This window comes from Bombina bombina, chromosome 4 (assembly GCF_027579735.1).
Source record: "Bombina bombina isolate aBomBom1 chromosome 4, aBomBom1.pri, whole genome shotgun sequence".
Classification (NCBI taxonomy): domain Eukaryota; kingdom Metazoa; phylum Chordata; class Amphibia; order Anura; family Bombinatoridae; genus Bombina; species Bombina bombina.
The window spans coordinates 369233808-369305896 of NC_069502.1; the positions used below are offsets into that span (position 1 = coordinate 369233808).

The 72089-nt window shown below is 36.3% G+C and overlaps 1 protein-coding gene across 1 annotated transcript; it reads right to left on the reverse strand.

Moving 5' to 3' along the window:
* Positions 1-2596: 2596 nt before the first annotated feature.
* SLC2A2 (solute carrier family 2 member 2) lies at positions 2597-48530 on the reverse strand. The gene is made up of 11 exons (XM_053710134.1): positions 48399-48530; positions 47341-47436; positions 46246-46430; positions 38436-38560; positions 37864-37979; positions 33670-33832; positions 15357-15544; positions 14628-14732; positions 8532-8633; positions 7538-7741; positions 2597-5567 (listed from the first exon to the last, which is right to left on the reverse strand). The coding sequence occupies exons 1-11, from the start codon at positions 48411-48413 to the stop codon at positions 5367-5369; spliced, it is 1500 nt and encodes a 499-aa protein (XP_053566109.1). The 5' UTR covers positions 48414-48530; the 3' UTR covers positions 2597-5366.
* Positions 48531-72089: the final 23559 nt, after the last annotated feature.

Sequence of the window (72089 nt, forward strand, 5' to 3'; positions counted from 1 at the left end):
AACTTTTTAATACATAACATATAGTATCCTGTCCTTTTAAGGGTCAATACCCACATAGTAAAAACCTTAGGGCACCCAGAGGAGGACCAGGATTTGTTTGCAGAATGGTGATATAGGCGAGACTTTAAAGGGTACATGGTGGTTGGCTGAGCAATGTAGGTGCAAATGAGGTTGGGGTGTTCTGGGTGTTTGTGAACATTTATTGTGTCGTCTCTAATTGTGCAGGGTGCATTGCAGCAATATTTATTTTTAATTAAAACAGATTTCAGAGCATTTCACAGCCTGAGATCAGTGACTCAAAATAAACGTAAACCTTGTGTAAAACTGCGCAGTTTATATATCCCTATGCCAAACAGGATTTTTCTTCTGACTGAGCATTTAGTTTCTATGCAACTTTGAAATAGCCAAGTTTTCATGTTTTAAAGGGCTATACTAGTCTAAAAACGACATGCACTAATTTGTTTGATTCACGTGATCCTGCACTACTATGGGCTAGATTACAGGTGGTGCACTAAAGTTAGCACGGGTCGAAATAAGCAGTATTGTGAGCATATTACAAGTCAAAAGTAAACGGGAGTGCGGCAGCGCAAACAAAATTTGCGTTTTTCATGTTAGTGTGAGTGAAGACCTTGTGTAAAGTGTGACGGTTAAAAAAAAATGTGCACCAAACACAACATAAATGCATTAAAATAAAGTTTAACACTCATATATACACTTTCTGATAAAAAATTATTCATATAAATATTAACCCCTTGCACCAATCTAACTTATATATAAGTCATTGTACCGCATAATGTATATATATATATATATACACACACACATGTCGGACCTACAGGAAGCTCCAGCCGTCTCGGTTGTCATGTGACAACCGACACTTGCTCTTCCTGGGCTGCAGGCATCTGCCTTCATATGGTAAGAGAGTACAATAGGTCCTCTGTTACCATATGGATGCAGATTGCCTGATCGTTACAGACAGTGACACAGTCTGTAGCAATCTACTTTAGAGCTGGTGGGAGGTGAGGGAGGGAAGGAAGAAGCGTGGCGGGTTGATGGCACAGAGGGAGGGAGTGGGAGTGGCCCTATACTGTCTGCAGAAAAGATTTAGAAGGGAGAGGGAGGGAAGGGGCGCTACACTGTAAAAAATAAGTGTGGTGCGCAGTTACAGTTAGTGGCCTTCTAATTGCTAAAATCTAATTGCAAAGCCATGCATGTCTGCTATTTCTGAACAAAAGGAACCCCAGAGAACCTTTTACAGCCATTTGTCTTATGACTGCAGTAGTTGTGTGTAAATATTTTTTTTAATATGATTGTATTTGGCGGCAAAACAGTGACATGAATATACCAAAATGGGCCTAGATCAACACCTTGGCTTGTCTACGAATAAAAATATATATAGTTTTGGTAGGTAAATAAAAAAACAAGGCTCTATTGCTGTGGAGTGATAGCAAAACTGCTAAAACCTTCGATATTGTGGGCAGTTTTCTCTGAAATTCCCGATAGCAAAGGGGTTAATTGAAAAATGTTATAAGTGTTAAAAGGGATATGGTTTATGACTAGATATTTGATCGGAAAGCACTATAATGTGTGTGTGTGTGTGTATAGATAGATAGATAGATAGATAGATAGATAGATAGATAGATAGATATAAAATGTGTATATTTTATGTGTTTATGGAGCCCTTATAGTTAAATACCTCAATACTTGAAAAATAATTTTAATCAATTATAATAATTTATAATGTGTTTACTATGTATTTACTGTAAATATTTTACATTCTAATGTTCTTCGCTTCAAACAAAATGTTCTTAGTATTTTTAAATATCTATTTCTATATATCTACAAATATATAAATAAATAAATAAATAAATAAATATATATATATATATATATATATATATATATATATATATAAAATAGTCTTGAAAAATGTCTCAGGGTGAGACCAAAACGTCGACCTGACCATATACAGTAAAAATTATACGTGACTGATTTTTCACACAATGGATTCTTCTATATGATTTAGATGTAAGCACCCAGGCGAATAGGTGGAAATCAGGGAGTGCATGGAACATTCTATTTGAGTATATATTTTTATATAGATATATATTTTGCAATAAAATTATCATATATATATATATATATATATATATATATTCATATATATATATATATATTTTTGCAATAAAACTATCATATATACAGGTATATATATATACTATATATATATATATATATATATATATATATATATATATATACACACACACACACTAACATGCCCAAATTAGTGCGGTTAGTGCACGAGCCGGAAAATCTAATAGTGCACCACTTGTAATCTGGCCCTATGTGTTTAACCCCCCCCAAAGGGGTTAAACACAAGCTAGAAGTACCACTAGTCTTAAAATTACATGCTCTAATGAATTATAGCATGTCATTTGTAGACTTTTATAACCCTCTAAGTACTTGTAATTTTGAATTAAAAATTTAAAAGACGCATTCCAAATAACATACACTAAAATGGGGGTTATTATGTCCCTATAGTGCAATGCTTCCATTAAAATACCAGACAATAAGAATCAGCAACTAAAACACATTCAAGATTTTATTCATATTTTATTAAAAACGCTTTCACTATTTGCCTAAATATATTGCAGTTTGGTTGATTTAAAGGGACAGTGTACACCAATTTTCATTTAACTGCATGTAAAGAATAATATGCACAGATCTAACAATCCAGTATAAAACCTTTTAAAACTTACTTAGAAGCTCCATATTTAGCACTGTTGGGGAGGTTAGGCTGGGACACATACTGAAAGGGGTTGAGAGCAGACTCTCCCCCTCCCTGCATATGAAAAGACACATTATAGAAACATAAGCAATCTGAAGTCTGTAGACATCAGTATACATCTAAAACTTTGGGGCTTGGTTAGTAGTCTGAAAATCAGCACAATGTTATGTAAAAATAAGCAAAACTAAACATTTTTACAAAAGCACCCCCAGATAGGCTATATAAATGGGTCATCTACAAAATAAATGATTATGCAAAGAAAAATCTAGTGTACAATGTCCCTTTAATGAATACAGTTTTGTAACCCACGCTGCTCATTATCATTGCATTACATTCAAAGTTAGAGTATTTGACTGTAACATTTGTAAATAACAAATATATTTATATTTTTTTCAATATAAAACTGCAGATTACATACAAAAACAACAATACAGCTAAAGGGTAACAAAATACTTAGAATATATCCTGGACAAATGAATAAATCTACAATGTCTGCAATGTTTAAATATTGTTATTCTCTGCTTGTACAACAGTAAAAATATAAAATATTTTTAAATTCAGTATATTTAGTATAAAATAACAAAGCAAAATATATTTTCAACCTCTATTTTCTCTCGCTGGCATTTTCAATAAATCTGTATAAATTTATAGGATCTGAAGTTAAGAAACAAATGAAGATTATTTTTTTTTTATCTGAAACAGAGAGAGATTACTCCAGTCAAATAATAAATATTAGTAAATCCACAATTTAATACCCAATGTTTTTTTATGCATAGTAAACATTTGTTGCCATTTACTTACTTTAACTATGTGTTTAATGCCTTTGCTGGGCTTAAATATAAGTGTAAGCAAACAGTGCAATAAGAAAATGCCCCAATAAATTAGAGCCTTTTCTTTTTCTCCTTTTAACTTTGAAAAATGGGACTAGAGTGCATCCTACAGACTTCAGAACACTAACTCTTCAACATGATACACAGTGAATGCTTGTTTAATGCATAAACTCATTTTCCTAATTGGACAAACCAAAGGAGATAAGATATTCATACTCAAAAGGCTTTTCAAGGGGGTTGTCCCCGGACTGTTGAGGCAGATTTTCCCTCAAATTTCATTTTTAAATGTTTAAAAAAAATAATAATCTATTTAGATCTTTTACAATGCCATGCTTAATTGCTGATTTATACTATGCATAAATATTAAAATGACTTCAATGTCCCTTTAACTAAAATGAAGAAGTTAAAGGGTTTCTAAATAAATCTTCTGCATACAACTGACATTGCTGAATAATGATTTCAACTGCACTTAGCACTTGCACAGTCCATAGGGCTGTAAGTAGAGTTTATTTAATAGAAGACTTAGCTGTCCAGACTCAGGGACGCTGAGGAACTTTACAGCAGTTTTAAAGCATAAATTCAAAATAGATTTAAAAAAAAAATCTAATGCCCAAGAGAAAAAATAATCCTTTTATGGAAAAGCTGGTTGTCGAATGAGATGCCTCTGAGGGTCTTGTGCAAGCTCTGTTCCACCAGATGTCCATCATGGAGACAAATTAAAAAAATAAGGTTATAAAACAACTCCATCTGTGCCCTGAGTGTGCATGATAAAGCTTACAGGTTGCGTGTACACGCTCACAGCTGCATTGACTTGATAAGCTGCAACAGAAGCCTATCAAGGCTGATGAAGAGTATGATTTGTAAACTTACATGATTGCCTAACATGTAATCAACTTTTTACGCAGGTGGTTTGGCAGAAAATAAACAACTCTATACATTTAAAGCTGTTTATTTTCTAAATACCATGTCACTTTAATGATGACAGGATTTCTACAGTTAAATAAACCACAGTTGGTCCAGAGAATATATAAGGGATATTAAAAAAATATTAATAATAATAATAATAATAATAATAATAATACATTTGGGGTAAGACACTCATTGCATAACCTATGTTCTATAAGCGACTTTCAATGCATTCTTGTGAACAGCTTCCTTCATTTAGTAATCTCATACATTTGGCCATAGCATTTGAAATAGTATTTCTCAAACTTACTCAGTCAACAGCAAAATAAACATTCATTTTTTTTTGTAACACTATGATACACAATTTTGTTTCTACTGCTCATGTGCAATATATAGCAATAGATCTTATTGCAGCATCTTTTTTTCCACTAGTGGCAGAGGCCTGCTTGCTCTGGTATTGGCATGGTTAATGCCTAAGCACCTCCTTGTAAAACAATAGAAGCAAATGCAAGTCAACATGTAAAGGAAATGTTAGTTGTTCTGGTTACCATACCAAAGCAATGCAAAGAATCCTGTACTGACAGGATTCTCGCTGGACACATTTTTTTAACACTGTCAAAACAAAGTTCTACCTGAATGAATCATTTACCTGTATTTTACAACCATGAATTCACATAATCATAAATACACAAAGTCATCTGAAGTTTACCTTTATAAAAATAAGTATCTATAAAAAAAGGTTCATGTCTGTATTTACCCTGTTATTCATATAGGTTTGTGTGAAATGTAATGTAAGAGCTTGTATTTCTGTTACTCTTCCTGTAAAATGCTCTTGCAGTTTAAGATTCACTACTTGTTCCCAAATATTCCATTTCAGTAACTTTAAGTCCTTTACGAGGGGAATGTTTCTTTCTCCGGAACTCAGCAGAAATCTCCTCAAAAGACTTCCCTTTGGTCTCAGGGACTTTAAAGTACGTAAACATGAAGAAGCCAAAAAGCAAGATAGCAAAAATAATGAACACGTAGGGCCCACACAAATCCTGGAAATTGAAACAAAAAACAGCATTAGTAAAAATATTTTTTTTGGAAAGACTTCACTGAATGTCATTTGTTTAGTTTATTGAAAGAAAATGGCTTTGTGTTAACAAAGACACGTGCATGTTTCAAAATACATATTTCTTCCTTGTAGCTACAACACTCTGGCACTTCAAAGACACAGCACCGAGGACCACCTAAATTATTATTATTATTATAGGCATTTTCAAACAAATAAATACAACTATTACATGTAGACTATTGAAATGTGTTCTGCCATCATGGATATTGTTTGTCTATGTGTATGTTCTTCATGAGTAACCACCTTCTGATTATTATATAAAATGTTTCGTTATGTGTAATAAAACAACTTTTTAATATACTTTCACTATTTATTTTGGGTAAGTATAATTATCAGCTTTGTTTTACTTTCTGGTATGTTGCTTTGTGTAGTGTAAAAGCATAGTGATATGCGGTATATTGAAACCTCATACTCCTGGCGCGCTTAAACATTTAGGGCCAGATTACAAGTGTATCGCAAAATATAAGCGATATTTGCATTTCACTTTGTAATACCAGAGCACGCAAATGTGTGCTGGTATTACAAGTTATGTGCAATGCGAACGCGACCTCGTGTTCGCATTGCACGGAAGCTTAGTGCTCACGAGAGCGTTCTCATGCCGTCAGACATGGCATAAGAACCTAGAGCAGCAAAGGGCGTAAGTTGTGCAGTGATGGGCAGCAAATTTTAAATATATATTTATATGATTATATACATATATATTTATGTGTTTATATGTGTATATACACATACTAACACATAAATATATTGGTATAAGCATATACATATATTTATAGAGAACACACAGTTCCCATAGACCGCAATGTAAAGGCACTTTTTTAGTATTGTTTTTTTCTAAATCCCCACACCAGCTCACTTCAACCCCTGATAACTGATTTGTGCAGTTTTTATTTTTAAAAAAGCACTACACATTGTATTTTGAGGGCAATTGGGGAACATTTTAAAAATTAACCAGAGGTCTAACCTCTGAATTATTTTTTGAGCGCTAATTGCTACCACAAGCTTGCGGTAGCTATAACAAGCCACTTGTAATGGCTGGTTATTTAAAACGTGCCCGTAAACGGGTGAACTTGCCCATTTACGGGTGCACAATAAATTTGAACTCAACTTGTAATCTAGCCCTTAATCTTTTAAAAGGACTGAAAAAAATAAAGCCTTGAGATTTTAATATAAAAGGTTTAGTTATGTATAGTAAAACAACTTTTCAATTTACTTTCATTATTTATTTTGCCCAATTTTCATGTAATTTAGCTCAGATGATTGGGATTTTTCTGTGCATAAATGTTTTGTAGATGATCCCTTTATATAGCCCATCTGGGAGTGTTTTTGTAAAAGTGTATAGCTTTCATATGCAGGGAAGGGGGAGGGGGAAAGTGTCTGCTGTTCCTGTTTTCCCAGACCCTTTCACTGGGTGACCCAGCCTACCCTCATCAACAGTGCTAAACTGGGAGCTTCTAAATTTTTAAAAGGTTTTTTTACTTGATTTTTAGATCAGTTTCTGTGCATATTCTTTATAGTAGTGTCTATTACATGCAGTTGTCTGAAAAACGGTGTATACTGTCCCTTTAAGCCCAGAGTAGCTCCTTCAAATAAGTGTTTGGAGCTTTGTTATTGTAAACCAAATGTAGCAAAAAAACAAAAGATGCTCATTTGTTTAAAAAATGTTTAGACCTGGTTAGATGTTTATTATGTAACTAGACAAAATTATTTTGTTTACAATCCCTCTCAGCTTTTATACAATTGATATTTATTCTTTTCATGAATAAAGCTTGATATAAAAAAAAATAGTTACAATACGGTCAAGACTTGTTTATATGTACAGGCCAAGCTGACCGTGGTTACCAGGATACCAGAGAAACAGTATGGAATCAACTAAAACAGCATCATACTTACCGCTATATACTGAAAACACATCCCGATGATAAAGTTGCAGGTCCAGTTGCAGCACCCAGATACTGCCATAGCTGCCGGACGAGGGCCTTGACTAAACAGTTCAGCTACAATGAACCAAGGTATAGGTCCTGGACCAACTTCAAAGAAGACCACAAAGAGAAAGATGGCAACCATGCTCAGATAACTCATCCAACTATGGTGAGACTGGCAAGAAAAAACAAAAATAACATTACTGTGTCATGTGTATTCTGATTTTTCACACATTTTGGATATAGATTAAAATATAAATATTCTGTGAATAAATTAATATAAATGTGTCCCTGGCTGCTCCCACAAAGGATTTATTTATTTATCCCAAATTATATTTGGTATATAATGTAGGCCATGTACGTAAACCACTTTTTTATTGTCTACCATTAAAGGGACATTAAACACTAAATTCCTTTTTATAAATATAGAATTGAAGTTATTCCCTGCCTCCCTCTAACCATGGTGCTGTCATGTTGAAACTTGGCTTTCAATGCATTCCAGTGCTGACCACTTTGCACGTGTGCAGCAACTCTCCTTAAGATACCTGCAGTAAACCTAAGTTCCTGGCTGCATCCATATTTAAGGGGAGGTGCATGAAGTGTTTAGTATCCCTTTAAATATAACATGATTTCCTTTACTATTCTATTACATAAGAGATATACTTAGCAAGCGTATGACTCTTCAATTATAAAAGTGACAAAACTGAATAGCCACACTACTATACAAGTGTATTAGGTAAACTTCTATATAAAAGTGATCAGAATAACACAAAATACTCTACAACATTTTATTATTTTTGCAGGCAACACACTACCTCACGGATTAGTGACAAAATGGAACTTAAAAACAGACAGAGTGGATGACAAAACAAGCACTTTATTTCTGCTATAGAACAGGTTTTGTGTTTTGCAAAATGTTTGTCATTTAAAAGGTAAATCTCAGATTTTTTTTTTAAATTACTCACCAGCAAAGCCAGGGCAATTGTCATGACGATTGCACATATACACATGCCTCCCAAGCCAATCAGATACAGAGACCGTCTTCCAGCCTTTTCTACTAAGAATACCTGCAATAGACGATAAAAATCTCACTTCTTATTGTGGCAACATAAGTAAAATATGGGTCAAAAGCAACCAAATGATCCCGCAACGCCTATGCAATGTTTTGAAAGACTGTGTTACAAAATAATTCTCATACATTTTTAAGAATACAGCTTAAATGATATGCCATAACTGATTTTAGTAGTTACAAAGAACTAAAAAAACATACACAAAATAAAGCTTGCCATTGTTGTGATTTATTATTTCACATTTCCTTTGTATTATAAGAAAAGCACTAAGAGAAAGCATAGATAATGTATCAAGCTAAAACATCATGCTCAGTGGAGTAAACCTAAGAAATAGTGATTGCCGTGTTAAAATTGCACTTGGTAAAAGTTCATATCTGCTTTTTACGTTCTGTTGTTCATTTCCATTGCTTTTCTATTCAAACATTATCTAGATAATTGTGTAATCAATAACAGACTGTCGCTAGATGAAACTCAGTCCATTTTATACTTGTCAGCATTTGATCTCTGCTCAGCCTTGAAAGCTGGAATAAAATGCTTACAAGCACACGGTCTGCATTGCCAGATGGACAAACTGATGTCAGCAATGTACCTGTGACTGATAGCAGTGCTACAATCCGACTCTGGCATAGTCATATCTACGGATGTCATACTACCCACACATTCACTTATATGCAGCATTAGTCACTTGTGGTAACACTTTAAAATAAAGATGCTTATGTTGTCTAAATATTTCTCCTCTCACCCTGTTGATTGCATTCTCTCTCTCTATTTCACTGTCTATATACAGTATCTCTCATATATAATTTATTTTATGTTGCATATTTGCAGCTGTAACTTTGTCTTCATACAGCTTATATGATTAGTTTTCTTTACAGAACCACTTTGTTAAAGAGACAGTACACAAGTTAAGATTTTTTTATATGAAATATTTATTTATAATGAAACAACTTTGCAATTTATTTTCAATATTTATGTTGCCCTCTTTTTATGTAATTTAGCTCTACAAATAACATTCCCGGATCTGTTTTTAAAAAGGGGAGAGTTTACTATCACTTTGGTAATTTTTTATATGTTATTCTTTAGCAGCACAACAGAAATGTATTGTAATTGCAGAGTGTTTACTGCCTCTTTAAGTAGCAGGCACACAAGGTTACCAGCCAGTGAACTTGTCCATCTGCATTCAGGGCTATTGATGCGGCACAGTCACTTAAATTTATCTTTGCACTAGTATACTTGTGCAGCATCTCATCCTGCTCCCACCACCAGGACTTGTCATTCATCCCAGATTTAGGGCCTCATCCTTTAAGGTGGAGAATGGTTTAAGAAGCAGTAGTCATAAAACCCAACATTTTCCAATTTACTTTTACTAAATTTACTTCATTTTCTCAGTAGACGTAGGAGTGTGAACATGTCTGAAAATCTATATAGCAGAATTATTTTAAAATGTTGTGAAAACACAAAACTCTAATGCCATCATGCTTAAAACATTCTTGCAAAACTGCTGCCACCTACTCAAGCAAAGAATATAATGATAACAAAGTAAATTTGATAACAGAATTAAAATGGAAACTTTGTGTCCTGTATATGAATCATGAAAAAAAGGGTTTGTGTCCCTTTAAGGCTGCCACATTTTATAAATATCTCCAATTTTCAGTACAATTAGGTAAAATCATGTGCAAAATGAATAACCTAACAAAAAAGTCAGCTGCTATCTTTTGCACATTAATAAACAGAGAATTGAGTTTTCACTTAAAGGAACATTTTTGTCAGCTTTTTATATATGAATAGGGTACATGAGCCAAAATGGAATGTATTCCAAAATACACTTTTTAAAGCATTTAATCTGTTACTTTGTTAGTAAACTTTGCAAGGTTATGTAAATCTAAGCAGTGAAAGGTAGCTTCTTATGAAAACCTTATTGAGTATGTTTAATTTACCTTTCAGTTTAAAGGGACAGTCCAGTCCAAAAAAAACTTTCATGATTTAAATAGGGAATATAATTTTAAACAACTTTCCAATTTACTTTTATCACCAATTTTGCTTTGTTCTCATGGTATTCTTAGTTAAAAGCTAATTCTAGGAGGTTAATTTGCTAATTTCTTAGACCTTGAAGACTGCCTCTAATCTGAATGCATTTTCACCACTAGAGGGCATTCGTTCATGTGTTTTATCTAGATAACATTGAGCTCATGCACGTGAAGTTACCCTGGAGTAATCACTGATTAGCTAAAATGCAAGTCTGTCAAAAGGAGACAATGGTAGTCAGCGCACCCAGGTAGGTAAAGGAATACGAAGTAAATAGTATTTGATCCAACTCCTTTATTTGTGATAAATAACATTACAAGTGTATAGGCAGGCATCAAAAATAATACGGCTGGCAGCTCTGGTCAGGAAAAAACAACAATGGTCAGACGCGTTTCCTAGTGCATTGAGCACATTGTCAGCATTAGCTCCTCAGTGACCATAAAGTGCACCCATAATTCCTAGGTTTATATGCACAGGTAAACTCCTCCTGAATAATTGCTTGACCAATTATGTGTAAGCAACAATGCACATGTAGGAAAAATTGGGTGCACACTAGGGGAAAATGTGAAAAAGATATATATATAACACGCAAAAGAACTGAAATAAGGGGGCAGAGGTACATGGTAATCACAGAGATAAAAAGTGTATTTCTATAACAGTGTTGGTTATGCAAAACTCGGGAATGGGTAATAAAAGGATTATCTTTCTTTTTAAACAACAAAAATGCTTGTGTTGACTGTCCCTTTAAATGTCTCCTGCATTTATCTAAGACGGCAAGATATTTAAGTATGCAAACTGACTTTCAGTATATTGAATAAAGCCAAATGTGTAGAGATTAATTACATGAAATAGACAAAATAAATAATAAATGTGTGCATTTTTTTTTATTCTTAGTTAAATATTTATGGGAAATGTAAAGGGATATTAAACCCAAATATTTTCTTTCATGATTCAGAGCATGCGATTTTAAGTAACTTTCTAATTTACTCCTATAAAGTAGGAATGTAAGCTTAGAAGCCGGCCCATTTTTGGTTCAGCACCTGAGTAGAGCTTGCTGATTGGTGGCTACGTGTAGCCACCAATCAGCAAGCCTTACCCAGGGTGCTGAACCAAAAATGGGCTGAATCTTTAGCTTACATTCCTGCTTTTTCAAATAAAGATACAAAGAAAAATTGATAATAGGAGTAAATTAGAAAGATGCTTAAAATTGCATGCTCTGTCTGAATCATGAAAAAAATTGTGTTTAATATCCCTTTGAGTTTAATACCCTTTAAACAGACAATAGACAAAAATGTAATTGTCCAATAAATGTAGTATTATGCATAATAATAAACTTTATCATGTATACAATATAATGTATTTTGTCTGTATTTCCTGTTGTCTATGTCCCATTTTTGCCCACTGCCCCAAAATACAGTAGAATTGAATAACTGACAAATACACAATAAAACGGCAAAGCAATAGCACTTACTTTGAATTTGAAATGAGCAGTAGAATATTTTCTGGCAAATTTCAAAGCTAATCCAATTTCCCCTCCCCCTTGTATCATGTGACAGCCATCACCCAATGACAAAATGCATATACATATATACTGTGCACTTTTGCACATGCTCAGTAGGAGCTGGAGCCTCAGAAACTGTGCATATACAGGGAGTGCAGAATTATTAGGCAAATGAGTATTTTGACCACATCATCCTCTTTATGCATGTTGTCTTACTCCAAGCTGTATAGGCTCGAAAGCCTACTACCAATTAAGCATATTAGGTGATGTGCATCTCTGTAATGAGAAGGGGTGTGGTCTAATGACATCAACACCCTATATCAGGTGTGCATAATTATTAGGCAACTTCCTTTCCTTTGGCAAAATGGGTCAAAAGAAGGACTTGACAGGCTCAGAAAAGTCAAAAATAGTGAGATATCTTGCAGAGGGATGCAGCACTCTTAAAATTGCAAAGCTTCTTAAGCGTGATCATCGAACAATCAAGCGTTTCATTCAAAATAGTCAACAGGGTCGCAAGAAGCGTATGGAAAAACCAAGGCGCAAAATAACTGCCCATGAACTGAGAAAAGTCAAGCGTGCAGCTGCCAAGATGCCACTTGCCACCAGTTTGGCCATATTTCAGAGCTGCAACATCACTGGAGTGCCCAAAAGCACAAGGTGTGCAATACTCAGAGACATGGCCAAGGTAAGAAAGGCTGAAAGACGACCACCACTGAACAAGACACACAAGCTGAAACGTCAAGACTGGGCCAAGAAATATCTCAAGACTGATTTTTCTAAGGTTCTATATTGGTCACTGATTTGTTTTTGTTTTATTTTTGAATGTCAGAAATGTATATTTGTGAATGTTGAGATGTTATATTGGTTTCACTGGTAAAAAAAATAATTGAAATGGGTATATATTTGTTTTTTGTTAAGTTGCCTAATAATTATGCACAGTAATAGTCACCTGCACACACAGATATCCCCCTAAAATAGCTAAAACTAAAAACAAACTAAAAACTACTTCCAAAACTATTCAGCTTTGATATTAATGAGTTTTTTGGGTTCATTGAGAACATGGTTGTTGTTCAATAATAAAATTAATCCTCAAAAATACAACTTGCCTAATAATTCTGCACTCCCTGTAAAAAGAATGTGAAAGTTTGTGATTATATTGTAAAGCTGTTTTAAATTTCTTTATTTGAGTCATAAAACCTAAATTTTAAATTTAGTAGCCCTTTAAGATACCTGAGCAGGAGCCCATTTCTAGTTGGCCCTACTTGAACATAGCAGAGAAAAAATAAACATACCAAAGAGGTCTTTGACAACAACATTTGACTCAATTTTCCATTTTAGGTATGAATTTGTTTTAAATACTTTCAACTCTGGATTGTATACAGTCCCAAATGTTGGAATATTATTGAATGTTGGCATGATAATAAAATATAGAGTTTCTTTTTCAAAAAGCAAGTTAATCTGCTTAATTGATTTGTTTTTTTGTAATTCACGAAGGGCTCAACAAACCCAGGAGCCTGGGAGCCATTGGCTCCTAGAATTTTACCCCTGGCTCCTAACTTTTTAGGTTATTCTATATATATATATTTATATACAAATCGTACTGTCTGGCTCCTAAAAATATGTCTGGCTCCTAAATATTCTTACTGGCTCCTAAATGTTAAACAGATTTTGCACTGTTGTAAGGTATTCTATGTGAAAAACATCTATTAAATTCACATTCTTTACTAAAAAAACTTTTTAGCAATGTGCACAGCTAACTGAACTGAATGGAAATTTCAAGATGCAAAGATCAAACAGACTCCAATATTTCAGCAATCACCTGCTTCAGAGCTCCCAACCATTCTGTATTTTTATGCAAATTCCTAATATGGGCCCTCAAGGTCCCTCCCTAAGCATATATTTTCTTATGAAGTCCCAGTATCATAAAGTGTCTGGACCCACTTCTACCGACCTTGACTTCACCTGCAAGTGCCCCTTACTCAAAGACCCTGTCTTAAATTTGTACCAGAGTAGTTCCAAAAATGTTGGGAGGTATGTGACTTGAAATATAATATGGCACATAGTATTTTACCTGCACAGCTGGCAAATATTGGTATTATATAAATACCAACAATGTATTGGCTGGTTTGAGTTCCCCTACCCATTTGTGAGTGCCCAGACTTTGCATTAAATGGTCTTGCCCGTGGATTGGACAGCACATTACCCTAGTTACCGAGCTACACAGCTTGACCACACCTGCTTCTGTGCCACCCAGTCATGACCCTACACCAACCCCACTCTTCCCACTAGCTGCCCTGACCTATAGGAGAATCTATGGGAAACTCATATTTTATTTCTAAATAAAGAGCAACCCTAAATGAATTTGGCACATGTTTAGGAGAACCAACATGACAGTGTATACCTTGCAACTAACCTCCTAATGGATGTCCACCTGACATTGCCATACATGACATTTTTCCACTCACCGAAACAATAGTAAAGATTGTGTTCACAACACCAACTCCAATTGTTGCATAGACTGGTTGGCTGATTCCAGATTTTGAAAAAATACTTGTGGAGTAGTAAAATATCTGTAAAGAAATGATAAAGTAACTGTAAATACCAAAATATATATTTATACAAACTTAGCTTTAAAACAACATTTTAACATATAAGGTAAATACATAAAGGGACAGTCTACACCAAAATTGTTATTATTTAAAAATAACGCCTTTATTATTATTATTATTATTATTATTATTATCGGTTATTTGTAGAGCGCCAACAGATTCCGCAGCGCTAAAGGGATTATCTATTTTTTTAAACAATAAAACATTTGGAGTAGACTGTCCCTTTAAAGGGACATGAAAACACATTTTTTCTTTCATGATTCAGATAAAACAATTTATTTCTATCTAATTTGTTTAGTTCATTTTGTATCTTTTGTTGAAAAGTGTACCTAGGTAGACTCAGAAGCTGCTGATTGGAGGCTGCACATACTGTATATACCTCTTGTCATTGGTTTACAGCTAACTCCCAGTAGTGGCATTAATGCTCCTTCAACAAAGAATACCAAGAGAATGAAGCAAATTAGATAATAGAAGTAATCAATTTTCCCCTTTTTAATTTCAACAAAGGAGAAAATGCTATCCCTTTAAGTACCACCATGACTGTATTGCGCCCTAGAGACCAAACCTACGGTTTACTGCACTTACTCCATTGATTCCAGAAAATTGCTGGGAAATGTGAAGTACCAGAGAAACAAGTAGGGGCTGTCTGTAATTGGGTGATTTAAACAGTTGGATAATTGAAACTTTCTTCTCACTGGCAGCTTCTTCCTTCTCTTTCCTCATTTCTGCTATGTCCTTTGTTGGGTCATAATTCCCCCTAAGTCTTATCAAAACTGCAATAGAATTAAGGAGCAAAATGTTAAATTGGTAATACTAGAGCAAATGATAGGTCAATAATAAGAAGACAAGTTGTTTTAGGAAAAGTGTCTTTTTTTTTTACAAATTAATAAAATGAATTATTAATGCAAAGTTAAAGTAATTAGAATCCTTGTGTGTTTAATTTTACTTTTCAAATAGTAAAAGAAGAAAAAAAGGATGACAATGTAGAGATGGGGAAGAGATAACTGCTGGGGAAAAAAACAGGGTTGAAAAACAGAAACTAATGGTTGAAGCCTGGTAAATAATCTACAGCATGAGGTGTGATTCCAATGATCAGCTCATTATTTTCATTCTACACATTAAAGGGACATGAAACCCAAAAATGTATTTTCATGATTCAGATATAGTGTAACAAAACAAAAAAACATATTTCTATTTTACTTCTATTATCAAATTTACTTCAATCTCTTGGTGTCCTTTCTTGAACAGCAGTTAGAAAGGTAGGAAATGTGCATGTTACGTATCTACATATCTTTTCAACAAAGAATACCATGCATACGTTTTAGCACTCCCTAATAATCTAGTACAAACAGTGCTGTTTTTAGAAATCTGACAAAGAGCAGGTAAAAATTATATCTTTAAAATGAGCTGCTAAAAGAGACTTCACCTATTGGACAGATGATCTTAAGCTCTCCGCACTGTTTGTATTATCTAAGATGTCACTTCAGTACTGTTAAAGGGACATAAAACCCAATTTTTTTTCTTTCAGGATTGATAAAAAGCATGTAATTTTAAACAACTTTCTAATTTACTTCAATTATCTAATTTGCTTCATTCTCTTGATATCCTTTGCTGAAAAGCATATCTAGATAGACTAAGTAGCTGCTGATTGGTGTCTGTACATAGATGCTTCGTGTGATTGGCTCACCCATGTGCATTACTATTTCTTCAACAAAGGATATCTAAAGAATTAAGTAAATTAGATAATAGATAGTAAATTGGAATGTTGTTTAAAATTGTATTGTCTACCTGAATCATAAAAGAAAATTTTTGGGTTAAGTGTCCCTTTAAAGGATTCCAAAACTTTGAATTTTTAGTTGTTTAAATTTTATAAAAATCGTATCTATAAACCTTCATTAGCAAAACTTACCCACTTTGAACGGAAAACGAGCGTTAGAAGATGAATAAAATATTATATGACATTTATGAAAAAACGTCATCAAAGCCAAACCCCCGTTTATGGTGCCTTCAATGCAAAAACTATTAGCCAATCACAGCGTGATTTTGTGCATCTCATTATCGCTTGCATTTGTCACCCTGTGCATGCGCAATACTATACGGCCATTAGCGCATGCGCAGATTACCGCTTAGATGCCAGACTTACCCAAAACAAGTTATTGCCATTCAGTTGGTCTGCAGTGTAAATAGAACGTGACGTATGTAATGACGTTTCAATAAGATAGCGCATGCGCATTATGCACAAAGTTGGACATCTTGATAACTCAGGTTATCAGACACGATTCGTGAAATACAAATATGATTAGATCTGTGGGTTTGGAAATCAATAAAATTTCGGAGCAGCATAACAAGAGTACAGTAAAAATATGACACGCAAAGTTAATTACAAATATCGTTAAAATATAGGTATTGATAAGTTAAAGTTACATTTTTTTCATCGTTTAGTGTCCCTTTAAAGGGACAGTACACTGTAAAATTGTTTTTCCATAAATGTATTTTAAATGACTTGTTATACCAACTGCAGAGTATAAAATATTTGAGAAATTGCATTTTTGGGTTTATTTGTGTATCTGAAGTAGCTGGTTTTGTGCTTTGAAACCAAAGCCTATTACAATGGGTTGAGCTTCAGGTAATATCAGATCTCATTATGTTATCACTTTTATGTACACAGACTTGCTTCCTTATCTTATATTTGTCTAGAAAACCAAAGCTCAATACATAGAGAGAACAATGGAAAATGATCATTTTATTACTTAACTATCATGCCCCCCACTAAGGGTGTAATCTCTTCTGCTGGCTGTGTTTACTTAGGCTTGTCAATAGCGTATACGCCAGTATCAAAACTTTCAGTATAGGTTGGGAAACCACATGCTAAATCAGCTATTTCAAATGCTGAAATAGGAGTAAAGGAGCCACTTGCAACCAATTTAATACACTCTAGCAGGTAAAAAGGATCATTGGGAATAATTTAAAGGGGAGAAAGTTTTTGGGTGAACTGTCCCTTTAAGTCCCTCAATCAATTTCATAAAGGCAGGTTTTGGGTGATTCCTCTTTATGTTGGCAAGCTTTTGATCATGAGGCCCAATATATCAGCAAATTAGGGAATACAGTCTAATAATGAATAATGATTTAAAGCAGGGCTCTAAAAACCCAGAGAGCTAGGGAACTGTTGGTGCCTAAAATGTTACCCATGGCTCCTAACTTATGAAATTATTCTCTTTCTCTCTCTTTCTTTCTCTTTCTCTCTCTCTCTCTCTATGGGCGCGATCCGATATAGGTCGTAGTTTTCGGTGCAAGCGAGGGAACCCGCACCACCCATAATTTCACCTCGCAACTCGACCTAGCCAATATACTGCGCCGTCAGATGCTAAACTGGCGTAAGTAGGAAAAACCTGCGATCAACTAAAATGTGCGCAAATAGACATTTTAGTCATCGCAAGTACTTACGCCAGTATTTTGTTCACGTAAAGTCTCAATAAAGTGTAGTTTTATGCAAATGAGCCTACGAATCGTAAAAACAACGGCCAATTCCAAAAGATGCGACACGTAATTACGCCATTCAAAATTCATACATAAACCCATGCGCAGCGGCCATTTTCTTTAGTGTGTTTGGTTGGTTCTTGGAGCTACAGCACACTACAGTGAGTAGAGAGATTAGTGGTAAGAGTAGTGAGAGAGGAGCATTTCATTAAGTTAGTTAGGTCGGATTGTTGGATTGGTAAACCTGTACATTTACTTACACTTTTTTTACATATTGCACACATTTTGCATACACACATATACAAAATACACAACACTTTTTACACATTTTATTTATCTTTTACAGTGTGATAGGCTGAGTGTTTGGTTGTGATTGTGTGTGATTGAAGTTGGAGTGAGTGTGTGTAGTTTGAGGATGACAGGGAGAGCTAGGGCGGGGGGGAGGAGGAAAGGGGAGTTGCAGGGAGAGGATTATGGACAGGAGGAGCAGCAGGGTCCCCGTCAGGGAGTGAGTGGAGGGGGGAGAGTTAGAAGGGAGGATGGGAGTGGGGTTGCCCCAAGGTCAGGAAGAAGAGGGACAGAGGATGCACATGGGGATAGAAGGGGGGAGGAGGGAGAGGATAGAGAGGAACCCACATCAGGGACATCCCAGGGAGGGAGCCAGGCGGCCCAGGACGAGGAGCGCATGAGGTGCCCCAACTTCTCTTTTGCAGAAAACCTTGCGCTACTCCAGGCCGTCCTGGAGAATCACACCGCCCTCTTTGGCCAAGAGAAGGGCAAAGGAGTTGCCCGAAGGCAGAAAGATGCATGGCTGAGGGTCGAGGAGGCAGTCAATGGCGTGGCCCAGCAGAGGAGGAATGTGGATGGGCTCAAGAAAATGTGGAATGACTGCAAGAGGCGGGTCAAGGAGAAAATGGGCCAAGAAGCCATGCAGCAGAGGGGAACAGGCGATGGTCCTCACCAGGAGGCGGAATATAATGAGTGGCAGGAGCTCATTCGCAGGTCCCTGAGCGTCACAGCAGTCTGTGGACTTCCAGGGGCTCGTGACTCAGGGACTGCAACATCAGCACAGCATGCTGGTGAGTAACATCCCACACACCAGTATTATATGTATTTGAGATATAACATCCTTTAATGTCACACATGCATGTACACAATGAGGAGCATGGTATTTGGCCTACTAACAAAAACATCTACAATTAGATTTCACATTAAAGGGACATTAAACCAAAGCTTTTTATGTCATTATTCAGATAGAGAATACAGTTTTAAACAACATCCCAATTTACTTATATTATCTAATTTGCTTCATTATTTTGTTATTCTTTGTTTATTAAATATCAATGCACATGGGTGAGCCAATCACATGAGGCATTGATGTGCAGCCACCAATCAGCAGCTTCTGAGCCTATCTAGATATGCTTTTCAGCTAAGAATATCAAGAGAATGAAGCAAATTAGGTAATGGAAGTAAATTACAAAGTTGTTTAAAATTGCATGCTCTAGCTGAATCATGAAAGAATAAAAATGGGTTTAATGTCCATTTAATGCTACTTAACACATTGAAATTCATGATATGAGGTGGAATAGTGAAATACTAACATGTCTCGGAGTAACACAGGCCACAAGCCACATGTAGAGTTTTCAGTAAATGGACACTATAGCCATCACAATACTTTTAGCTCAAGAAAGCACGTTATGTGCCTACATCAGGCTAAAGGAAATTGTGTGACCATAGTGTCACTTAAAGAACACATTTTCTCCATCACTGACATGTACACAGAACTATTGTATGAAACACATACATGTATACTTTGCATATTAAAATCCCTCATATCACAAATCACAATGTGCACATGCATGTTATAGAGTTTGACATGAGAATGAGTAAAGGCCCTAGAATGTATCAATGTACATTGTATGCGCACATGGATATATATATGATTGTACTAATACCTCTCATCATTTGACTCCTCCACAGAACCTCCTGTCACCAGGGTGCAAACGGCCATGCATCCACCGCAACCACCAGGCCAGAGGATGGCTCCACCACAACCAGCAGGCCAGAGGATGGCTCCACCACTACCACCAGGACAGAGAATCCCTCAACAGTATGCTCCCAGGCATGAGGTGGGTTGGATTGCCTCTGTTGAGGACCCATATGTCATGCCACCAAGATTTGAAGAGGAGCCCTGGCCGGAGGACTATTCTTTTGGTTATGAGGGGCAGCCAAGACATCCCCAAAGGGTAGATGTCTTTACCCCTCCCCTCCCAATATCAGGCCAGTCAGGACTTTTACTACCAGGACATACAAACTGGTCAGGCTGAGTGGTCTACTACCAGTCCACCCGGAGAGCTCCACCATCCGCTTCCCTTGGAAGAGCTCCAGCATATGAAGAGGAGCATATAGCTGTGGTAGTTCCTCCTGAGGCACCAGCCAGCATTGTTCCTGCTGAGGCACCAGCCAGCATTGTTCCTGCTGAGGCACCAGCCAGCATTGTTCCTGCTGAGGCACCAGCCAGCATTGTTCCTGCTGAGGCACCAGCCAGCATTGTTCCTGCTGAGGCACCAACCAGCATTGTTCCTGCTGAGGCACCAGCCAGCATTGTTCCTGCTGAGGCACCAGCCAGCATTGTTCCTGCTGAGGCACCAGCCAGCATTGTTCCTGCTGAGGCACCAGCCAGCATTGTTCCTCCTGTGGCACCAGCCAGCATTGTTCCTGCTGAGGCACCAGCCAGCATTGTTCCTCCTGAGGCACCAGCCAGCATTGTTCCAGATGCAACAGCAGCTAGAGGTGAACCTGCACCTAGAATCCCTGCTGGTGAAGAGCCTTTAGATCCTCTGACTTCTGCCCTGGGCGACAAATACATTGCCCTCCAGAGGAGGCAAACATCAACCTGTGAGAGGCTCACATCAACCTGCGAGAGAATGCAGAGAGACCAACGCAGGTTTTACAGGAGCCAACAGACTTTACTACAGCGTTCCATTGAGCTGCAACAGGACATGGCAGCATCTTTAAGTGGTATCGTCCAGAACCAATCTCAGATGCTGAGAGTTATTTCGGACATGCAGATGCAGAGTGACAACAGATGGCGGGAACAAAACCAACTGTTGGGTGTGTTGGTGGAGCATTTCACACACCAGCAGGACATTGCCTCCAGCCTCTCATCTGTGGCCAGCACTCCTGCAGAATCCTCTGAATCCACACAACCCAGGAGAGGCAGGAGAGCCACTCCAGGCACCTCAGCCCCCTCATCTAAGAAGCCTAAAAAAAAAAAATATTGTTATAGTTCATCTTAAATCTTGTCCTCTGTTATTTACCATATAATTGTCATCCACATCCATGTAAGGGGTGTTTTAGTACACTAATATTTTTGAAAAATATAATAAGGCCTGTGTGGAAATGGCGCAGAAAAGGTCATATCATCATGTTTATGACATATTCATGTTTTCTAAACCACATCATATAGTTGTGTATGAAGGGTACATATAGTGATATTCACTTTTAAGATGTAAATCAAGGTTTCTCACATCCAATAGAAATTGACCCATGTGCAGGGATAGGCATGAGCCAAAGCTGTGGTGGACATTTTCTAAGGTAAAGACTTTTAGTGAAGGACACCTTGCCTATCCCTGCACATGGGTATATATATCTAAATAATAATGTTTTTACAGAAGGTGTGAACATAAGGTATAAACATCCATTTTCATTCCTCGAAATGATAGTCAATAAATCATAGTGACCAAAACATGAATTGAACTAATGATATATTTTCAGTAATTAGGGTGGTTAAGGGAATGGGAGTGGGATGTAGTAGTTTCACTTACATGCAGTGGAACTCCACAGTATGTAATTCGATGACCAGCTGCAGCAGGGGCAGCACCATCACCATGGACCTCAGCAGCAACTATAGAATCAGCATGTGTAGACAGAACAACAGGGGATTGTAGGGCTTCCAGCACCCCTTGTGCCCATGATTGACCCCTTGTGCCCCATGATGTACTCCTTGTGCCCCATGATTGACCCCTTGTGCCCAATGATTGACCCCTTGTGCCCAATGATTGACCCCTTGTGCCCCATGATGCACCCCTTGTGCCCCATGATTGACCCCTTGTGCCCCATGATTGACCCCTTGTGCCCCATGATGCACCCCTTGTGACCCATGATTGACCCCTTGTGCCCCATGATTGACCCCTTGTGCCCCATGATGCACCCCTTTGTAATTGGTTTGACAAACTTGCAGGGGCAGGAATAATAAATGCTTTGAAGAGGTTCGATGACCAGCTGCAGCAGGGGCAGCACCATCACCATGGACCTCAGCAGCAACTATAGAATCAGCATGTGTAGACAGAACAACAGGGGATTGTAGGGCTTCCAGCACCCCTTGTGCCCATGATTGACCCCTTGTGCCCCATGATGCACCCCTTGTGCCCCATGATTGACCCCTTGTGCCCCATGATTGACCCCTTGTGCCCAATGATGCACCCCTTGTGCCCCATGATTGACCCCTTGTGCCCCATGATTGACCCCTTGTGCCCAATGATGCACCCCTTGTGCCCCATGATTGACCCCTTGTGCCCCATGATTGACCCCTTGTGCCCCATGATGCACCCCTTGTGCCCCATGATTGACCCCTTGTGCCCCATGATGCACCCCTTGTGCCCCATGATTGACCCCTTGTGACCCATGATTGACCCCTTGTGCCCCATGATTGACCCCTTGTGCCCCATGATGCACCCCTTTGTAATTGGTTTGACAAACTTGCAGGGGCAGGAATAATAAATGCTTTGAAGAGGTTAACTATTTGTGATCAAGCTGCTGATCTGTATGTTGTTAAGCATGCACTTGTTAGGCCTTCAGAGAGTTACGTTGGTTTCTAAGTCAGTGCAAGGGTTGCAGCGCCTACAATTTGTGGCGAGATGAGAATGGAGTAGATTTTCTGAAATCTGCGCGCGAAAGTCCTTACGCCGTATATTGGATACCAAACTGCGCATGTTTTGTATGTTAGTCTATGGGCCAAAAAACGACGGGCGAAGGCAGAAATGTATGCGCGTAACTTATAAGTTACGCCGTATATAGGATACCAAACCCGCGCAAATATTGGCATTGCCGGCTTTTGCAGGCGACGATTTATATTGGATCGAGGCCTATATATATATATATATATATATATATATATATACATATATATATATATATATATATATATACCGTATATAAATATTACTGTTTGGCTCTTAAAGTATGACCGGCTCCTAAATATTCTTACTGGCTCCTAAATTTAAAAAAAAAAGGTTTGTTGACCAATGATTCAGGTATCTGTACAGGTAAGTATGACCTTATGGTAGTTAAACTTTTTATCTGCTATCCTATAGTAGATCTCTACCTAAGCAACACATTACATGAGAAAACAACAGGCAGCAAGGACTTTAAACTCATAAATTATCAGTAATTTAACTATATGGTGTGTTTATCACACAGAATGATAGCACAACATATATCATCATAGTCAAGAGAGATTTTCTGCAACAGATTTACAATAAATATACATCAATATATCTATTAATTTAGAGATATTTCAAACGTAATTTTATTTAAAAAAAAACACAAAAAAACAGAAAGATACATATTGCAATGTGGATAAGCTTAAAGGGACATTATAGTGGAAACATTACATACCCTTTGCAACTGCAAACGGATTAAAGTCCCAATCAGCAGCGGCAGCTGCCCAGCTTGGACATCCAATTACTGCTGCTGACTGAGTCGCCAGCTGTGTCAGCTTGGGACAGCAGTTCTCGGTGTCTCCTTATCTGTATTTTAACTATGTGTTTAATCCCTTTGTAGTGGTTAAACACATTTATTAAGCTGCAGATGCAGATTCGGGGCCTCAGTATTTGTGGCTAGCCTGAAATGCTAGTTAAGTAGCTGTAAGATACTTTCATTATTTATTTTGTCCCCTTTTCCTGTAATTCCATTCTGAAATTGTGAGCTTTTCAGTTCCTCTTAGAAATGTAAGAGCAGAACATTTTTATATCCCACACAGCTATTGGCTGCATGCTCTAATGACTTATTTATACCTGTCCCTAATTGGCCACACCAGAGAAGGTAACCTAAGTTACAACATGGCAGCTCCCATTGTTTTATAGACACTAAAACTTTACACTCATTTTGTCAATTTTTAATAATGAAACTTTTAAAAATACATCTACATGTTATTCTCAGACTAAACTTTTATTTAAATGCATCATTCCATCTATATTTTCAAACCACTGATTAAGCTTTATAAAAAAAGTTTTAATCATGCATCAGAAGTAATTTGCAGAAGCACTTCTTTACAGAAAGGGTGATTGATTCATGGAATAAACTTCCACGGGCTCCATTGCCGCAGCAAAAGCTGCCACCGACAGTTTTTACGTGGTTTTGGTATCCAATATACAGCACCGCATATAAATGAGGCACATATATTTCACCCGTCGGCCGCAATTTTTACTCCCATAAGCTAACATGGGACCGCTTCGCAAATCGGTATCCAATATTCAGCGCAAGGACTTACTTGACGAAAATGGAGAAATTTTACTCAATTTTAACCTTACCACACAAAGACAGCCGCAGCAGGCCTTGCGCTGAGTATGGGAGCACCTTAACTCCTGTAACTGACTGAAAATATTAACTAACACCTAACGCCTGCACAATAACTAATAAAGTATATTAAGCTCTATATCCGCCATCAAACCCACACCGCAAGTAATAATTACATTATTAACCCCTATATCCGCCATCAAACCCACACTGCAAGTAATACCTAAAGTATTGACCCCTAAATCCGCCAACCCCAACATCGCAAACTACCTAATAAAACTATTAACCCCTAATCCGCCATTAACCCATAACGCAATAAACCTATTAAACTCAAATTCACTATTCAGTGTACGGTGGAGATTGTACGAAAAGGATCCTCCATGCTCCATGACTCCGCGGTCGCCGGGCTTCAGTTCCAGGGTCGCCGGTCTTCAGTTCCAGGGATGCCGGTCTTCAGCTCTGTGGTCATCGGTCTTCAGCTCCGCCCTCATCGGTCTTCTGGAAGAAGAAAGAAGAGTTCGCCGCATGGAAGAAAACTTCACCACATGGAACAGGACCTTCTCCGACGGACTTCAGGAACCGTGAGTACCAACCTGGGGGTGAGACTTAGGTTTTTAAAAATATAAATTAAAAAATTTTAATTTAGATTAGGGTGGGCACTTCGTAAAAGAGCTAAATGTCCTTTTAAGGGCAGCAAATGCCCTTTTAAGGACAATGCCCATACAAATTCCCTTTTCAGGGCAATGGGTAGTTTAGGTTTTTTAGTGTTTTTTGGGGGGGTTTGGTGGGTGGAGAGTTTTACTGTTAGGGAGTAGTGATGTCGCGAACATAAAAATTTGGGTTCACGAACGGCGAAAGCGAACTTCGCAAAAGTTTGCGAACCGGCAAACCGGGGGCGAACTGCCATAGACTTCAAATAGGCAGGCGAATTTTAAAACCCACAGGGACTCTTTCTGGCCACAATAGTGATGGAAAAGTTGTTTCAAGGGGACTAACACCTGGACTGTGGCATGCCGGAGGGGGATCCATGGCAAAACTCCCATGGAAAATTACATAGTTGATGCAGAGTCTGGTTTTAATCCATAAAGGGCATAAATCACCTAACATTCCTAAATTGTTTGGAATAACGTGCTTTAAAACATCAGGTATGGTGTTGTATCGATCAGGTAGTGTAAGGGTTACGCCCGCTTCACAGTGTGCAGTGTAGGTGATATACCTGCCCTGACCATGCTTTGCAGACCAGGTATCAGTGGTCAGATGGACCCTTGCCCCAACACTGTGTGCCAGACATGCCATTATAGCAGACTTATATGGCTTTGGCGTTGCTTTTTGGTAATTAGAAGGCTGCTAAATGCCACTGCGCACCACACGTGTTTTATGCCCAGCAGTGAAGGGGTTAATTAGGGAGCATGTAGGCAGCTTGTAGAGTTAATTTTAGCTTAAGTGTAGTGTAGTAGACAACCCAAAGTATTGATCTAGGCCCATTTTGGTATATTTAATGCCACCATTTCACCGCCAAATGCGATCAAATAAAAAACAATTGTTCACTTTTTCACAAACTTTAGGTTTCTCACAGAAATTATTTACAAACAACTTATGCAATTATGGCATAAATGGTTGTAAATGCTTCTCTGGGATCCCCTTTGTTCAGAAATAGCAGACATATCGCTTTGGCGTTGCTTTTTGGTAATTAGAAGGCTGCTAAATGCCACTGCGCACCACACGTGTTTTATGCCCAACAGTGAAGGGGTTAATTAGGGAGCATGTAGGGAGCTTGTAGAGTTAATTTTAACTTAGGTGTAGTGTAGTAGACAACCCAAAGTATTGCGATCAAATTTAAAAAAAACTTAAATTTTTTCGAAATTGTAGGTTTCTCACTGAAATTATTTACAAACAGCTTGTGCAATTATGGCATAAATGGTTGTAAATGCTTCTCTGGGATCCCCTTTGTTCAGAAATAGCAGACATATATGACTTTGGCGTTGCTTTCTGGTAATTAGAAGGCCGCTAAATGCTGCTGCGCATCACACGTGTATTATGGCTAGCAGTGAAGGGGTTAATTAGGTAGTTTGTAGGGAGCTTGCAGGGTTAATTTTAGCTTTAGTGTATAGATCAGCCTCCCACCTGACACATCAGACCCCCTGATCCCTCCCAAACAGCTCCCTTCCCTCCCCCACCCCACACTGGGCAAGTGGGCACAGTATACGCTGTGAGCCTGACACACACGCTGGCAGGCAGGCAACTGCAATTAGATTACACAGGGGAAAAAAAAAAGCAGACTGATGTTCTAGCCCTAAAAAGGGATTTTTGGGGTGCTGTCCTTACAGCGGAGATCAGATGAGTCCTTCAGGACTGTAGTGCACACAGAATACACTAGCCTAGCTATCAATTTCCCTATTAAATCAGCAGCAGCTACACTGTCCCTCCTCTCACTAAGAAAGCAGCTTCCGAATTAATCTAAAATGGATGCTGTCCAGGAGGTGGGAGGGTCTGCTGCTGATTGGCTGGAATGTGTCTTCTGACTGTGAGGTACAGGGTCAAAGTTTACTCAATGATGAGGAATAGGGGGCGGACCGAACATTGCATATGTTTGCCGTCCGCGGCGAACGTGAACATGCTATGTTCGCCGGGAACTATTTGCGACATCACTATTAGGGAGGACTTTTATTTTTTATTTTATTTTTTATTTGCAATGTAAAAGAGCTGTTTAACTTAGGGCAATGCCCTACAAAAAGCCCTTTTAAGGGCTATTGCTACTTTAGCATTAGATTAGGGGGTGTTTTTATTTTGGGGGGGCTTTTTTATTTTCATATGGATTAGGTTTAATTTTTTAATTTTTGACCATTTGTTTATTATTTTCTGTAATATTAGTTTTTTTTATTTTCCGTAGTTTTAGATTAATTTAAATTTAGTTTTTTTTATTTTTAAAGTAATGTTAGTTTTTTTATTTTAATAGTAACTTTAGTATTTTTTAATGTAAGTAATTTGGGTTAATTTAGGGGGTGTTAGGTTAGGGGCCTTAGTAATTTAATTATTTATTTGCATTGTGGGGAATGGCGGTTTAGGGGTTAATAGTTTTAATAGGTAGTTTGCGATGTGGGTTAATGGCGGCTTAGGGGTTAATAGTTTTAATAGGGACTTTGCAATGTGGTTTAATGGCGGATTAGGGGTTAATACATTAGGTAGTTTGCAATGTTGGGGTTGGCGGCTATAGGGGTTAATAATGTAATTCTTACTTGCGATGTGGGTTTGATGGCCGATATAGGTGTTAATAGTTTAATTAGGCATATTGCATTTTGGGGGGGTTGTCGGTTTCGGGGTTAATACTTTTATTATTTCCGATGTATGTTTGATGGGGAATATAGTGGTTTTACATGTCAGGTTTATTTTTGGGAGGCCGGTTAGACGTTTACGGGAGATTTGATATTTGTTTTATTTTTCTTAGACGCCGGCAGTTTCTAAAGTGCAGTAAGTCACTAGCGACTCCAGAAATTTGTATTTACGCTTATTTCTGGACATCGCTAATTTATCCTACTTACGTCACTTTATGAACTTCCGGCAGGGTTTATTGGATACCCCAATGTGCATGGTGAAATTACGGGCCGCGCGGATTACAGCGCTTGTGCTGAAGCCTGCGCCATATATGTAATCTCGCCCCACAAGAGGTGGTAATGACAAACACTGTGGAGGACTTCAAGAAGGCTTGGGATAAGTGTAAGGCTATCCTACAAACTAGTTAAATTTATATTGCTAGGAAATATTGGGCAGACGTGTTGGGCCTGTGATTCTTAGCTGCAATCAAAATCTATGTTTCTATGTTTCATGGAAAATAAAAATATGCATTGTACTCCTATTATTTGCCAGATTTTTATGAGGCAGCAAAACAATGCAAACGTATACATTTATAAAACAATTATTTCATATTCTGATCTTTTGCAACACTGTGATAAATTGCAGATACATAGTACACAGAATTATTTTCTTGATAAAGTAAGATCTTGTGTAAACCTAACAGGTGTGACCTCAAATAAGCAAATCAAAAAATGTACTTTATGACTCTTCAATAATAATCTTCAAAGGTTTTATTCTCAATTTATTACTTAGATTATTTGTAGTTTCAAGACTTTAATAGGTTAATTAATTGTCTGTGACATAGTTTGTCTCCATACTAGGAACCTAAAGGAACCAAGGAAATATTTTAAAGCTTGGAGCCACACCACTGGCCGGGAATTCTAGAGCCCATAGGCAGAATGTTATCAATATCTTCTTTAAACTTGTGTCTAGTGGCATGTCTTTAATTAATGGGACATGGAATGCAAGCTTTCATTTTCATGATAGAATGTTCAATTTTGAAAAATGTATTAGTTTACTTCTATTTTCAAATTCTTATCTTTCTCTTGGTTTCCTTTTGCAGGTTATGTCATGCACGCAGATCGCATGAACTCAGCAAAGGATATTAAGAGAAAAGATTTGATTACAGAACATAGAAAAGGTTATTTAAAATTGTTCACTCTGATGCGAGCAAGGTCGCTCTCTTTGTAATCAATAAGGACGGCTTATTACTACTTGAAATTGGTTGATATCACTACTGACATTAAGTTAGCTGGTCGAAGTGTATTAAATAGATATTAGGGTGTCTATCAGCTAATACAGAATGTACACCAATGATGTCTTTCTAATTACTGATTATATGTTGTTATTACTACCTGTAAGATTGATATGTAGAGTCTACATATCAATCTTACAGGTAGTAATAACAACATATAATCAGTAATTAGGAAGACATCATTGGTGTACATTCTGTATTAGCTGATTGGTTGTTTCTCAACTGCGGTCCTCAAGGACCCCCAACAGGCCGTGTTTTCATTATAGCTGAACCAGTGCACAGGTGAAATAATCAGCTGAACAGTAACCATGGTTACTAACTTGCTTTCACCCATCACCTGATTATTTCGCCTGTGCTCTAGTAAAGCTATAATGAAAATCTGGACTGTTGGCTGTATTTGAGGACTGCGATTGAGAAACACTGATGTACACCAATTGTAGCTATGTTCTCATGGATCATATGTATATTGTCATATACTATTATCGTGTTTATAAACCTAATAAAAAATATTTCACAATAAAATGGTTCACTCTGTCTTAAAGTTAAACTTTGACCGCTTTTCCTTTTAAAGAAAAATGTAAAATGAACAGTGGTACATTTACAATTTGACTGTAAACATATTAGCAATACATTTTTGTTCAAGTCATCAGGAGAGAAGGCTACTTTTTTTGCTTTGAAATCGGGACTCACAAGATGCCAGTATCTAAGCATTACCACCTTCTGACTGGCGCATACACACCATGTGCTCCCTTGTCTGTTAATCGAATGTGTGCATACGGCTCAGGCACCAACTAGATCACAACTATGAGTATGTAAACAGTAACAGCGTTGAATTTAAAAAGGTTAAGAGTGCAGTTTGCACTGTAATGTCCCTTTAATTTCTATAAACCTGACAGCATGCAATAGACATCTCTCTAAAAACAATACTGCTATAGTCCTATACACTTGTCCTTTTTTCCCCTTTTTGTGCATATACACATATCCAATCGCATCACTAAACATAAAGGACCACTAAACACAGTACAATTTAATAATTGACAAATACACAATAAAATGACAATACAATGACACTTACTATGAAAATGAAATGAGCAGTAGAAGAAAGTTAATCCAATTTGCCCTCCCCCTGAATCCTGACAGCCATCAGCCAATCACAAAATGCCTTTACATATATACTCTGCACTTTTGCACATGCCTTGTAGGAGCTGAAGCCTCAGAAAGTGTGCATATAAAAATATTGTACTTGTTTTAATAATGGAGGAATATTTGGAAAGTTTTTTTGTTTTTTTTAAATTGCATATTTTATCTGAATCATGAAACTTTAAGTTTGACTTTAGTTGAATGGTAAATAGACATGGAAATCAAAGACAATGGCTGTGTGATCAGGATCACTGCAATTTAAAGGGAGACTGAACCCAAATTTTTTCTTGCGTGATTCAGCATGAAATTTTAAGCAACTTTCTAAATTACTCCTATTATCAAATTTTCTTCATTCTCTTGGTATCTTTATTTGAAATGCAAAAATGTAAGTTTAGATGCAGGCCCATTTTTGGTGAACAACCTGGGTTGTTCTTGCTGATTGGTGGATAAATTCATCCACCAATAAAAAAGTGCTGTCCAGAGTGCTAAACAAAAAAAAGTTTAGATGCCTTCTTTTTCAAATAAAGATACCTAGAGATCGAAGAAAAATTTAAATTAGAAAGTTGCTTAAAATTGCACGCTCTATCTGGATTTAAAAAGAAAAAAATTGGGTTCAGTGTCCCTTTAATGCCATTACATTGTTTTTGTTTTTTTTTAAATTGTTCTAGGTGAGGTTACATTTTCCAGCATATTTTAACAAGTATATGGATTTTAACAGCGCGTTTCTGTTTGAAGTCAGGAATTAAGTGCTCAGACACTAAACTATGTCTGCACTTTTGTTTTTTATGAACTCAGGGTATAGTTTATTAACATTCACAAATTATTTTAAATAAAATAAAAGATTTAGTTATTAAATCAATCAAACATATACAACCGTACATGAAAAATAGGATGTAGTATAAATGCATTCCAGTTCATAAAACCTCACTGGACAATTTCCCATAAGGCAAGTGTTCATGTGTGCATTCATGTGTCTCTGTCTATAAGTGGGAACAAGAGAATATATGTGATCATGTATGTGTCTGTAAGTAAGCAGGAGTTATTAAATAACCAGAAAATCAATCAATTTGTTAAACACAGAAAAAATACTGGTGTTTCCACCATTAGTAATCTTATCTTAGTTAACTTTTAACCACAGATCATGCACACAGGCGATGGCAACAACTAGACTCTGCTCAAATACCTGGAGACAACTTCAAACAACAAGATAGTGATTAAAACTTCCTAACTCTTAGAAAAAATCCATTACAGCCATAAACTGCTGAAAATAAATACATTGATAAATGTATCTAACCTCAATGAGAAATAAATGCAATTTAATTTTTTTAAAAGCCTCTTTATAGGGGAGTACAGTAAATATTACTGTAGACTCACTAAGCAATCCATTAATGCCATGCAATAATTTGTTAAACGGCAATTAAACACAACATAATTTCATAATTAGCAAAATGCATAATATAAAGACAAAGCAACAACATTTACTTTACATTTCAAATGAGCAGTTGATTTTATTCTTACAATGTGTATCATGTGACAGCCATCAGCCAGTCACAGAACTCTTGCACCTGCTCAGTAGAAACTAGTGTCCCAGAAAGTGTGCACATAAAAAGTAAATTGGAAAGTATTGTTAAAATTGCAAGCTCTATCTGAATCATGAAAGTTGAATTTTCCTTTACTTAAAGGGATATGAAACCCCAAAAGTTTATTTAATGAATTCGATAGAACACACCATTTTAAACAACTTTCCAATTTACGCCTATTATCAAATTTGCTTTATTCTCTTGTTATCCTTTGCTGAAGGAACAGTATTGCACTACTGGTAGCTAGATGAACACATCTAGTTAGCGTATCACAAAAGACAAATGTGTGTAGGCACCAATCAGCAGCTAGCTCCCACTAGTGTTCTTTTTCAACAAGGGATACCAAGAGAAAGAGGCACATTTGAAAATAGAAGTGAATTTAAAAGTGTCTTAAAATTACATGCTCTATCTGAATCATGCACGTTTAATTTTGACTTTCCTAACCCTTTAAAGGGATATGAAACCCAATTTATTTTTTTCTTTCGTGGTTCAGATAAATCATGCAATTTTAATCTACTTTCTAATTTACTCCTATTATCAAATTTTCTTCTTTCTCTTGGTATCTATATTTGAAAAAGCAGGAATGTAAGCTTAGAAGCCAGCCCATGTTTGGTTCAGCACCCTGGGTAGAGCTTGCTGATTGCTGGCTACATTTATCAGTGGTGTAACTAGATCCCAGTACGCCCCAGAACAACATCTGTTAGCAGAACCAGTGACTGTGATTCATCTTTCACTCATTATAAATCTGCACCAAAGAATATGAACTTGTGCCATCTTGGAACCTCTACCACCATATACCACCACTGGCAAATCCCTACACGTTTTTGAAACTGTGACCATGGGGGGGAACACTGAGGTGCCAGACATGATACAGGTGCAGCCCAGTCCCCATAGTGATTTCACTACTGATTTTATGGCCAGTGGAACCCCCTAGAGTTCCTCTTTAGTCTTAGAACTTGGCAGCTGTTATAGTAAGGTTAAAGGGATATGAAACCCTTTCATGATTCAGATAAGAGCATGTGATTTAAAACAACTTTCTATTTAACTTCATTTATCAATTTTTCTTCATTATCTTGGTATCTTTTGTTGAAAGCAGGTATGTAGGCTTAGGAGCCAGTCAATTTCTGGAGCACTATATGGTAGCAGTTTTTCAAAACTGTTATACATTTGCAAGAGCAATCATTTTATTCTGCCATGTAGAGCTCTAAATACCTACCTAGATATCTCTTCAACACAGAATGTCATGAGACCTGCACCCTGATAACAGAAGCGCTGACTGTTAAGTATGTTTTGTATTCTGTGCAGGTAACATACCTACCAATGAGGGGCCTCATACATATACCAGGTACCAGTGTCATTTAAAGCCCTGCATTTAATCTCTTTTAAAATGTATATATAAGGAACATAATATTTAACATCATGTTATAATTTGCTGTAAATGAGTTAGAAAATAGTTACTGATTATGTCACAAAGCATGATACAAGAATTTGCGTATTATACTTTTTTAGAACTTACTTTTTTTAGCTGCCTCCTCCTTTCCTAGTTTGATGAATAAATATCTCGGGCTTTCAGGGCAAAAGAACAGTAGAATGATCTGAATGATAGCGGGAATGCCAGAAATACCAAGCAGCACAGGCCATAGCGTTTTACTACCCAGAATAAACTCTAGTCCAACTACCTGGAAACAAAATTTTGATGTTAAAATGGAATTGTAAACATAAAGAGTACCACTTATTACTGTACTATTATAAACTGAATACATAGACTGGCTCATCAATGAAAAAAGCTTCTTTGAGCAGTTCAAATCATCAAATGGGTGCCCGTAGCTAGGGTTACTGCATACCCCCTCATATAGAGAGCATCAATACAAATAGAAATGCCACAGCACCATGTATAATACTTATGCTTTGAATAAAGAAACAATCTTCTGGAGATATATATATATGTGGTGCTGTGGCATTTCAATTTGTATCAATGCACTATTAGATGCAGAGATCACTGTATAATTTGTGAGGCTTTTTAACAAGTCAGTACATTTTATAGTGATCATCATAGAATGGTGATAGGGTGTGCTACATCATCAGTTATAATTGTTTTTCCACCAAAAGAAATTAAAGGGATATGAAACAGCCTGTATTAAAAAATAAGCACCAAGCAGTGGCTTATATTTAATAGAGATCATTGCAATATGTGTTATTCATCATTTTAAAAGGATTTTACCTTTATATTTATTTTTTAAACTTAATTTGTGTAGTGTCCATTAATTTCTTTAACAGCCTTACAAGGATGCTAGGGTCTCTTCAGGAAAGCTTGTTTAGCTTGATGTCATAAAACTTTTAGAGTAACATGAGCTGGTTTACTATTAAGTGAATACTAGATAGGCAGAATGCAACCTAAGTTACCAACATGTCTGCTCTTTTATCTCCCTGAGGGTAGTGGCTACAATGAGAAATTCTAAGTGCTCATTTTGCAAGAAAACAAGTAGTTTTTTTGTTTACTTTGATTTAACATATTTGCTTTTACTTAAAGTGAAAGTCAATCCTAGTGTTGTACAAACGCTAGGATTGACTATTGAAACAAATAAAGGGGACTTTTATTCACGAAGTATAAGATACTTCATGTAGAAAGCTCCTTTATTTGTTTCAACCGATCGCCATCCTTAGCTGCCACAGCAGCCCACGGCTAAAAAATTTTTTGCTAAGAGGTGACGTTTTCACCTCTTAGCCAATAGCCGTGCGGTAAATCCGGCTTGGCATCCATGGGAGCCGGATTTACTGCACGGCTATTGGCTAAGAGGGGAAAATGTCACCTCTTAGCAAAAAATGTTTTAGCTGTGGGCTGCTGTAGCAGCTAAGGATGGCGATCGGTTGAAACAAATAAAGGAGCTTTGTACATGAAGTATCTTATACTCCGTGAATGAAAGTCCCCTTTATTTGTTTCAATAGTCAATCCTAGCGTTTGTACAACGCTAGGATTGACTTTCACTTTAAGGATCACTGTTTAATATCCCTTTAACCCCTTCAGGATGGAGGCAACTGTCTACGATCAGAACATAAACAAAAACACAGGCATGATGTCACATGATTGTCACTGCGATCACATGACTCCAAAAGGCATTGATTGGCTTCTGGAGGACTGGCTGCGTTCCTAGACAAGTCCCCCAGTCAGATCCACCGGATTGTTAGCAAGGAGTGGAGCAGAAGGCTACAAAAGTTAGGACGTTCCATGCCACCCTAATGGCTTTAAAGCCCAGAGCTTTTAGCATGGCATGCAATGGCGTTTAGGGGTTAATTTACTAAAAAGATCTCTTTCCTGACCTGGCTGTTTATGTATTTATTTTTAATTTTTTCAAGTAAATTTTTGTCCAGTCCCTCAGACCAAAGAACAAGAAATAATAGTAGTCTGGGGCCTCAGAGCAGCAGGGGGATTTTAAGCCAGATAATAATGGAGAAGAAAATATAAATGATTGAAGGAAAAAAGAGTAGGAGGAGAAGGGGAATAAGAAAGATTGCAAATGGTAGTAAAAGACAGTGGTCAGCAGTTCATTAAATGCCCTCTCTAATCTCATTGATTTATGCTCATTAGTTTCAATTGATTAGAACATGTCATGTTTGCAATAGTGATCCTAAATAACTATGTGAACTCCTGCAAAGGACAGACAATCAGAAGCAGCAGTTGTACAACCCCACCCACCAATCACACGCTGAGTCTTACAGGACACACACGACTGATTATCTAAAACTCTCAGGTTTGTGAGATTTTCTGAGAAAACTCACCAGTACTATGAAGCCCCTGTTTTAATTGTCTAGAGGCAGTTTTTACCTTGAGAACAAAAGGGTGTTCCCTGCTTTTAGGTATGTGAAGGCGATGCATACATTACAACAGGGCTCAGAAAACATTGTTACATTACATTATAGAAATAAAAATACATAGTAATACATTGTATTGTTTAGTCACTTTAACATTGCAACAAAATTGTTCTATTTTATGGAAAAATTTAAATTTGTATTGAAATTACAAAGGGGAGGAGAACAATTTAAGGCTTTCAGCAGAAATCATAATAAAACTACACTGCAAATAAAAAGAAAATACTGTGAATTTTGTATTTGTAAAACAAAATTTAAAATGTATTGTTTTCCTCTGGTTTGAGTTTCCCTTCCTCTGCTAGTGGGCAGAACTGGGGCATTCTGGGGTATTCTTTTAACATTCCCCCTGTGGATATTGCAATTTTTTCTCGCAAACTGAAAGATGGCGAGATTGTGTCAAAATATGGAAAAAGCTTATTACCCTCATAGAAAAGTATTAAAAAATAGAGGCGTTTGTAAAATGCTGAAAACAGAGTAAATAAATAAAATAAATAAATGTATTGACTGCAGTATTTCATAAGTCTGACCCCTGCTCCCTACTTCACTCTCCCCAGCATTGTTTCCCTTTTAAAGAAGACTCTAACAAGGTTTTTCACATCTGGCCTGGCAAAGTTTTTATCATCTGGCAGTGGCCCATATAGTTATCTAGGATCACTAATGGAAAAATTACATGTTCTAACAAATGAGAATGGCCCTTTAAGTTGAAAGGACATTTTATTTTATTTCCATCTTTTAATGCACATTTTTGTCCTAAATAAACCAGTCTTTTTGCCAAGCTTGCAGACGTCTCTCCCTCCCCAGAAACAGAGTTGTCAAAATTGTGTGTATCACAAGCAGATCCTATACTGCTATTTTAGTTTCAATTTAAAACAGCTTTAACAAATTTTGTAGGTCAATTTGTTTTTTTAGAATACTCCTTTGACTTATTTCTCCTATTATTTAGTGAATCAGATGCTTGGAAAAATATAGGAAATTTGTTAGTTAATATTTAGTTTTTTGCTAGCTCTCTCACATTATAAAGTTAAAAATATCTCATGTGTTTCCTTCACCACAAAGTCTGCACAACTTGCAATCCTAAATGAAAATCAATTACAGTATTAGCAGAGGGCCAGTAGTAGAATAAACACAATAACAAATTAAAAGTTATCAGTGAAAATAACTTGCTGCTGTTCATTGTCTCTGAATATCAGTTGACAGTACAGTTTGTGGTAGATAGGTGAAGATTGTGGTATTGCTCTGGGTAAGGAATATGTGGTTATCAATCTAAAAAAGTCTATGACGGCTTGGCAGTTACTCTGTTAGATTCAAGAGCCACTTTTAAAATGAAAATTTCAGCCTAAGAATATTTCCATCTTAAATGTTTGGTAACAGAAGAAACAGTGCTGATCAATGTTATATGACAATCAGAAAAATAAATCAATGCATGACAAAGGGCACTAAAGCTAAAGGTGTTGCAGGCACTTTACTTGGGATCCATAGCCAAATCAGATTAACTATTCACAGTGCAAGATATGTTACTTGATTGGGACTATGCACTATGGATATTTATGTGAATTCTTTTTTATTTTGCTCTGTTTTGTTCTTGACAGTTTTTCATTAAAAAAGCATAGTTACTCAACACAGTAATTCTCATATACATTGCTATTCTACCTACAAGGGGCTATGAATAAAATAGTGGGGTTTTTTTAGGGTTTACAATTTCTCTAATGGAAGTAATAATTAATTACCTTTGATTGCATCAAGCTACAGATGGAGTCTTTAGTCCATTAAACACCCTATTATACACTTTATTTTTATGGATGACATCTCATTAAACACTTTGGCAGTTTTTACTTTTGTGTACCTGACTAATTAGAATTCCTGTGACAATAGCCAGTTGGTGCATTGTTCCCAAAGCTCCTCGAAGGGCTGTTGGAGAGATTTCTCCCACATAGATTGGTACAAGACCTGATGCCAGCCCTAACAATAATAGAAAGACAAGTGTCAGGTTTCAGCACAAAGCACCAGTGTTATTTATCTTCATACTTCGAAAAAACAATTTAAATATAGTTAAAAAAAATTGTTACAAAATATTGCAGCCCTAACCAAACCAAGCAATTGTGTTAAGTGATATCCCAAGCAGCTTATTGTAGTGTTATGATATAGCCAATCAGAGGTTGTATTGTTCACAGGGCCAGTGCTACAATAAAGGCAGACTAGGTGGCTGCCTAAGGCCGCTCCTTGGCAGTGCTCTCCCTAAAAGTATAATAACATGACTGATAGAGCCTCTGATTGCTTGGGTCAGGCAATCATCTGCAGAAATCATTTATTAAAACAAGCTTTGAATTACACTTAATAAACATAATGCATCAATTCTATCTACATTCAAGTGAAAATAAAACCAAACAATTGTATATAAAGATGTTTACAACTTACCACAGTAAAGACCAGTGATTAATCTTCCAGCAATAACAAGGGCATGTGCTTGTCCTAATGGGGATAATCCCATAAGAAGAGCCCCAATGATTGCTAGAATATTTACAGTCATCATGGCCTTAATCCTGAAAATGGTAACAAGAGAATTAGATATGATTTGTTAACCAGCAACATATTTATTTGAAATAGTTTTTATTATGTTTTATAATAGTAACAGTAACATACTCAAGCATGTACAATCAACATATCAGTGCAATCAATACATTTCCATATTAATCTGTTCTCTATAGACCTTAACATTTCTTCAGTAAAACGATAAATATGTGGTAGGTAATAAGTGATAGGTGGCAGGTGGCAGGCCCCGGCTCCTCATTGTGAACTCAATTTTATATCGCTTGTATACTAAGGAGCTCGTCATTTCTCCTTACTCTAGCTTCATGGTACATGATATATGGTTCCCATTGTCCAAAAAAAATTTCTTTAGTGTTCAGAGTTTCTGCTGCCATGCTTGCCATTTCATAATGGTGTGCTATCTTTTTTTCAATGAACCCAAAGCTAGGGGGCGTGGATTTCCAGAACTGCGCTACACTAATTCTTACTACTGTACATATTGTCATAACTAACTTATGATGTCGTTTCGGTATTTGTAGTAATGGGAAGTGTAGTAATGCATGTTCAGGTTGTAACCTAATTTCTTTCTGGAAAATGGCACTAAGAAGAGTCGATGTTCCCTCCCAAGTCTCCCTTATTTTCTCGCAGTGCCACCACATGTGCAGATATGTCCCTCTATCCCCACATGCCTTAAAGCAAAGCCTCGGGGAAGAGTCTTCAGAGCTTCCGAACCTAGTCGGGTGCAAATACCATCTAAAAGCCACCTTGAGGAAATTCTCCTTAAGCAGAGCATTATGTGAGAATGACAATCCCTTGAACCAGCGACATATTTAAAACAACTTTTTAATTTACTTTTATTATCAAATGTTCTTTATTCTCTTGGTATCTTTTGTTGAAAACCAGGGATGTATGCTTAGGAGCCAGCCATTTCTGGAGCACTATTTGGCAAGACCAGGTATCTCTATGGGAACAAAGCAAATTTTAAAATAGAAGAAAATTGGAACTTATTTAAAGATTGTATGCTCTGTCTGAAACACAAACACATTTTTTGGTTTTAATATCCTTGTAATAAGGACACTGGCCCAATTATCAAATTTTACCACCAAGTCCTAAAAAACACATTTAGTGTCTCCCATATAAATAATGAGAGCTCTCTGTTATGTAAAAGTTTGCAATGGACAATGAAGTACACAGGGAGAACCCGGCATATATTTAAACTTTAATATTACGCCTAATGCAAATCAAAATACGCTGTTTTTAGTGCACTATGCCTTACATTTATGTTTTGAGTATTTTGATAAAAGCTTGCCACCTTTTAATTTGCCAGAAAAAACAGTAAGATCTGTAGGGCAAAAATGTTTAGATAGTTATGCTTAAATTTGAGAGACAATGTCATAAACGCCCGTGGAACACCTATATTAAAGGGACACTGAACCCAAATTGTTTTCTTTCTTTTCAGATAGAGCATGCAATTTTAAGCAACTTTCTAATTTACTCCTGTTATCAATTTTTCTTTGTTCTCTTCCTATCTTTATTTGAAAAAGAAGGCATCTAAGCTTTTTTTGGGTTTCAGAACTCTGGACAGCACTTTTTTATTGGTGAATTAATTTATCCACCAATCAGCAAGGACAACCTAGGTTGTTCACCAAAAATGGGCCAACATCTAAGCTTACATTCTTGCATTTCAAATAAAGATACCAAGAGAATGAAGAAAATTTGATAATAGGAGTAAATTAGAAAGTTGCTTAAAATGTCATGCTCTATCTGAATCACGAAAGAAAAAAATTGGGTTCAGTGTCCTTTTAAGCCCTTTTTACGCTAAACAAAATTACTCTTTGTATTTTGTACTTATAAGTACTCATTTCTTTTTGTTTTTTGCACATCCAGTGCACTTAAATTACAATTTACACTGTGCATATTTAATATGATTTATTTCTGTGTAATTTTTAAGTTTTTGATAAAATACGATTTTTAGTGAATGATTTTTGATGCACCTTAACAATAAAACTTTTCCCTGTGAATTTTTGTGTTAATGGTTCAGTTATTTACTTTGTATGATTTTTAAAATTACGATTTTCATTGTGCACTTTTGTAATGTATGAATCTCCTTCCCATACGAAAATGCAGTATACGCCCCTCAGCAAGACACCCTGTTTTCAGGGTAAAAAATAGCTTTAGATCATTCCACCAGGTAAATAAAAGAACTGGCGAGCCTTCTTAAATAATCTCGCCTGCCCAGAGACCTTTAGATCATCAGGCCAATGGGAGGTAGAGGCAAAGGCTGATATTCTGAAGATTAAAGGGACATTGTACACTAGATTTTTCTTTGCATAAATGTTTTGTAGATGATCTATTTATATAGCCCATAAAGGTTTTTTTTACAAAAAATGTATAGTTTTGCTTATTTTTAAATAACATTGCTCTGATTTTCAGACTCCTAACCAAGCCCCCAAGTTTTATGTGAATACCGTCAGCTACCTACTCCAGCTTGCTCCTGTTTGTGTAAAGGGTCTTTTCATATGCAAAAGAAGGGGGAGGGGGGGGTCTTATTTCCCACTTGCAGTGGGCTTTCCAACTACCTTTTCAACAGAGTTAAACTGGAAGCTTCTAAGTAAGTTTTTAAACAGTTTTATACTGGATTTTTATATCAGTATCTGTGCATCTTATTTATAGAAGTCTCTATTACATGCAGTTATATGAAAATGAGTGTATACTGTCCCTTTAAAGGGACATTGTACACTAGATTTTTCTTTGCATAAATGTTTTGTAGATGATCCAATTTTATAGCCCATACAGGGTATTTTTTTGTACAATGTATAGTTTTGCTTATTTTTAAATAACATTGTACTTATTTTCAGACTCCTAATCAAGCCCCAAAGTTTTAGAAGTAGACTTGTTGTCTACCTACACCAGCTCGCTCCTGTTTTTGTAAAGGGTCTTTTCATATGCAGGGGAGGGGGGTGTCTGGTCTGCTCTTTTTGCTTTCCAGCCCATTTCAGTGGGTGTCCCAGCCTAACCTTTTCAACAATGCTAAACTGGGAGCTTCTAAGTAAGTTTTTAAACGGTTTTATACTGGATTTTTAGATCAGTTTCTGTGCATATTATTATTTATAGTAGTGTCTATTACATGCGGTTATATGAAAATTGGTGTATACTGTCCCTTTAAGGCCCCCTAGACAATTACTTACAGTGTTTCACTATTTGTGGCTGTTCAGTGTTAAAATGTATTCAAGTGGATTAACATAGAACTATAACGTGAACCACAAATCTATGTAACTAAAATATTTAATAGAAATTAGCTTCGTAGGACAGATAAATTATATATGTTTCAATTAAACTATGTCATCCATTTTTTTTTTTACTAAATAGGGATACATTTTTCTATTCCTAGTACTACAGCTATACAAACACATAACTCCAACACATCTCCTTACAGTTAATATGTATTCCTTTAACTTAAATTCTCATTATTACATTAGTATTTGTCTTCCCACTTATGTGGTGTTAATGTGGTGGACTAAGGGCAGTCAAATATGATATCTCTGCAATCCTTGTGGCTCCCCAGCAGAATTTTACATATGTGTTTGTCCCCTCTGCAGGGTTAAATACAAGTTAGCTAGGATCTGTAGTGCAAACATGTTGTGTTCTAGCAAATTAGAACATATAGGTTTGCAGTAGAATGTTCCTTTAAACTTTCAGGGGAATATATGAATACTTTAGGGAATGCTATGACCCTTATTTATCTACTTTTTCTCATATTTTAATGCTAGAAAAAAAGTCTGTTATCATTTTTTTGTAAAGGAGTAGAATTTACTACACAACATCCTGGAATGGAACTGCAGTCAGCAATATTTCTAAACACATCAGCATGCTTAGCAGTACAAAGGTAAGGATAACATCTTTCAAAGCAGCAGTATGTTCTACATCAGTATTTCTCAACTTCAGTCCCTCACGTACCTCTAACAGGCCAGGTTTTCATTATAGCTCAACTAAAGCACCAGTGAAATGATCAGCTGATCAGTAATTCCTGTTTATTTACCTGCTCTCACCCATCAGCTGATTATTTCACCTGTGCTCTAGTTAAGATATCATGAAAATCTGGAATGTTAGGGTTACTTGAGGACTGACGTTGAAAAACACTGTTCTACATGCAGGAGTATGCTGGTTCATAATATTACACAGTGCTACTGCTTGTAAAACTACACAAAGCAACATACTACAATGCAACATAAAGGATGCGGACATCAGGAAACATTATTATTTAGAACCTACATTATATATATATATGAAACATTAAAATTCGTTCCCAAATTGGGACAGATTACAAGTGGAGCGGATTAACGCTCCCGCTCGAGCACTAACTCTACTAAAAGTAAGCTTTTTGCACACGTCAGGTAGCACTTGTATTACAAGTTGAAAGTAAACTGTTTTCACTTGCGCTTATCCGATGCACGTAAAAAGCCAAACTTAGAATACTGCATGTGCGATAACATATTCCTCTATATAAGTCAGCAGAGCAAAAAAAATAACACCCTATTCGTGTGAAACCCGATCGCATATTCTCAAAAGCGCTAAACTGTCATGAAAATATTAATATTTCACATTCCAGTGTTCTTCACATAGAATATGTTATATTTATTCATACATTTTATTGCACAAACATATAAATAGGAATATCTATTTAAAAATACATAGAACATATATACAGTAAAATACACAGTATAACACTTTATTAAAAATGGATATTGCATAAATATGCTTTAACGTGTTTTCATCTACTTAACTGTATACATATGTTCTCAATGTTTAGTCCCTTTGCCTGCCTTTTTTCGAACACCTGAGACCTCATATCTTTGAGCCGTTATAACTTTTTACCAACCGTTAACTTCAATCACTATGCTCAAGTAATCGTGTTTACTTTCAACTTGTAATACAAGTGAAAAACCTGAGGCGTGCAAACACCTGCGATAAACCCCTTTTCGCTTGCACGTAACTGTTATTGCTCCACTTGTAATCTGTCCTTTGACAACCAAAGGTCCTAATAATTTAAAATGGGATACAATTTCCTAAAACATATTAATGCAGTCCCATGCCAGTTGATTTGCCCTCATCTACAAGTTTCTAAACAAAATAGTTTGAAACAAAAGTAGCTTTTAGGGATAGTCATCCTACTAACTACATGTTTACAGCTCCCCGGATGCAGAATTGGTAGTAGAAATAGCTCATTGCCTGATCATCATTGTTCAGTGAAGTGCATATGCTTGGTTTTTGCACTGAATTATCATTCTATTGAACCAATATGATCATTGGAATACATCCTTCAAGAGCCAGCATTTATTTTACCTAAATGGGGGTTACTATTTGCCACTTAAACTTTAAGGGACAGTCAAGTCCAAAAAAAACTTTCAAGTTTCAAATAGGGCATGTAATTTTAAAACAACTTTCCCAATTTACTTTTATCTCCAATTTTGCTTTGTTCTTTTGGTATTCTTAGTTGAAAGCTAGACCTAGGAAGGCTCATATGATAATTTCTAAGCCCTTGAAGGCCGCCTCTAATCACATGATTTTGTATTTGCTTTTCACAGCAGGGGAGAGCTAGTTCAGGTAAACCCTATAGATAACATTGTGAGCACGCCCGTGGATTGTGGCAGGACACTGCACTAATTGGCTAAAATGAAAGTCAATAGATAATAAATAAAATGTCATGTGATCAGGGGGCTGTCAGAAGATGCTTAGATACAAGGTAATCACAGAGGTTAAAAGTATATTAATATAACTGTGTTGTTTATGCAAAACTGGAGAATGGGTAATAAAGGGATTATCTATCTTTTAAAACAACAACAATTCTGGTGTTGACTGTCCCTTTAAAGGGACAGTCTACCATAGAATTGTTGTTGTTTTAAAGATAGATAATCCATTTATTACCCATTCTCCAGTTTTGCATAAACAACACAGTTATATTAATATACTTTTAACCTCTGTGATTACCTTGTATCTAGGAACCTTCTTCCAGCCCCTGATCACATGACTGTGACTGTTTATTATCTATTGTCTTAAATTTAGCATTGTATTGTGCTAGATCTTAAATAACTTTCTGCGCCTGAACACAGTGTTATCTATATAGCCCATGTGTACTTTCTGTCTCTTTGTGTTGAAAAGGAATTTAAAAAGCATGTGATAAGAGGCAGCCCTCAAAGGCTTAGAAATTAGCATATGAGCCTACCTAGGTTTAGTTTAAACTAAGAATACCAAGAGAAAAAAGCAAAATTGATGATTAAAAGTAAATTGGAAGTTGATTTAAAATTAAAAGTCCTATCTCAATAATGAAAGTTTAATTTATACTAGACTGTCCCTTTAAGTCTGACATAGCAGTTAGGGTGCTGATGCACAGAGATAAGCACAAACCATTCCCCATCATGATGTCATAACACCAACTTCAGTCTACTGTACTGACCTGAGGTTCTCACCCTGAAATACTACAGTTATGACCACACAGCTATGGTGCCACCTACAAATTACCTTTCTCTATCTAATGAAAAGCAACCTTTTTTGCTCTTTCAAGATGTAGTGCTGCAATATGACAGCAGTTTAGGTGGTTAATAATTCTGCAGGGGAGTTGGCACTCCAGAGTTGAGATGCCCAGTAAAGAGTTGTTGGCAGAGAGGAGGTGGCTTTATTGAGCAAGCAATCATGACATGCAATGTGTGTCTAATAGTCCATGATGTTGCTTCTGACCGTCTGACTCTTTTCTGGAGATACGTTATGGATTGAATGTGGTTTGTAAAGCTACAGAAGGGTTGGCATCTCTGGCTCCTAAACATGAAGTGCACATTCCACTTACTACAGAATGATATGGTGATCTCTGCATTGCACGGCAGTGCATAACTGCTCCTAACCTCATACCAATTCGCTGTTAGTTACTTCACAACTCCTGAGATTTTAGATAACGCTCTCCCATTTTGGAAATGTAGTGATTTAAAACTTTAATGGGTCAGATAAGAAGGGAGAAAAAAGAGGCAGATGGCAGCACTCCAGATTAAAAGATGTATGTTTATTTTACATCTACTCCAAACAAAAATAGAAACAACTTTGGTCACCCGTTTGTATACAAAGGTGCTGTGAGAGTAGATATATTCTCAGATAACAAGGGACACAAAGCAGAAAAAAAAGCAAATTTGATAACAGAAATAAACTGGAAAGTTGTTTAAATATCATGCTGTATGTGAATCATGAAAGTATTATTTACTGTACCTTTAAATGCAGCAGAGCTGCTTTATTTGCACTCTGTCTTGACTTGTTGACAAGTGTCTTTAAAGGGACACTTAACACCCCAAAAAATTATTTCATGATTCAGAATAGAGGCAGGCTATTTTAAGCAACTTTTTCATTTACTCCTTTTTCAATTTTTCTTTGTACTCTTGCTATCTTTATTTGAAAAAGCAGGAATCTAAGCTTTTGAGCAGGCTATTTTTGGCTCAGCACCTGGGTTGCGCTTGCTGATTGGTGGCTAAATAACCCACCAATCAGCAAGTGCTGAACCAAAAATGGGCTAGCTCCTTTGCTTACATTCCTGATTTTTCAAATAAAGATAGCAAGAGAACAAAGAACAATTGATAATAGGAGTAAATTAGAAAGTTGCTTAAAAAAAGATTGTGTTAAAACCAGCAAACAAATTAACACACTGCACAAAGGTTCTTACCTTCCTAGTTTATCTGCTATCCATCCCACAAAGAATGAAGATACCATTCCTCCCAGGGAGAATATGGATACAGAGAGAGACCAGTACATGGTGACAGTAGCTGGAGCCGGAGGTTCTTCTTTTTCAGTTTCATTTTTTTCAGGATAATCTAGTTCCAGTACCCTGGCATAGTGTCTCTCTACTATCTGTGGAATTAAAACAGCAATAAATGCACTGATATTGGAAATGTGTAGGATTTGGAGCACAAATTCAGTCTAATGAAGACACCATATCTACTAATCATTAGCCCTCATGTATGTGAAGTTCCGGTCTCTAGCAGTCATGAAAGGTATTGACAAGAAGTAAATGCCACTTACATGAGCAGGACCCTTTTTAAAGGGGCGTTACATTTACATTTCTTATATATGCATCGATAATGGCAGCAATTAAATATTGCATTGCAAAACATTACAGGCAGAATAAATGTTTTAAATGATTTAACAATAAAATCATTATTTCCCCTGTACAGCAAAAGCATTCAATGTAAATAATGAATTATATTAAAATGCTATTTTCCCATATTTATACGTTTTATGAGTGGTTACAGTTTGTTGATGTTGCTTTAATTAAAGTCTAATGTATCTGTTTAAAACAAGTATGCATTGTGACCAGAAGCTTGATTAGGTTCATTTATAGACACTTTTTAATTTATTATTGATACATTTAACTTTGAGGCAATAACAAGGTATAAATATGTTGGAAATATATGCAAGTTAATAATCTTCACGGAAAAAATATCAAAATATTATGCATTACAAGGCTGTTTGAATGGACACAGGAAGAAAATAAAAGCACATGTGGTCAGGGTTTCCAGTGCAAGTCAGCAGGATGGGTCTATTGTCAGATCATGTGAAAGGAAGAAGCACTTTTTTACTTTATTTTCCAAAAGAGATAATCACAATCTCCTTTGTTTCCATACAAAGAGCATCTGAACTGTGCACTTGTATTGTACCCTATAATGGTGTGAAACAAAACTTTTTATTCTAGGTTGGCTAATTGCTATTAGGCAATTCCTATTCATTACAACTATTTACATTGTATTTAGTGTATAATTACCTTTTGCGGAGCATTAATGACCCCAATTCCATAACCATACTGCAGGGAGCCCAGCACTGCTGTGAAGACTGCAAAAATCAGGGTCCCTGTTAAATGCTAAAGAGAAAACAAAAGACAAAGTCAGTCATGCAAATGACTATCTCCCACTACCCAAAGGCTACTGAGAATATTCCTGAGGGGAGGGAGGCAAGGTCTCCATAAGCCATTGCCTACAGGACATCAGGCTGTTATTCAGAGTGGAAATATTCTTCTAAATGGGAGTTTCTGTTGACAGATGTGGATTTTACAACTGGAATAACCCCCCATGTATAAATACACACATTAAGCACTGATACCTATAAATAATTGTTTTTATTTGTGATTGTTTTGTTAATGAAGCCTAGGAAATTCCCAGTAATTTTTTATATATATATTTACAATCAAGTAAAATAATACATTAATATTCACATTTAAAGTTAACTATATAGTCTAAATATACTTTTATAGGAGAATATGTATTTGGTAGAATTAGTATACAAATGCCGATTTTTTAAATGACTGTGTTTGGTATGTTAATTCGGACCACAGAGATCTGCTGTATCCCACAGTTTAATGAACAAGGAAATTCGTCTTAATGCAACATGTATAGTAATTTTCAGACAACCTAAATATAAATTTTATATATATATATATATATATATATATATATATATATATATATATATATATATATATATATATATATATATACATATATATATATATATATATATATATATATATACACACACACATACATATATATAATTCCCTCCCCCCCAAAAAAGTTTTTATTACTAATATATATTATATTTAAAACAAAATAAAATTACTAGAGTATTGAAACAATGTTTCATGCCATGGTTAATCAGGATAGAAAAAAATGAATTAAATCGATCACATATTAATGTTGCAGTAACTAAATTTGAACAAATAGCAGTATAATATTCTGCTGGATAAGGAAGTCGTTTTAGATATTTTAAGCATTAAACATCAGAGAGATTAGTCCTATCTAGAGTCTATTTACAGGGAAACAATACCTTATTTTCCTGCATTTTCTTATCCCAGAATGTCTTCCTCTGTAAACTTGCTGTAAAAAGCCTATGAAATCTTGATGACTTGTTAAATACAGGTATACAAGGGGGCAGGGTCCAGGGGAGGAGGGGTATGAGAGCATAGTTTACTATGGGAGGGCAGCCTTACTGATAGGGTTCTGCTTACTGTGAAAATCATTACTACACTTATTTTAGGACGTACGGTGGCAAAGAGATTATTGTTGTATTTTTTAGAATGATTGTTTTTAAAATAAAACCTGAAGTCTGATAAGCAAACCCAAAAGTTATGAGAAATGTACCCACTACTACTGTAAATGCGTTAAAGCTTTATAAATAAAGAAGAAGAAGAATAATGCTATGAAAGTGCATTCCTAATATTGATTAGGGGGTTTGCCCGGACCTTATAGTGATATACTTTTGTAAACCACTGTATTGATCACAGCTATTTATTTTTATTTATATAATTAGAGCAACTAGACATTTTTCCAAGATGGTTATAAAATCTAGTAGTCTAATTTGTCCTAATATAAATTAATAGTTAAACTTCATAGATCTTTAAAATTATTAACGCATAATGCAATAATCCACCTCTTTAAATATTCTTAAGAAAATGTAATTTGGCATTTTTGTGGATATTACAAATACATCTGTTATACTAGTGAGATGTTTAACCAAATGTTCAGAAATGTGTTGTACCCAAGGAAAATAATAAACAGAATTATTTGTCCTACGCTAACTACAAATATTGGTCTTTTTTGTGTCTTTGTGAAAATGACCAAACACATTACCCAATGACCCTTCCAAATTAGCTGGTTCAACAAAGCAGCAGATTAAATCAGAGCAAATGGTAAATGAGGATCTAAAGCAAACGATCAAATTGAACTGCAGATAACAAATTCTCTTTAGTGTCTCACTTGAAGCAGCAGAGCCAGTTTTACCAGAAGTAGGTGTAAGGTTACCTACTGAACTGTAAACACAGAGGTATGTGTTATTGACCACCTGTATAGAAAAGCGAAGCTTTCATTTCATTAGATAATTGTATGGTCTTTTTAAAGGGATATTTCCTTTCATTATTCAGATAGAGAATACAGTTCTAAAAAAATTGTTTCAAATTGACTTCTGTTATCAATGTCTGGAGCACTACATGACAGGAAATAGTGCTGCCATCTAGTGTTCTTGCTAATGTATAACACTGTTTCAAAGTTGCTTCCATATAGTGCTGCAGACACGTGCACACTCCTGAATTTACACTGGAGTCAAGCTATCAGACAGTTTAAAAATCCAAGTCAAGCTATCAGACACTGTTTTGGAGCTATCAGACAGTTATAAAACAGTAGTCAAGCTATCAGACACTTATTTGTTAGTACTTTCTTAAGACTATTAAAGGCTGTACCATACATATATGCTAATAAGAAATGTTTTAATGAATACAACAAGCATTTTTGTTATAAATGTCACTCAAATGTAAAAAAAAAGTCATATTCCAGCATTTCTCTAAGCGTTAAAAACAAAATTCCCCATTGTGCCACTACATTTTCACCACAGCTAGTTCAAACAATGACCCCACTAAGATATCACAAAGTATGGAAACTTTTTAGTGTGGAATTTTAAAAATATAGGGCCCCAAACTTCCCTAAAATTGCAAAAATCATCACTTTCAAGCAATTTCACTTAGGGATAAAAGCAAAATCTCCCATTGTGCCACTACATTTTCACCACAGCTAGCTCACACAATGACCCCTCTACGATATCATAAATTTTGGAGAGTTTTTACTGTGGAATTTTAAAAATATAGGGCCCCAAATGTGCCTAGAATTTCATAAATCGGCCCTTTTCAGCAAATTCACTTAGGAATAAAAAAGAAATCTCCCATTGTTCCACTAAAATTTCACCACAGCTAGCTCACACAATGACCCCTCTATGGTATCACTAAGTTTGGACTATTTTTACTGTGGAATTTTAAAAATATTGGGCCCCAAATGTCCCTCAAATTGCAAAAATATTCACTTTCCCAAAATTTCACTTTGGGATAAAAAACAAATCTCCCATTGTTCCACTAAAATTTCACCACAGCTAGCTCACACAATGACGCCTCTACAGTATCACTAAGTTTGGGGTATTTTTACTGTGGAATTTTAAAAATATTGGGCCCCAAATGTCCCTTGAATTTCATAAATCGGCCCTTTTCAGCAAATTCACTTAGGAATAAAAATGAAATCTCCCATTGTTCCACTAAAATTTCACCACATCTAGCTCACACAATGACCCCTCTATGATATCACAAAGTTTGGAGACTTTTTACTGTGGAATTTTAAAAATATTGGGCCCCAAATGTCCCTCAAATTGCAAAAATAGTCACTTTCCAAAAATTTCACTTTGGGATAAAAAAGAAATCTCCCATTGCTCCACTAAAATTTCACCACAGCTAGCTCACACAATGACCCCTCTAAGGTATCACTAAGCTTGGACCATTTTTACTGTGGAATTTTAAAAATATTGTGCCCCAAATGTCCCTTGAATTTCATAAATCGGCCCTTTTCAGCAAATTCACTTAGGAATAAAAAAGAAATCTCCCATTGTTCCACTAAAATTTCACCACAGCTAGCTCACACAATGACCCCTCTACGATATCACAAAGTTTGGAGACTTTTTACTGTGGAATTTTAAAAATATTGGGACCCATATGTCCCTCTAATTGCATAAATAGGCCCTTTTCAGCAAATTCACTTAGGAATAAAAAAGAAATCTCCCATTGTTCCACTAAAATTTCACCACAGATAGCTCACACAATGACCCCTCTACAGTATCACTAAGTTTGGGGTATTTTTACTGTGGAATTTTAAAAATATTGGGCCCCAAATGTCCGTCAAATTGCAAAAAATAGTCACTTTCCAAAAATTTCACTTTGGGATAAAAAAGAAATCTCCCATTGTTCCACTAAAATTTCATCACAGCTAGCTCACACAATGACCCCTCTATGGTATCACTAAGTTTGGAGACTTTTTACTATGGAATTTTAAAAATATTGGGACCCATATGTCCCTCGAATTGCATAAATAGGCCCTTTTCAGCAAATTAATTTAGGAATAAAAAAGAAATCTCCCATTGTTCCACTAAAATTTCACCACAGCTAGCTCACACAATGACCCCTCTATGGTATCACTAAGTTTGGACCATTTTTATTCTGGAATTTTAAAAATATTGGGCCCCAAATGTCCCTTGAATTTCATAAATCGGCCCTTTTCAGCAAATTCACTTAGGAATAAAAAAGAAATCTCTCATTGTTCCACTAAAATTTCACCACAGCTAGCTCACACAATGACCCCTCTACGATATCACACATTTTGGAGAGTTTTTACTTTGGAATTTAAAAAATATAGGGCCCCAAATGTGCATTGAATTTTTTAAATCGGCCCTTTTCAGCAAATTCACTTAGGAATAAAAAAGAAATCTCCCATTGTTCCACTAAAATTTCACCACAGCTAGCTCACACAATGACCCCTCTAAGGTATCACTAAGTTTGGACCATTTTTACTGTGTAATTTTAAAAATATTGGGCCCCAAATGTGCCTTGAATTTCATAAATCGGCCCTTTTCAGCAAATTCACTTAGGAATAAAAATGAAATCTCCCATTGTTCCACTAAAATTTCACCACAGCTAGCTCACACAATGACCCCTCTATGATATCACAAAGTTTGGAGACTTTTTACTGTGGAATTTTAAAAATATTGGGCCCCAAATGTCCATCAAATTGCAAAAATAGTCACTTTCCAAAAATTTCACTTTGGGATAAAAAAGAAATCTCCCATTGTTCCACTAAAATTTCACCACAGCTAGCTCACACAATGACCCCTCTACAGTATCACTAAGTTTGGACAATTTTTACTGTGGAATTTTAAAAATATTGGGCCCCAAATGTCCGTCAAATTGCAAAAATAGTCACTTTTCAAAAATTTCACTTTGGGATAAAAAAGAAATCTCCCATTGTTCCACTAAAATTTCACCACAGCTAGCTCACACAATGACCCCTCTAAGGTATCACTAAGTTTGGACCATTTTTACTGTGTAATTTTAAAAATATTGGGCCCCAAATGTCCCTTGAATTTCATAAATCGGCCCTTTTCAGAAAATTCACTTAGGAATAAAAAAGAAATCTCCCATTGTTTCACTAAAATTTCACCACAGCTAGCTCACACAATGACCCCTCTACGGCATCACTAAGTTTGGAGACTTTTTACTGTGGAATTTTAAAGATATTGGGACCCATATGTCCCTCGAATTGCATAAATAGGCCCTTTTCAGCAAAGTCACTTAGGAATAAAAAAGAAATCTCCAATTGTTCCACAAAAATTTCACCACAGCTAGCTCACACAATGACCCCTCTACGATATAACACATTTTGGAGAGTTTTTACTTTGGAATTTAAAAAATATAGGGCCCCAAATGTGCATTGAATTTTTTAAATCGGCCCTTTTCAGCAAATTCACTTAGGAATAAAAAAGAAATCTCCCATTGTTCCACTAAAATTTCACCACAGCTTGCTCACACAATCACCCCTCTAAGGTATCACTAAGTTTGGAGACTTTTTACTGTGGAATTTTAAAAATATAGGGCCACAAATGTGCCTTGAATTTCATAAATCGGCCCTTTTCAGCAAATTCACTTAGGAGCTAGCAGCTAGCTCACACTTAGGAGCAGCTAGCTCACAAATTTTAGTGGAACAATGGGAGATTTCTTTTATTCATAAGTGAATTTGCTGAAAAGGGCCGATTTATGAAATTCAAGGGACGTTTGGGGCCCAATATTTTTAAAATTCCACAGTAAAAATGGTCCAAACTTATGCCTAGATTTAGAGTTTTGTCGGTAACGACCCGCGCAGCTAACGCATGCTTTTTTTTCCCCGCACCTTTTAAATACCGCTGGTATTTAGAGTTCACATAATGGCAGGGTTTTCAGTGCTTTAGGCTCCAAAAAGGGAGCATAGAGCATAATTTAACGCCACTGCAACTCTAGATACCAGCGGTGCTTACGGACGCGGCCAGCTTCAAAAACGTGCTCGTGCACGATTCCCCCATAGGAAACAATGGGGCTGTTTGAGCTGAAAAAAAACCTAACACCTGCAAAAAAGCAGCGTTCAGCACTTAACGCAGCCCCATTATTTCCTATGGGGAAACACTTCCTACGTCTGCACCTAACACTCTAACATGTACCCCGAGTCTAAACATCCCTAACCTTACACTTATTAACCCCTAATCTGCCGCCCCCGCTATCGCTGACACCTGACCGGAACAGCCAATAGAATGCAAGCTCAATCTGATTGGCTGATCGGATCAGCCAATCGGATTGACCTTGATTCTGATTGGATGATTCCATCAGCCAATCAGAATATTCCTACCTTAATTCCGATTGGCTGATAGAATCCTATCAGCCAATCGGAATTCGAGGGACGCCATCTTGGATGATGTCATTTAAAGGAACCGTCATTCGGCTAGTAGGCGTCGGTTGAAGAAGATGTTCCGCGTCGGCTTGGAAGAAGATGGCTCGCTCCGCTCCGGAAGAAAGAAGATTGAAGATGCGGCTTAATAGAAGACTTCATCCCGATGATGGACTTCCGACTTCAGCCCGATGATGGAGTTCTTCAGCCGCCGCTTGGATCCAGACTTCAGCCCGAGGATGGACGTCACTCTTCAGCCCCCCGCTTGGGCTTGGATAAAGACATCGGAGGCTCTTCTGGACAGATCGGGACCCGGTGAGGTGAAGACAAGGTAGGGAGATCTTCAGGGGCTTACTGTTAGGTTTATTTAAGGGGGGTTTGGGTTAGATTAGGGGTATGTGGGTGGTGGGTTGTAATGTTGGGGGGCTTGGGTATTGTATGTTTTTTTACAGGCAAAAGAGCTGAATTCTTTGGGGCATGCCCCGCAAAGGGCCCTTTTCAGGGCTGGTAAGGTAAAAGAGCTTTGAACTTATTTAATTTAGAATAGGGTAGGGCATTTTTTTATTTTGGGGGTCTTTGTTATTTTATTAGGGGGCTTAGAGTAGGTGTAATTAGTTTAAAATTGTTGTAATATTTCTCTAATGTTTGTAAATATTTTTTTATTTTTTGTAACTTAGTTCTTTTTTATTTTTTGTACTTTAGTTAGTTTATTTCATTGTATTTATTTGTAGATATTGTATTTAATTAATTTATTGATAGTGTAGTGTTAGGTTTAATTGTAGATAATTGTAGGTAGTTTAATTAATTTATTGATAGTGTAGTGTTAGGTTTAATTGTAACTTAGGTTAGGATTTATTTTACAGGTAATTTTGTAATTATTTTAACTATTTTAGCTATTAAATAGTTCTTAACTATTTAATAGCTATTGTACCTGGTTAAAATAAATACAAAGTTACCTGTAAAATAAATATAAATCCTAAAATAGCTATAATATAATTATAATTTATATTGTAGCTATATTAGGGTTTATTTTACAGGTAAGTATTTAGCTTTAAATAGGAATAATTTATTTAATAAGAGTTAATTTATTTTGTTAGATTTAAATTATATTTAACTTAGGGGGGTGTTAGTGTTAGGGTTAGACTTAGCTTTAGGGGTTAATCCATTTATTACAGTAGCAGCGAGATTCGGTCGGCAGATTAGGGGTTAATACTTAAAGTTAGGTGTCGGCATTGTTAGGGAGGGCAGATTAGGGGTTAATACTAATTATTATAGGGTTATTGAGGAGGGAGTGAGGCGGATTAGGGGTTAATAACTTTATTATAGTAGCGGTGCGGTCCGCTCGGCAGATTAGGGGTTAATAAGTGTAGGCAGGTGGAGGCGACGTTGAGGGGGGCAGATTAGGGGTTAATAAATATTATATAGGGGTCGGCGGTGTTAGGGGCAGCAGATTAGGGGTACATAAGGATAAGGGGTTAATAGTTGGCGGCGCTTTGCGGTCGGCAAATTAGGGGTTAATTATTGTAGGTAGCTGGCGGCAACGTTGTGGGGGGCAGGTTAGGGGTTAATAAATATAATATAGGGGTCGGCGGTGTTAGGGGCAGCAGATTAGGGGTACATAAGTATAACGTAGGTGGCGGTCGGCAGATTAGGGGTTAAAAAAATTTAATCGAGTGGCGGCGATGTGGGGGGACCTCGGTTTAGGGGTACATAGGTAGTTTATGGGTGTTAGTGTACTTTAGAGCACCGTAGTTAAGAGCTTTATAAACCGGCGTTAGCCCAGAAAGCTCTTAACTACTGACTTTTTTCTGCGGCAGGAGTTTTGTCATCAGATTTCTAACGCTCACTTCAGCCACGACTCTAAATACCAGCGTTAGAAAGATCCCATTGAAAAGATAGGATACACAAATGACGTAAGGGGATCTGCGGTATGGAAAAGTCGCGGCTGGAAAGTGAGTGTTAGACCCTTTAATGACTGACTCTAAATACCGGCGGTAGCCCAAAACCAGCGTTAGGAGCCTCTAACGCTGGTTTTCACGGCTACCGCCCAACTCTAAATCTAGGCCTTAGTGATTCCGTAGAGGGGTCATTGTGTGAGCTAGCTGTGGTGAAATTTTAGTGGAACAATGGGAGATTTCTTTTTTATCCCAAAGTGAATTTGCTGAAAAGGGCCGATTTATGAAATTCAAGGCACATTTGGGGCCCTATATTTTTAAAATTCCACAGTAAAAACTCTCCAAAATGTGTGATATCGTAGAGGGGTCATTATGTGAGCTAGCTGTGGTGAAATTTTAGTGGAACAATGGGAGATTTCTTTTTTATCCCAAAGTGAAATTTATTGGAAAGTGACTATTTTTGCAATTTGAGGGACATTTGGTGCCCAATATTTTTAAAATTCCATAGTAAAAAGTCTCCAAACTTTGTGATATCATAGAGGGGTCATTGTGTGAGCTAGCTGTGGTGAAATTTTAGTGGAACAATGGGAAATTTCATTTTTATTCCTAAGTGAATTTGCTGAAAAGGGCCGATTTATGAAATTCAAGGGACATTTGGGGCCCAATGTTTTTAAAATTCCACAGTAAAAATGGTCCAAACTTAGTGATACTGTAGAGGGGTCATTGTGTGAGCTAGCTGTGATGAAATTTTAGTGGAACAATGGGAGATTTCTTTTTTATTCCTAAGTGAATTTGCTGAAAAGGGCCGATTTATGAAATTCAAGGGACATTTGGGGCCCAATATTTTTAAAATTACACAGTAAAAATGGTCCAAACTTAGTGATACCTTAGAGGGGTCATTGTGTGAGCTAGCTGTGGTGAAATTTTAGTGGAACAATGGGAGATTTCTTTTTTATCCCTAAGTGAAATTTTTGGAAAGTGACTATTTTTGCAATTTGACGGACATTTGGGGCCCAATATTTTTAAAATTCCACAGTAAAAAGTCTCCAAACTTTGTGATATCATAGAGGGGTCATTGTGTGAGCTAGCTGTGGTGAAATTTTAGTGGAACAATGGGAGATTTCATTTTTATTCCTAAGTGAATTTGCTGAAAAGGGCCGATTTATGAAATTCAAGGGACATTTGGGGCCCAATATTTTTAAAATTCCACAGTAAAAATGGTCCAAACTTAGTGATACCTTAGAGGGGTCATTGTGTGAGCTAGCTGGGGTGAAATTTTAATGGAACAATGGGAGATTTCTTTTTTATCCCAAAGTGAAATCTTTGGAAAGTGACTATTTTTGCAATTTGACGGACATTTGGGGCCCAATATTTTTAAAATTCCACAGTAAAAATACTGCAAACTTAGTGATAACGTAGAGGGGTCATTGTGTGAGCTAGCTGTGGTGAAATTTTAGTGGAACAATGGGAGATTTCTTTTTTATTCCTAAGTGAATTTGCTGAAAAGGGCCGATTTAAAAAATTCAATGCACATTTGGGGCCCTATATTTTTTAAATTCCAAAGTAAAAACTCTCCAAAATGTGTGATATCGTAGAGGGGTCATTGTGTGAGCTAGCTGTGGTGAAATTTTAGTGGAACAATGAGAGATTTCTTTTTTATTCCTAAGTGAATTTGCTGAAAAGGGCCGATTTATGAAATTCAAGGGACATTTGGGGCCCAATATTTTTAAAATTCCACAATAAAAATGGTCCAAACTTAGTGATACCATAGAGGGGTCATTGTGTGAGCTAGCTGTGGTGAAATTTTAGTGGAACAATGGGAGATTTCTTTTTTATTCCTAAATTAATTTGCTGAAAAGGGCCTATTTATGCAATTCGAGGGACATATGGGTCCCAATATTTTTAAAATTCCACAGTAAAAAGTCTCCAAACTTTGTGATATCATAGAGGGGTCATTGTGTGAGCTAGCTGTGGTGAAATTTTAGTGGAACAATGGGAGATTTCATTTTTATTCCTAAGTGAATTTGCTGAAAAGGGCCGATTTATGAAATTCAAGGGACATTTGGGGCACAATATTTTTAAAATTCCACAGTAAAAATGGTCCAAGCTTAGTGATACCTTAGAGGGGTCATTGTGTGAGCTAGCTGTGGTGAAATTTTAGTGGAACAATGGGAGATTTCTTTTTTATTCCTAAGTGAATTGGCTGAAAAGGGCCGATTTATGAAATTTAAGGGACATTTGGGGCCCAATATTTTTAAAATTCCACAGTAAAAATGGTCCAAACTTAGTGATACCGTAGAGGGGTCATTGTGTGAGCTAGCTGTGGTGAAATTTTAGTGGAACAATGGGAGATTTCCTTTTTATCCCAAAGTAAAATTTTTGGAAAGTGACTATTTTTGCAATTTGAGGGACATTTGGGGCCCAATATTTTTAAAATTCCACAGTAAAAATTGTCCAAACTTAGTGATACTGTAGAGGAGTCATTGTGTGAGCTAGCTGTGGTGAAATTTTAGTGGAACAATGGGAGATTTCATTTTTATTCCTAAGTGAATTTGCTGAAAAGGGCCGATTTATGAAGTTCAAGGGACATTTGGGGCCCAATATTTTTAAAATTCCACAGTAAAAATGGTCCAAACTTAGTCATACTGTAGAGGGGTCATTGTGTGAGCTAGCTGTGATGAAATTTTAGTGGAACAATGGGAGATTTCTTTTTTATCCCAAAGTGAAATTTTTGCAAAGTGACTATTTTTTGCAATTTGACGGACATTTGGGGCCCAATATTTTTAAAATTCCACAGTAAAAATACCCCAAACTTAGTGATACTGTAGAGGGGTCATTGTGTGAGCTAGCTGTGGTGAAATTTTAGTGGAACAATGGGAGATTTCTTTTTTATTCCTAAGTGAATTTGCTGAAAAGGGCCTATTTATGCAATTAGAGGGACATATGGGTCCCAATATTTTTAAAATTCCACAGTAAAAAGTCTCCAAACTTTGTGATATCGTAGAGGGGTCATTGTGTGAGCTAGCTGTTGTGAAATTTTAGTGGAACAATGGGAGATTTCTTTTTTATTCCTAAGTGAATTTGCTGAATAGGGCCGATTTATGAAATTCAAGGGACATTTGGGGCCCAATATTTTTAAAATTCCACAGTAAAAATGGTCCAAACTTAGTGATCCTGTATAGGGGTCATTGTGTGAGCTAGCTGTGGTGAAATTTTAGTGGAACAATGGGAGATTTCTTTTTTATTCCTAAGTGAATTTGCTGAAAAGGGCCGATTTATGAAATTTAAGGGACATTTGGGGCATAATATTTTTAAAATTCCACAGTAAAAATGGTCCAAACTTAGTGATACCTTAGAGGGGTCATTGTGTGAGCTAGCTGTGGTGAAATTTTAGTGGAACAATGGGAGATTTCATTTTTATTCCTAAGTGAATTTGCTGAAAAGGGCCGATTTATGAAATTTAAGGGACATTTGGGGCCCAATATTTTTAAACTTCCACAGTAAAAATGGTCCAAACTTAGTGATACCGTAGAGGGGTCATTGTGTGAGCTAGCTGTGGTGAAATTTTAGTGGAACAATGGGAGATTTCTTTTTTATTCCTAAGTGAATTTGCTGAAAAGGGCCGATTTATGAAATTCAAGGGACATTTGGGGCCCAATATTTTTAAAATTCCACAGTAAAAATGGTCCAAACTTAGTGATCCTGTAGAGGGGTCATTGTGTGAGCTAGCTGTGGTGAAATTTTAGTGGAACAATGGGAGATTTCTTTTTTATTCCTAAGTGAATTTGCTGAAAAGGGCCGATTTATGAAATTTAAGGGACATTTGGGGCCCAATATTTTTAAAATTCCACTTTAAAAATGGTCCAAACTTAGTGATACCTTAGAGGGGTCATTGTGTGAGCTAGCTGTGGTGAAATTTTAGTGGAACAATGGGAGATTTCTTTTTTATTCCTAAGTGAATTTGCTGAAAAGGGCCGATTTATGAAATTTAAGGGACATTTGGGGCCCAATATTTTTAAACTTCCACAGTAAAAATGGTCCAAACTTAGTGATACCGTAGAGGGGTCATTGTGTGAGCTAGCTGTGGTGAAATTTTAGTGGAACAAAGGGAGATTTCTTTTTTATCCCAAAGTGAAATTTTTGGAAAGTGACTATTTTTGCAATTTGACGGACATTTGGGGCCCAATATTTTTAAAATTCCACAGTAAAAATTGTCCAAACTTAGTGATACTGTAGAGGGGTCATTGTGTGAGCTAGCTGTGGTGAAATTTTAGTGGAACAATGGGAGATTTCATTTTTATTCCTAAGTGAATTTGCTGAAAAGGGCCGATTTATGAAGTTCAAGGGACATTTGGGGCCCAATATTTTTAAAATTCCACAGTAAAAATGGTCCAAACTTAGTGATACCTTAGAGGGGTCATTGTTTGAGCTAGCTGTGGTGAAATTTTAGTGGAACAATGGGAGATTTCTTTTTTATTCCTAAGTGAATTTGCTGAAAAGGGCCGATTTATGAAATTCAAGGGACATTTGGGGCCCAATATTTTTAAAATTCCACAGTAAAAATGGTCCAAACTTAGTGATACTGTAGAGGGGTCATTGTGTGAGCTAGCTGTGATGAAATTTTAGTGGAACAATGGAAGATTTCTTTTTTATCCCAAAGTGAAATTTTTGGAAAGTGACTATTTTTTGCAATTTGACGGACATTTGGGGCCCAATATTTTTAAAATTCCACAGTAAAAATACCTCAAACTTAGTGATACTGTAGAGGGGTCATTGTGTGAGCTAGCTGTGGTGAAATTTTAGTGGAACAATGGGAGATTTCTTTTTTATTCCTAAGTGAATTTGCTGAAAAGGGCCGATTTATGAAATTCAAGGGACATTTGGGGCACAATATTTTTAAAATTCCACAGTAAAAATGGTCCAAGCTTAGTGATACCTTAGAGGGGTCATTGTGTGAGCTAGCTGTGGTGAAATTTTAGTGGAACAATGGGAGATTTGTTTTTTATCCCAAAGTGAAATTTTTGGAAAGTGACTATTTTTGCAATTTGAGGGACATTTGGGGCCCAATATTTTTAAAATTCCATAGTAAAAAGTTTCCAAACTTTGTGATATCATAGAGGGGTCATTGTGTGAGCTAGATGTGGTGAAATTTTAGTGGAACAATGGGAGATTTCATTTTTATTCCTAAGTGAATTTGCTGAAAAGGGCCGATTTATGAAATTCAAGGGACATTTGGGGCCCAATATTTTTAAAATTCCACAGTAAAAATAGTCCAAACTTAGTGATACCGTAGAGGGGTCATTGTGTGAGCTAGCTGTGGTGAAATTTTAGTGGAACAATGGGAGATTTCTTTTTTATCCCAAAGTGAAATTTTTGGAAAGTTACTATTTTTGCAATTTGAGGTACATTTGAGGCCCAATATTTTTAAAATTCCACAGTAAAAATTGTCCAAACTTAGTGATACCGTAGAGGGGTTATTGTGTGAGCTAGCTGTGGTGAAATTTTAGTGGAACAATGGGAGATTTCATTTTTATTCCTAAGTGAATTTGCTGAAAAGGGCCGATTTATGAAATTCAAGGGACATTTGGGGCACAATATTTTTAAAATTACACAGTAAAAATGATCCAAACTTAGTGATACCTTAGAGGGGTCATTGTGTGAGCTAGCTGTGGTGAAATTTTAGTGGAACAATGGGAGATTTCTTTTTTATCATAAAGTAAAATTTTTGGAAAGTGACAATTTTTGCAATTAGACGGACATTTGGGGCCCAATATTTTTAAAATTCCACAGTAAAAATACCCCAAACTTAGTGATACTGTAGAGGCGTCATTGTGTGAGCTAGCTGTGGTGAAATTTTAGTGGAACAATGGGAGATTTGTTTTTTATCCCAAAGTGAAATTTTGGGAAAGTGAATATTTTTGCAATTTGAGGGACATTTGGGGCCCAATATTTTTAAAATTCCACAGTAAAAATAGTCCAAACTTAGTGATACCATAGAGGGGTCATTGTGTGAGCTAGCTGTGGTGAAATTTTAGTGGAACAATGGGAGATTTCTTTTTTATTCCTAAGTGAATTTGCTGAAAAGGGCCGATTTATGAAATTCTAGGCACATTTGGGGCCCTATATTTTTAAAATTCCACAGTAAAAACTCTCCAAAATGTGTGATATCGTAGAGGGGTCATTGTATGAGCTAGCTGTGGTTAAATTGTAGTGGCACAATGGGAGATTTCTTTTTTATTCCTATGTGAATTTGCTGAAAGGGGCCGATTTATGAAATTCAAGGGACATTTGGGGCCCAATATTTTTAAAATTCCACAGTAAAAATGGTCCAATCTTAGTGATACCGTAGAGGAGTCATTGTGTGAGCTAGCTGTGGTGAAATTTTAGTGGTACAATGGGAGATTTCTTTTTTATTCCTAAGTGAATTTGCTGAAAAGGGCCAATTTATGCAATTTGAGGGACATTTGGGGCCCAATGTTTTTAAAATTCCACAGTAAAAACTCTCCAACATTTATGATATCGTAGAGGGGTCATTGTGTGAGCTAGCTGTGGTGAAAATGTAGTGGCACAATGGGAGATTTTGCTTTTATCCCTAAGTGAAATTGCTTGAAAGTGATGATTTTTGCAATTTTAGGGAAGTTTGGGGCCCTATATTTTTAAAATTCCACACTAAAAAGTTTCCATACTTTGTGATATCTTAGTGGGGTCATTGTTTGAACTAGCTGTGGTGAAAATGTAGTGGCACAATGGGGAATTTTGTTTTTAACGCTTAGAGAAATGCTGGAATATGACTTTTTTTTTACATTTGAGTGACATTTATAACAAAAATGCTTGTTGTATTCATTAAAACATTTCTTATTAGCATATATGTATGGTACAGCCTTTAATAGTCTTAAGAAAGTACTAACAAATAAGTGTCTGATAGCTTGACTACTGTTTTATAACTGTCTGATAGCTCCAAAACAGTGTCTGATAGCTTGACTTGGATTTTTAAACTGTCTGATAGCTTGACTCCAGTGAATTTACCTTCCTGATTTTCAGCAAAGGATAACAAGAAAAAAAGACAATTTGATAATAGAAGTCAATTACAAAACTGTTTGATATGGTATGTTCTATCTGAACCGTGAAATAAATATTTTGGGTTTATGTCCCTTTAAATAACGTTATCTTTGCTTCAGTGGTATAGATGGCCTAATAACTGAGGTAACTCACTCAATAGACACATCTTCCGTGGAATATTATCCAGTGGTATTTATTCACAAAGCTTTGGAGAGCAACCAACAACCTCAATCTCAGTGAGTCTAGGTCAATGTGGCAGTGATCTAAACCCTGTAAGAATATACTATGTGCTTTGGGAAGCGCTTTGTACAGGTTTTCATGAGGCTTTTATTATCTAGGCCAGATTAAAATGGTGGCCCCTGGCAACCCTTTGTCAAAAGTGCCCAAGGTTTCACTCATAAAATAAATTGCTGGAAGTTCATGCCTGGGCTCAGGGCAGCCATCAGGGGATGACAGGGGTGACTCCTGTGAGGGGCCCAATGGGCCAGGGGGGCCCCATGAGGCAAGAACTAAAAAAAATAAGGGGGGTTTAGCTCATCGGGCTTACCATTGGTATTACGAGTTGAAAGTAGACAGGATTGTGTGAGCGCATACGTGATATACGCTAGAATGGGTAACACAACTTCAGGGCTAAGGTTAACTGTCTTGCAAAAACATTAAAGGGCAGGCAAAGGGCTTTAACATTGAGATACGTACATTTTTATTATTATTATTATTTATTTATAAAGCGCCAACAGATTCCGCAGCCCTGCCCATTGGTACAAAAATAAAAGTACAACGATGATACATTACAATATAAGACACCGGACAAAATTTAACAAACAAATACAGGGGAATGATGGGCCATATTCCCATGGGAACTTACAATCTAGATACACGTACATTGTAACAATGTATATGTATGTTTATATGTCTATATATGTGTGCATATGTATTTACAGACATATATACACATATCAACACATAAATACATATGAACACATATATAGACATATTTATATATATATATATATATATATATATATATATATATATATATATAAGTTCATTGGAGCCCTTAAATAATATTTATACAATATTTATATTTAATAAAGGTCTTAACTATGTATTTACTGTAAATATTTCACATTTCAATGTTCTGCACATAGTGGAATATGATCTATGTATTTCTAAATAGATATTCCTATATATATATATCTGTATATATATATATATATATATATATATATATATATATATACCTATAAATAATTTTTTTTTTTTAAACGCTTTTTATTGAAGTTGTGGGGAAAAAAAAGGCAAAATACAAAGTTTGTCCAAACACAGTAAATGCATCAAGACAGAATATATAGTGATGTTACATAAAGATTGTTAAAAAACCCCGAAGATTACGACTTCACATAGTACTTCTAAGATCTCATGAAGGGACATATATAGGTAGCTATGGAAAGTGTTTAATGAGGAGGAAATAGGGGCTATAGCCAGTGGATATAAAGCTGTCTCGCGAATTCTATTTTCGCATGACGGTAATGAGATCTGTAATATGGGATGAAGATGTAGAAGAGGAATCACAAATGCCTTAATAAATTGGATAAAAAAGTGTTTGGACTCAGTAACATGGAACTTCATTTTATGTTATTATGTGGCGAATGTTCCCCACATCAACTAGGAAGGAAATTCTTAATCTAATTAATCCAAAAATATCATGATGTGGAGACTTGGCTTTTGTCATGACCAGTATCAGGCCATAGTGATTTGGGGGGGGGGGTTAAGTGCAGCTGGCCAAAGCCGCTCAAGATAGAAGGGGAGGGGGGCGGAGCTTCTGGGGCAAAGTCTAAATGTTGAGACTCTGTGCCCTTCTAGATAATGTAAGGATAGGAGAGATTAAAATAAGTGGCAGTACAATATATAGTCACCTGGCCAGATCTAATGCAGACTGAAAATGAGTTGTAGTGTCGGAATTTAAAATTTTGTTAGTGCACTATGGTAGATATCATCAGACATTCAGAATGACATGGTGGAGGTATTTTGTATGAGACTCTGTAACTTCTGGGGCGATATGAAGGAGTGATCTGACTGACTGGAATATATGCTTAAGCCGTGTAGGTAGAGATGACAGTATGCATAGATATTGAAGACAGCACCTATATTAACTAGCTCTATTCTATTTGCTGGTTGTAGTAATGGATGCATCATAGTGTTCTGACATAGCAGCACAGTTCCCTATGAGGATATTTAATTAGCATGAAGGAATGAACGGTTAGGGCAGTGGGTAAGGATGAAGAGATAGTTAGGTAACATACATTCTAGACTTAACACTAAATGGCCATAACCTGTATGAGTCACCGTGGAGGGCGGAGATACTAAACGGGACAGGCTACTTTCTAAGATAAGGGAAGCAACTACTCTATATTAGCTGCACTGCTAAGCAAAACAAAAGACAAAGTGCAACCTCGGCCGTTGCAAATACCCCCGTGGGGATTAATTGCAGCCATGAAAATAGGCTTCCCTGACTTAGTAAACCAAAAGACAGCGAGAAGGGGTATTTTTGCATTCTGCGCTTATGGGCACAAAATCTGGCAGATTTGGCCTCCTATTCTATATGTGAAGAGCTGAAAAAGTGTTTCACTATACTGTAGTAATTAATGTTTATAGAATTCCATAGAGATCACACATTATTATTCCAGTGTGTAGTTAGTTTAAACAAGAATAGAGAGAAACATTAAATGCCCTTAGTATCCCATTATTATATGTAAGGTAACAGAGCCGGCTTAACAGCAAAGTCCTATTATGAGATATTTGATTACAGAAATGTTTGGAGCTGTCCCTGAGCGTTAAATTGTAGCTGACATAAAGCAGCATAGCACTGTTGTGTTTGTTGAAAATGTTTTGTGTGGAATGTCTGTTAAGAGTGGAAGGCATATCTACTGCTAAAAGTGTATAGAATCTAACAGGCTATGAGTGTAAGAATCAGTAGTAAACATTAGCTTGCCCAAGAAAAGAACGGGAAAAAAACACAACCAGTAACAGACTCCAATAATAGTAGCCTAACAAACGGAACATAAGAAAATAATAGGTATCCAGTAGGTGCATAACCAACCTAGGATGGCCAGCATTCAAAGGTCTAAATTAAATATTTTGTAAAGACAAAGCACTATGCATTTGACTTGTGTACCATTGTTATAAAGTATAGCGTGGGGAGGGGGCATCACAATATCTGTCTAGTAGAAATACTTTGCTATAGCATACCAAAGGTGCACTATATGTTCTCCACAGTCATGACCCTATGTATTAAGACTATACAGAAGTATGCAATACTTAAAAGTTATATAATATTAGGGCTATGAGATTAAAATATATCAAAAGATAATAATCTTAATGAGCCTTTACATTGGGCTTATAACACAAGTCCCTTAGTGATTTGCGATACATATAATACGTTTTGAGTCAGGGGATCCAATGAAACTACAGCAGTCTGCTTGAGTGTCAAGACTATGCATTAACTGCTATATAAAGAAAGGGGCTAGGGATCTAACCTACTCCGGTCTTCCACCGGAGCCTTTTCAGTGATTGGAGTGCGTCCACACTATCGGTAATGTGTATAAAGTGCTCCTCTAGACAGTCCATATACCCCTTATGTATTGATCCGGCTGTGCTGATGTGGGGAGAGCTGTCTTTAGGCTGCTGTGGCTGATATGTCAGGGGTCCCTGAAGAGGTGTGATGATGGTTCCTCCCTTGATGTATGAAAGGCTTATGGTCCGCTGTCGCAACACTAATTCTGAGTCCGGATCTACAGCCTGAGTAGGTTCCAGGTTTTTCGCTATTTCTAGCACTCTCCATTCCGGTTCTTCGACAGGCTCAGACTCTCCGTGGTGTATGTGCTGCTGGCTAGTTATACTATGCGAGGCAGTGTCACCGTTATCTGATAAGGAGTCTGCTGTGTTGGTGTGTGTATCTTCGGTAAACACTGTAGCGTAAGGAGCGCTAATTGCATTTTTCAAAGTTTCCACAAGTACTGCATGATGTAGATCAAGTCGATCGCATAATTCTGCCAAAAGGGAAGTTGCCAGCTCCTTGGAGATACTTTTATATATATATATGAGCAGCTGCAAGCCTGTTTCCCTGATTTTAATGTAAGTGGTATCTTGAAGGGTCGGGAATCCAATTTCCGTCACTGTAACATCAGGGTCCCACTTAGCAACGAGTCTCAATATCGTGGGTGATCGTTTCTTGAGAGGATGACGCAGCTAGGATGTAAATCCTTGAGGTAGGCCACAATCACTGTCGCTTGTTGTTGTTCTAAAGCCGGCATTTACGCTATTGAATCACTTGCTCTCAAACCCTCGCCAGGTCTCTGATGTGTTGCAAGGATTTGCGGGTCTAGTAACAAGTAGGTAGGTGTCTTTGAACGCCTTTAGTAGCTATATTTTTGGCGGAGCCTCCCTAGTTTGCGTCTATTCAGTATGGCGGTTAGCTCCGCCCCTAAATAATATTTTTTATATATAAACATAGATATATATTGTACCAAAAAAGCATGAGATATATGTAGAAATATTTATTTATGAATAAATAGAAAATATTCTTGTATGTGAAGAACATTGGCATGTGAAATATTCATATATTCATGTTCGGTCAGCGCAAATGATAATATGCAATCGTGTTTGCGTGAGAGTGGGGTGTGAGAATATTTTTATTTATTTTTTCCTCCATTGACTTCTATGGGGTAATACGTGAATGTGCACGTGATATTCTAACTTCAGATTTTTGCACTAGTCGGGTTACCGCAAGAGCGAAATAATCAATAATCATGTTTTTTTATTTTTTTTATTTTTACTCTTCACATCAATAAAACTATTAAGGGCTAGATTACAAGTGGAGCGTAAACGTTTGAGCCCGAGCAATAAGGGGGGTTTAGCTCATCGGGCTTACCGTTCGTATTACGAGTTGAAAGTAAGCACAATCGCGTAAGTGCAATCTTGATATAAGCTAGAATGATTACTGCGACTTCAGGGCTCTGGTTAACTGTTTTGCAAAAACATAAAAGTTGCACAAAACACATCAGAAATACATTACAAAGTATAGTTACACTCATAATAACATCTAATAAAATTATTTAATAATAATATTGCACACAAAAGTTATAAAGGCTCAAAGATAGGCCGTCTTAGGTGTTAGAAAAAAAAGGGCAGGCAAAGGGCTTTAACATTGAGATACGTACATTATTATTATTATTCTTTATTTATAAAGCGCCAACAGATTCCGCAGCCCTGCCCATGAGTACAAAAATAAAAGTGCAACGGTGATACATTACAATATAAGACACCGGACAAAATTTAACAAACAAATACAGGGAAATTAAGGGCCATATTCCCGGGGGAACTTACAATCTAGATACATGTACATTGTAACAATGTATATGTATGTTTATATGTCTATATATGTGTGCATATGTATTTACAGACATATATACACATATCAAGACATAAATACATATGAACACCTATATAGACATATATATATATATATATAAGTTCATTGGAGCCCTTTGCCATTAAGTAGCTGAAAACATGTAAAATCATATTTATACAATATTCATATTTAATAAAGGTTTTAACTATGTATTTACTGTAAATATTTCGCATTCCAATGTTCTGCACATAGTGGAATATGATCTATGTATTTCTAAATAGATATTCTTATATATATATATCTGTATATATTTTTACCTATATATAATAATTTGTATGTATAGGTATAGATATATATTGTACCAAAAACCATGAGATATCTGTAGAAATATTTATTTATGAATAAATAGAAAATATTCTTTTACGTGAAGAACCTTGGAATGTGAAATATTCATATTTTCTTGTTGGATTAGTGTAAATGAGAATATGCAATCGTGTATGAATTGATATTATTGTTTATAGGTACAGAGTTGCCTAAAAAAATATATCATGCAAGTGAAAAAGCTTTTAAACGAAATAGAAATGTTATCTTTATCATGAAAAGGTTATGTTAAAGCTGTTTATTTTGAAGCTAACAGGAAGTGCATATCTGCGCACAGCTGGCTCAAGGACTGATTGCTTAATGGCTGATAAGCAGAACTCCCATTGCTTTATTGGTGGACATTAACAAGCATAAAAAAATTCGTTTTTTTCTGTACAGAGGCAAAAATAAAATAAAAAATAAGCCCCCCCCCCCCCCATTGTTGATGTAATCTGAGTGCGAGTGCACAGGATTTGTCACAATTTATTTTATATATATATATATATATATATATATATATATATATATATATATATATAAATGAGCAGCAATAATGCAGTCACTTTTCTAATTAACTGGATTGCAATAAAACAGAAGCAATAAAAAATAAAAAATATTGCACATAATTAGCTGAAGTGGTAATTACCTGAAATACTCTAAGACTTGCAATAGTGTGTAAAATGTTGGTTGCAAAAAGTCAGAATAGGTCAGTTTAAGACAAGTGCCTAAACACTGAACCAAAGTTGTGCTATCCTCAAAAAGCCAGTATTAAAAGAATGAAACTGACCTGGAAGGACTTTGAAATTACCTGAAACTAACTAACTCTTGAGTCACTAGCCTAATGTCTGTAATGACTGTAAGCTTAGCAAAGTCATTTGAAACTGGCTTACAAGACCAGTACACAGGTGAAAGGCAAGGGACGTGAAACTCAACGTTTGACTTTCATGATTCAGATAGAACATACAATTTTAAACAACGTTGCCATTTTCAACTATTATCAAATTTGCTTCATTGTATTGGTATTCTTAGCTGAAGGAACAGCATTGCACTATTAGGAGCTAGATGAATGAAATGAGCCAATGACAAGAGGCATGTATGTGCAGCCACCAATAAGCAGCAAGTTCCCAGTAGTGCATTGCTGAGTCTGAGCCTACCTATGTATGTATGTGTCAACAAAGGACACTAAAAACACCAAGCAAATTAGATAATAGAAATACATTAGAAAGTTGCTTAAAATTACATGTTATATCTGAATCATCAAAGTTTAGTTTTTTAATTTTTACTTTAATGTGCTTTTATCTTAATTTACTCTTTTTTTTAAATTAAATGTTATTAAATAGTATGTTTAATATTGTTCATTTTTATTTTTAATTAAATATTAAATATTTAATTTAAAGGTATATTATAGTAGTTTTTCTTGCTTGCACCTAGACGATGACCGTTTTTTTCTGTTGTTCCTGTCCTACTGGAATGTGTGTCACTATCTACCAGTAGAGATGTGGGAATTGCGCTTATTAGCCAGTGGGCTCTAATCCCTGAGGCATTGCATAAAAGGGAATTTTCTGATAACATAACATTTAAATATATATATTTGTAACATATTTCAATAGCAAACTTTCGTATGCATGTGTTTAATGTCCCTTAGATCTTATTTGTATTGAAACTATAATGAAATACTTTAAAAACATTTATCAAATACTCTTATTATATATAAAAATTGCAAAACATTTTGGGGCATGCACCTCTTTCCTTCTTCAGTCTGTGGTAGATGCCCTGAAATGTCACAATGAATCACTAAGATTGAATTTAACCTGACATTCCAGTGTGGCATGTTTTGCAGCTTGTACATTTTGATACCTGTATCCTGGTCTTAAAGGGACATGAAACCCACATTTTTTTTTCTTTCATGATTTAGAAAGAGCATGCAGTTTTAAACATCTTTCTAATTTACTTCTATTATCTAATTTGTTTTATTCTCTTGATATTCGTTGCTGAAAAGCATATCTAGATATGCTCAGTAGCTGCTAATTGGTTGCTGCACATAGAAGCCTCATGTGATTGGCTCACCCATGTGCATTACTTTTTCTTCAAATAAGGATATCTAAAAAAATTAAGCAAAATAAATAATAGAAGTAAATTGTAATGTTGTTTACATTTGTATGTTCTATCTGAATCATGAAAGAAAGATTTTGGGTTTAGTGGCCCTTTAATTAGTTAGTGAGAGTGTGGAACCTCCACCTACCTTATAAATGAAACTTAAATTGATTAGATAGAGCCTGACAATGCAAACCAATTTACAATGTATTTCTTTAGCAATTTTGCTTAGTTTTCTTGGTATACATTTCTTGGACATGAAACCTGACACTTTTTTTGTGATACAAATAGAGCGTGTGCGATTTTAAACATCTTTCTAATTTACTTCTATCATCAAATTTTCTTTGTTGTCTTTTGTTGAAAATCAGGGACTTAAGCTCAGGAGCATGCACGTGGCTGGAGGACTATATGACAGTGTTTTGCTAGAATGTTATTTATCTGTAAGAGCATTAGATGGCAGCACTATTTCCTGACATGTAGTGCTCCAGACACCTACTAGGTTTCTCTTCAACAAAGAATAAAATGGGAACAAAGCAAACTTAGTAATATATATATATTTGGAAACTTTTTAAAAATGGTTTGCTCTATCTGAATCACAAAATAAATATCCCTTTATAGAGCAAACTTAGGTGAGCTCAGGAGTGCATGTGTCTTAAAGGGAAAATAAACCCCAACATTTTCTTTTATGATTCAGATAGAACATACAATTTTAAACAACTTTCCAATTTAATTCTATTATCAAATTTTCTTCATTCTCTTGTTATCCATTGCTGAAGGGACAGCATTGCACTACTGACAGGAAGCTGAAAATATCTATTTAGCCAATCACAAGAGACAAATGTGTGCAGGCACCAATTAGCAGCAGCTCCCACTAGTGTATGATATGCGTATTCATTTTTTAACAAGGGATACTATGAGAATGAAGCACATTTGAAAATATAAGTGAGTTTAATAGTGTCTGAAAATGATATGCTCTATCTGAATCATGCTAGTTTCATTTTGACTTTCCTATCCCTTTAAGCCATCTGGCAGCAGTGTTTGCAACAATGTTATACATAGAACGCTGTTACCATAGAATGCTAAGACAGCTTTTGTCAGCCTACCTACGTTTACTCTTCAACAAAAGATATCAAAAGAACAAAGCAGATTTGATAACATAGGTCAATTGTAAAGTGGAACAAAATTGCATAAATCATGAACGTTTAATCCTAACTTTACTGTCCCTTTAAAAGCTACCCAGAGCAGTAATGCGCTAGCATGAGGGAATCCCTGTCTAAAACAGATACTTGAAGCAAAAAAGATGAGGTATGGGTTGGCTCATTTGCATATTTTTTCCCAGACTCCCTGGCACTTGTTCAAAAACAGGTAGCTCAGGTTTTTCCGTGGGGTTTGTAAAGATGGGTTATGTAAAGACCTATTGCAT

What these genes read in the sequence shown, in the direction of transcription:
- SLC2A2 (XM_053710134.1), bottom strand. An exon ending in TCATTAATGCTCCGCAAAAG is followed by an intron (nt 46,431 to 47,340) that starts GTAATTATACAC and finishes TTAATTCCACAG; the next exon opens with ATAGTAGAGAGACACTATGC. An exon ending in AATCACTGGTCTTTACTGTG is followed by an intron (nt 37,980 to 38,435) that starts GTAAGTTGTAAA and finishes TATTATTGTTAG; the next exon opens with GGCTGGCATCAGGTCTTGTA.